The sequence below is a fragment of the Rana temporaria genome, chromosome 2 (assembly GCF_905171775.1).
Source record: "Rana temporaria chromosome 2, aRanTem1.1, whole genome shotgun sequence".
NCBI lineage: Eukaryota > Metazoa > Chordata > Amphibia > Anura > Ranidae > Rana > Rana temporaria.
This window is the reverse complement of record NC_053490.1, coordinates 370,044,495-370,116,583: the sequence shown is the minus strand read 5'-3', so window position 1 is coordinate 370,116,583 and position 72,089 is coordinate 370,044,495. Positions and strand designations below refer to the sequence as shown.

At 43.3% G+C, this 72,089-nt stretch overlaps 2 long non-coding RNA genes across 2 annotated transcripts; one reads left to right on the top strand and one right to left on the bottom strand.

The window, feature by feature from the left end:
- The first annotated feature begins 15,157 nt into the window (after positions 1 to 15,157).
- On the top strand, positions 15,158 to 35,742 carry LOC120927220. The gene is made up of 3 exons (XR_005747054.1): positions 15,158 to 15,460; positions 23,569 to 23,768; positions 35,213 to 35,742. It is a non-coding gene; the product is annotated as an uncharacterized LOC120927220 (long non-coding RNA).
- Positions 35,743 to 41,191: 5,449 nt separating this feature from the next.
- On the bottom strand, positions 41,192 to 42,411 carry LOC120928649. Its single transcript, XR_005747281.1, has 4 exons — positions 42,331 to 42,411; positions 41,915 to 42,009; positions 41,581 to 41,777; positions 41,192 to 41,348 (listed from the first exon to the last, which is right to left on the bottom strand). It is a non-coding gene; the product is annotated as an uncharacterized LOC120928649 (long non-coding RNA).
- Between the last annotated feature and the right edge of the window lie 29,678 nt (positions 42,412 to 72,089).

Below are 72,089 nucleotides of genomic sequence, written 5' to 3'. Positions count from 1 at the left end.
AAAGATGGACTTGCTGCAGTGTGTTACCCAGATCAGTGGGGAGACACAGGTTAAAGCCCTGCTTGCAGCAGGGTCAAGGTCTGAAATGGACAAATGGACTATGGGTGCTGTGACGGTATCGGTATGATATCCCCGTCAAAGATTCCCTTCTTCCATAAGAACATCACCCCAATATTCCACTAGGAGGGATATTCCTGAGATCGCCCATTAAGCCACACATTAGTCCAGGCTTACTGCTAGAACAAGACAGACTTTAATGGTTTTTCTTCTCAGCTTTTTATACAGTCCAAGACATTGAAGCAACAATGAAATCTCCACCCCCCCCAATCACACACTAAGGCTAATTACTAAAATATTCTAGACAGGTCGGCACCGACCGACAATTATCATGTCTAATCACTGCACATTCCTTAAACAACAAACCATCTTCACACACTGAGTTTCCTAAGCAGACGTTTCGTCTGCTTCCAGTTTGACACCTATTAACACCTCTGAGAATCACTAGGTTTTTAGACAGGGTTATCACACAATTAAAGGCCTTTCAAAGGCTAGCCTTATTTAACATATGAACAGTGTTCACAGAGAGTGATGAATCACACATGAACACCTGTTACCTCTAACCCACAGCATTAAGTTAGCAGGGAGAGCATTAGACTGAAGCATATAGGCAATTGCATCACAATGGCCCCCCTTTTTCTCCCTGCTACGGCAAACCCGGTTGGACCTTTCCTGGTCCAGTAGGGTTGACGGGTTCAGAGCTTTTAGTCCGAGGTTAACTCCGTTTGGCGTAACTGACCTCCCTTGGCAACTGCTTCCGACTCAGGTATGCCACCGGGTCGTCAGATCACACGCCGGTCAGTCCCCAAGTCTTTGTGTGATCTGCAGAGTCACCAGAAGTCAGTGTGAAGATGGCGAATGGGTCTGTGCGCCGCCGTCTAGGTGTCCCGCTATGGGAGGGGGCAGGTTATGGCTCTGAAGTGACAGTCACAGGAGATTCATAAAAAGAAAAAGTTATATTTGTTGAAATGCTGTAGCACTGGTGCTCAGAGTCCGGGGGGGGGGGGGGGGACTCAGAGCCCCATAAGGTCAGCCACCCCCTGCTCCCTCCGCAGCCGCCGGTTCTCCTCTTTGAGCTTCTCCAGCTCCATCTCCAGTTCATGGAGCCTGGGGGGGTCAGCCCGCTGTGACCTCAGGTGGTTGTTCTCCTCCTCCATGCGGCTTATGCACTCCTCCAGCTCCATGTACTCATGGATCAGCTCCTGCTTGCTCATGTCCTGCAGGCTCTCCACGTGGTCCTTCATCATCCGGAACTGGGTGGTGGTGTAAGGGGCCACCGGTGGGCCCTTGGCGAACATCTCGGCCCGCATCTGGGACGCCCGCTGCGACTCCCTCTCCTCCAGTCGCTTCTTATCCTCCCAGGTCAGCTTGTTATACGGCTTCCAGGACCTCTTCTTCTTGGGGGGTAGCCGGCGGTGCCTCTTTCTGCCCAGCTCCCTCCAGGGCCCCTCCGGCTCATGGCTGTCGCCCATGACCAGCTGACAATGGTGTTCCCTGTTGTCCGTAATAACAGATTGTACCATGAGGGCTTCGTAAGGGGTGCCCAATGGTTCTTCCTGACCCAGCTCCTGGAGATCCCAAGCCGAGTCTACACAATGGGCTGCTGCTGGAGGGCGGTACCCAGGTTGAGACCAATTTGACCTGGTGTTGTCGTTCATGGGGCAATTCTGCTTGAAGTGACCGAGCTGTTTGCACCGGAAGCAGCGTTGTTCGTTGTCCTCCTGGCGTGGATAGCGAGGGCTAGATGTCATCGGTCTGTTAGGAGGTTGGTATCTAGCGGCTGGTGGGTGTGAGGGCGCCGTTGGTCGTGGAGGTTGTACCCGTGGTGTGACCTGGTTCGTCTTGCGAGTATCCGCATATTCATCCGCCAACTTCGCGGCCTCTGGTAGAGTCATGGGCCTGCGATCTCTCACCCAATCTTTGACATCCGTCTGGATGTGATTGTAAAATTGCTCCAGGAGCATTAGTTGCAAAATGTCCTCTGCGGTGGTGGCCTGGCTGCTGTTAACCCAGTTAGAGGCCGACAGGGACAACTGGCATGCCCATTCCGCCTAAGAGTCTTTCGTGGTTTTGCGTGAGTCCCTGAACTTCTGTCGGTGGGACTCTGGGGTTACTGCATAACGAGCCAGGAGCGCTTCTTTAACCCGGGCGTAGCTATGGATATCCTGATCTGGCACGGTCCGGAAAGCATCAGAAGCTTTGCCTGACAGTTTGCCTGACAATATTGCAACCCAGTCTCCTCTAGCTATTCGGTGCAGGTTACATTGTCGCTCAAAGTCCGCCAGGTAGTTATCAATCTCACAGTCCTTTTCATCAAAAGCTTTAAAAGCGCTAAACGGGATCTTCCTTGTGTCTGCTGTGCTGTACTCACTGTTTGGAGGATGTGCGGCTGCTTGTTGGACTGCTGCCAGTTTTAACTGTAGTTCTGCGTCTCTTATTTGTTTAGCCTCCTTCGCTAACAGGTCCATCACTTTCAGCACCACATCCGGCGTTGGGTTCGGGCCGAACCACGCTAGCTTCTCTCTCATTAGCTTGTTGGCTGGCGATTCCTCCTCCTGAATCACTGGTGTCTCCATCTCTTGTACTGCTGGCGTTGCTGCAATCCCATCCTCCTGGTCTCGCTCCATTGATTCTGCTATGATGACCCGCTTGGTTTTGTTGCTAGCAATCCTTCCACAAACTTCCAGTAGTTCTTCCAGTGTCTGCTTGGAATCCGGGTGTGAAGGGGAATAGAAGGGAAAATCCCACTGCTACCAACCAATTGTGACGGTATCGGTATGATATCCCCGTCAAAGATTCCCTTCTTCCATAAGAACATCACCCCAATATTCCACTAGGAGGGATATTCCTGAGATCGCCCATTAAGCCACACATTAGTCCAGGCTTACTGCTAGAACAAGACAGACTTTAATGGTTTTTCTTCTCAGCTTTTTATACAGTCCAAGACATTGAAGCAACAATGAAATCTCCACCCCCCCAATCACACACTAAGGCTAATTACTAAAACATTCTAGACAGGTCGGCACCGACCGACAATTATCATGTCTAATCACTGCACATTCCTTAAACAACAAACCATCTTCACACACTGAGTTTCCTAAGCAGACGTTTCGTCTGCTTCCAGTTTGACACCTATTAACACCTCTGAGAATCACTAGGTTTTTAGACAGGGTTATCACACAATTAAAGGCCTTTCAAAAGCTAGCCTTATTTAACATATGAACAGTGTTCACAGAGAGTGATGAATCACACATGAACACCTGTTACCTCTAACCCACAGCATTAAGTTAGCAGGGAGAGCATTAGACTGAAGCATATAGGCAATTGCATCACAGGTGCACCTAAGGTAGTCCAGCAGAATGTTGAGAGAGATGTGTTAGGGGTGACCAAAACAGTTGGTGTGTCATGTTCCCTAGCGATAGAGACAGCTGCTGCGGAGTTGCCAAGGGAAACCGCCAAGGAGCCTGTATTGGTAAGGCAAGGGGTTTCCCAGGACAACTGTGAAGCCGCCCTAGTGGGCAAAATAGTTCCTTTGGAGAGGAAGGGTGATGTGCTGAGTCGCATGCAGGTTGCCATGCATTCTGACAAAAGTCAATATGATAGAGATTATAAAACTGCTATGTTTATGAATGCTGATGTTGAAGATATTGCTGGTGATACTTGTACTTATGGTAATGTGAGGCTTAATAAGGTAGGGGTGATCGCAAAGCAGGATATGCAATTCACCTTAGCAACGGTAGATAAGGCTGCAGAGGTGTCCTTAGAAACCTCCAGGGAGCTCTGTGTGTTGGAGCCAGAGGTTGCCGGGGACAACTGTGGTGCCGCTCTCATGGATAAGAGGGTACTTGACCCTGGTGATGAGGAAAATGGTAAAACTCAAATGTTTAAAATTACTTGTAGTGATAATGGGTTACTACGGTCTGTCACTGCTGGCAGAAAAATTTCTCATGAGTTTAATGAAGCGCCAGCTGAGAATGTGGTGAAGTTATGTTATTGCAGCCTGCTGTGTTTAAAAATGTGTTTGCAGGTGGCTTGGCTGTGCTAGAGGATGGTGGCTTGATCGTGTTGCTCCCGCCGCTGCGGACTTTACCGGCTTAGTAGAGCAGTCTTTTGCCCCTTTCATAATCTCTTTTCGGTGTCGGTGGTTTACCGGAACCCTTCTGCCTGTTGTTGCTGATTTCCAAGGACTGGGACTGCTAATTTAACCCTCTTCATAGCATTGGAAATTCGGGCCTACGGAACCATCATGGCTGAACCTGGATGTACAACTGGGAACATTTCTCATCCGGTAATTACCTCCGTTCATACACCTAACATCACTGAACCGGGTAACCGGTCACAGGTTTTAACGCAGCAGCAGCCTAGCCTATATGACTTACATACTATAGCTGCTGACATGAAAGACACTTTGTCGGCTGCCATAGCTGAACTGCGCGTTGATGTATGCGCCATCAATTTGAGAGTGAAGGAGGTAGAAATTGTAACTGCGCAGCAAAGCTCTGCAATACTTCATGTCAATAACAAGGTTGACTCGCATACTCTCCACCTGAGGAATTTACATAGACAGGTAGAAGATTTAGAAAACCGAAGTAGACGCCACAACATAAGGGTCCGTGGTTTACCTGAAAAAATTGACACCGATCAACTTTCTTCTACTGTGTCTGACATTTTTAATGACTTGCTGGGCAGACCACCCATGACGTCTATTAAGATGGAGCGTATCCACCGCGCTCTTAGACCAAAGGGAAAGGCTTCTGACCCTCCTAGGGATGTCATTTGCTGCTTATGTGATTTCCAGCTAAAAGAGGACATCCTTAGGAATGCTAGACTGAGACGTAATCTTATACATAGTGATGTGGAAATCCATATTTATCAAGATCTGTCTAATATCACTCTGCAGACTTGAGACCGCTTTTGGATATACTACGCGCAAAAGACATAATTTACAAGTGGAAATTCCCCTTTGGATTGCTGGCTACCAATCAAGGTCGCTCTGCACTTCTTAGAGTCCCTGAGGATCTATTAGCTTTTTGCGACACAATGGGGATCCCATTAGTAGAAGTTCCGGATTGGTACGCTGAATTTCGTACTAAGACTGATAAGAGAGACCAACATTCAGTGTCTGAAATGGAGACCCAAACTACACGTCATCGCAGACCCCGCTCCCTATCTAGCAACAGGTCTCTTGATGTTTACAAGAATCACCATGGTGATCCAGGCTCCTCAGGCTCTCCCTGCTCAAGGAAATACAGACGTGGCTACTAGTGACTATTAACTTGATGTTTCCTTCTGCTACTGCTGTGAAGTATGATACTTGTATCGATTCTACAATGCTTGGGGTTTTATTTACAACATTGATACATTTTTTTTTCTTTTTTTAATGTTCTCTTCAATGTTGTGAAATCTCTAGTGAGTGCTGCAAGTTTGTTTACTCATTAGACACTTTCCATTTAGCGTGAGATTATTCTTTGAATGCTTAGTCTCTTTCTTAAACCTTCTGAAAAACAAAAAAAAAATGACTGATAAGAGGGACCAACATTCAGTGTCTGAAATGGAGACCCAAACTATACGTCATCGCAGACCCCGCTCCCTATCTAGCAACAGGTCTCTTGATGTTTACAAGAATCACCATGGTGATCCAGGCTCCTCAGGCTCTCCCTGCTCAAGGAAATACAGACGTGGCTACTAGTGACTATTAACTTGATGTTTCCTTCTGCTACTGCTGTGAAGTATGATACTTGTATCGATTCTACAATGCTTGGAGTTTTATTTACAATATTGATACATTTTTTTTTTTTATGTTCTCTTAAATGTTGTGAAATCTCTAGTGAGTGCTGCAAGTTTGTTTACTCATTAGACACTTTCAATTTAGCGTGAGATTTTTCTTCGAATGCTTAGTCTCTTTCTTAAACCTTCTGAAAAACAAAAAAGGAATGGTGACCAGAGAAAAAAAAAAGTGTCTATCCTTAAAATATGGTGACTTAAATCTTAGGTTTAGTGGTCTAAATCTTTTATTTTATACCATGACACCCTCCCTTTTTTTAGGATTTCATGCTGTATTCATTATTTATGCCTATTCAGGGAAAGTGTCACATCCTGTCTTTTGCATGTACTGGTTAGTACTTTTTCCTTTTTGTTTTTTGTTTACATTCTATGCTACCCATTTGAGGCGATGACCAGTGAATTTTTCCTCACTTATATCGCTCTACTTCTGAATAAACCTTTTTTGTTCTCGCTTCTATGTGAGTCCGTGGCGGCGGACCTGCGTGATTATTGTTTGCTTTTTTCTGGCTCGGTTATATCCGACCCCCACATTGTAGCGGTGTTTGAGGACATTCCCTCCCTGGGTATCCCTCACTGACACTGTTACATATTATTCCACTGTCCGTGACTCTTTTTGAGATAGGAAGACACTTCTCTTTCTTTTCTCTCAGTGGTTGAACCCCCCTTTTTTAATTTTTTTATTTATACTTTATTATTATTTTTGTTTTCCTCACCCCTGCCCCTTTATATACCATTAGTTTATTGGTTAGAAATCTGTTCTATTGATTCGTACGATATGTCACATCCTACTAACACTTCTCACCTTCCACGTGTTAAATTTTATTCATTAAATGTTAAGGGCCTCAATGTCCCGGAGAAGAGATCTAAACTGTTTATGTTATTGAAGAAATCTAAAGCAGATATTGTCTTCCTGCAGGAAACCCACTTTAAATCGAATAACATCCCTTCTCTGTATAACAAAATGTTTCCTTCTTCATACCACGCAACTAATCAGGATTCCAAAACAAAAGGTGTTTCTATTTTTATATCTAAAAATTGCCCATTCCAAATTCAAGATACCTCCCTAGATGTTGATGGTAGATACATTTTTATTAAAGGTTCTTTACACAACAGACCCATCACTCTAGCCAACATTTATGTCCCTAATAAGCTACAAATACCTTTCCTTAAAAAAACTCTACAATTCCTATCCTCTTTTCAATCAGGACTACTTATTTTGGGAGGAGACTTTAATCTAGCCATTAACCCTTTAATTGACACTTCTTCTGGCACAACTAGTTTCTCCTATAGAGCTTTACATACTATTACAAATTTACTTAAGAATTTGACTCTCCATGACAAATCCAAATCCAAATCTCCATGACAAATCCAAATCCAAATCCAAATATCAAAGACTATACTTTTTATTCTTCCCCCCATAATAGTTATTCCAGAATTGACTATTTCTTCTTAACCCAAGATGACCTCACGGACCTTGTTGACGCTTCTATAGATCCCATGATTTTGTCTGACCGTCATCTTATTTGGAGACTTGATAACTCCCTGTTGAGTGATCCGAATAGGATTGCTTCCTTGACTTCCACAATTAAAAATTATTTTAAAGAGAATGATTCTGCTGAAATCCACCCACTTACACTTTGGCTTGCTCATAAGTGTGTGGTTAGGGGTGAACTTATTTCCATGGCTGCAAAAAGAAATAGAGACAGGCAATCATCAATCAAATTGCTTTCTGATAGAATTCACTCTCTTGAAAATAAGCACAAACAAACCTTAGCCGTTGATACATTCCATGAGCTCATTAACGCTAGAGAAGACTTACTTAATGTATTGGGAGAAAAATCTAAACGTAATCTCGCTTTCACACAAAAACTTTTTTATGAATCAGGAAATAAGTCCGGTAGATTACTGGCTAGATCTATCAAATCCCAGAAAACTGCCAATACTATTCACTCTATCACTGATCCTAAAGGTAAAAAAAATGTGTATTTCCACGGAAATTGCTAGTCATTTTCGCTCCTTTTACTCTAAATGATATAATTTACCAAACCCCTCGACATCTACTCTAAAAATTAATTATTGATTTTCTAAAAGAATTTAGCCCTGACCCAATCGATTCGGACACAGCGAACGCTTTAGATAGGCCACTTGAATTGAATGAATCTCTCATTGCCCTTAAACAATTAAAAACTGGTAAATGCCCTGGACCAGACGGCCTTTCTGTGAGCTATTACAAATCCTTTCCTGATTCTCTTATGCCTTACTTCCTAAATTCCTTTAATTCTCTCCCAGATTCCCCTCCTTATAGTAGGGACCTTCTTGAAGCTCACATCTCCATGATACCGAAACCTAATAAAGACATCTCGTTAGTTTCCAACTATAGGCCTATATCCCTTTTAAATGTTGATGTTAAGCTATATGCAAAAATTATTGCTAATCGAATATTGCCATTACTCCCAAACTTAGTGTCCTTGGACCAAGTCGGTTTTGTTCCTGGTAGAGAAGCTAGAGACAACACTCTAAAAGCCATTAGCGTTCACCATTGGTTGACTTCATCACAAACTCCTGTTTTTTTCCTGTCTCTTGACGCAGAGAAGGCGTTCGACAGAGTTGCGTGGGACTACATGACTGAAGCCTTACGAGCTTTGGGATTCCAAGATAGAATGCTCCAGTATATACTTGCTCTGTATTCTTCTCCTACTGCTCGAATTAAAATCAACGGGTGCCTGTCGGATGCCTTCTCTGTGTCAAACGGGACACAACAGGGTTGTCCTCTATCACCTATAATCTTTATTCTTATTTTAGAACCCTTTCTCTGTAAGATTCGGAATAATCCTGACATTAAAGGTATTGAGATCAATGCAACACAATATAAGCTGGCTGCGTACGCAGATGATATTTTATTATTTCTTGCAAACCCTATTATAACGATACCAAATTTGTTGAAGGATTTTTCATTTTTTAATTTACTGTCTAACTTAAAAATCAATTTTGACAAATCTAAAGCATTAAACGTATCCTTACCTAATGAAGCGATTTCCCTTTGTAAAAGGAATTTCCCTTTTGGCTGGGAAGACGTATCCATCACTTACCTTGGAATCCAATTGCCTTCGAATTTACGGGATCTATATGCTCTAAACTTTCTTCCAACACTTAAAACTATTCAGACTGACATACAAAATTGGGATAAAGGGTTTTTCTCTTGGTTCGGTAGAGCCGCTATAATAAAAATGAACATACTACCCAGAATTCTTTATCTTTTGCAGACTTTCCCTATTAAATTACCGGCCTCCTTCTTTACCACGTTCAAAAAGACATGCTTAAAATTTATTTGGATTTCCAAACAACCCAGGATCAGTTGGGAGAGATTGATTATCCCTAAACATTTGGGTGGAATCGGTTTACCAGACGTCCGAAAGTATTATTGGGCTTGCCTCTTAACACGTATTATTGACTGGCACTTGCATATTAAGACTAAGGCATAGGTTAAACTAGAAGGATAATTTTCTCCACTACCTTTACGTCACTTGCCTTGGATTAGCTCCCACAGGATACCCTGCATCATCACCACTCATCCTCTGACCAACCCAACCTTACAAATTTTTAGGTCCTTATGTAAAAATTTTAATATTGCCTCTATTCCTGGCCCTTTAACTCCACTCAACCATAATCCTGACATCCCTATAAAATGTTTTAGACTTCGCAGCTCTTGTTCACACTTGTATGAATCTGTTAGGGCAGAATCCTTTTTTGAGAAAGGTCGCCTTCTCAACATTTGGAAGCGGAAGGACAGGACGTGCCAGAACATTTCAACAGGGACACAGACAAAAACGAAACCAAATTATTATTATTTTTTTTTTAGAAGAGTGGGGAAGGGTTAGAATTTCTGACAAAGTCTGACTTCTTGCCCAGGCAAGGCTCACACAACAAATTAAGGAAAAGCTCCCAAATGGAATTAGAAAAAACCCGACAAGCAAACTCTACCGACCGTCATCACGACTAAGAAAAAACATTTTGGTTGGGGTATGAGGCCAAAGTGCCAAATACATACTAAGTAATGTGTTTACCTGCCTTTGGATTTCTATTTCTGTCCAGTCCTGAGATTTAAACAGCTCTGCCACACAGCATAGCCTTGTTTGTCAGGGCGAGGGGACCCGATTTGTTCTGGCTGCAGCCAACACTTAGAGCTCATTTACAGACATGACCAACATTGCTACCACCTCAGAGGCCCCGTTCACATCTAGCAACATGGAGATTGTAGGTGGAATCACTGCAATTTTGTCAGCCAATCCACATCGCACGGCAAGGCTGGATCAGGTGCCATTCATTTTTAACGGTGCCTAAACGCAGTGCAGTTTTGCCGCATTATAAATCTCACTGAAATCGCGGCGCCCAAACCTTGTCGGTGATCATTTTCAATGTAGTGGTGCCGTGATTGGAGCACGGACAGCACCCAAACAAGGGTGCTGCGTTTTGCCAGAATTGTAGTGCAACTTGGAATCGCAGCAATTCTAAATCTCTAGATGTGAACGGGGCCTGAAAAGCAATGTGCAGTGGACCAATTTTCAATGGTATTCCATGGACAGCTCAGAGATGATATGATGTCTCCTCACTGCATGCTTAAACCATCGAAATAAAGCAGCACCTGCATTACATGCGGTTGCACTGCAGCCCGTTACTTAAGGAGATCACACTTTTATTGCAGCACCTGCATTACAACGTTAATGTGGCTTACCGAGCAAAAGAGTGCCTTAACCTCAATCAATTGCCCTGAAACTTTGCACAGCCTAAGATCTCAACTTTTCAAACCTATCCTATAAGTTTTAAGCAATTTGGTGTTCCACAAGGCAACTAGCGACATTAAGCGTTTTTTGGGGAGCTTAACGTACTTAAATGGTAACCAATTTCCCCCAAACTTCACACAATAGAAGGCTCTATCCATGCCAACATATTCAGAAATTTCAGCTCATTTGGTTAATAACACCAAAAGTCATTCACATTTTACAACCCTAAAACATGTGGCTTAGTGTAAAAAGAGCATAATGCAGTGGCGTACTAAGTCGGGGGTGAGGGGGGGGGGCGTGCCGCACCAGGGGGGTGTCAGGACGGCGCCCCCCTCCGTGACTGAAGACTTGGCAGAGACAGCGGGCAGCATGGCGTGGTGACAGGGAGGCAGCCTAGGTAACACACAGCAGGCTGAAGCCGCCTAGCTTTGCAGGGGTGGTGCGAGCCGCACCCGAGTGATACCCATCCCGTCGGCAGGCCCGGCAAAGATCCCCTTCTCTCGTGACCGTGCTGCGGCTCTGATGAGTCTCGGCTGTGACTGTCTCGCAGTCACACAGCAGAGCAGAGTGAAGCCGCGCCGCCTCCCCCTCCTCCGTGTAGTCTACAAGTGCTGTGTGTGCAGCACGCGGCGCGCTGATCATCTGAGCCGAGCGAGGTGCATTACGGGTCTGAAGGTGGGGTTTCTACACTGTTGTAGGGGGGTCTGCACTGTAGGGGGGGCTGTATTGTAGGGGGGCTCTGTATTGTAGGGGGGAGGGTCTGCACTGTAGAGGGGGGTTGTTTTGTAAGGGGGAGGTCTGTTTTGTAGGGGGGGTCTGTTTTGTAGGGGGGTCTAAAAAAAATTGGGCTAACTTTTACTGTTTTGTTATTTTTTAATTATTGCGCAAATACCGTGTGAGATAAAAAGTTGCAATGACTGCCACTTTATTCCCTAGGGTGTCTGCTAAAAAAATATATTAAATGTTTGGGGGTTCTGTGTAATTTTCTAGCAAAAGATGATAATTTTTACATAAAGGAGAGAAGTGCCAGAATAGACCTCAGCCCCCCTCATTAATCACTTAATAAGTCTCTATTTATGTGAGATCTAACGTTAAAACCAGTTGATCTTACCGGATCTAACGAATATCTATTAGCCTGAATGATTTTTGGCCAGAAAATTTGATAAGGGGGGGCTGATGAAGGGTTAGCCCCCCCAGCAAATAACTGTTAATATTGCTTCTTCTGTGTGTGATCTCACGCAAACAAGGATTGATCTAACCTGATCTAACAAAGATCTAACAAACTGCATAAAAAAAAAGTCAACAATTTTTATATGGGGGGGGGGGGGCTAACCCGGCAGAGGTGAGGAACAGTTGTGATCTCCGGATCGTACAGTGTATGCAGACATTTAAAGGCCGCGCTTAGTTTGGAATGGACAGCAGGGATTATAATGGGGATGAAAAGACAGCGAGGTGGGTGTGGCCTCTACCTCAGCCCTGACACACGGTGGAGGCGTAGCGGATAAAAAAAAAAAACGTCTCTAACCGCAAATAAACAGAGCGTCGCTGTTAGGTCACTTCCGGGGCAGAGGAGCTCCGCGGTGCTTGTGTGAACGGCAAGGGTGGACCGGTATTCTCTGCAGCCCCAGGGGGCATGTCATGGCGGAGGAGGGCTGAGAAGAGCACCACGGAGGTGAGGTGAGGGGAAGAGGAAGGCGCCGAGCTGTGGGAAGGAGGAGGCGGGAAAAAAGTGTTGCGGAGAGTCTGAGTGTCCAGGGAAAGGCACGGACTGGGGGAGGGGAGGTTGTCAGAGGTGTCTGTATAACTGTCAGTCATATAAAGGAGGTGTCATGAAGGAGCCTGTGTCCCCCTTCATCATTTGTCCTCATAGGACCCCTCATGTGTGATCTCCTCACCACATCACTACACCAGACAGGTATGTGTGAGTTGGAGGGAGGAAGTGGCCTGTCCTGGCTACATCTGGAAGGGGTCCATTCCTCCAGGAGGTCATAGAGAGGTCCAGGGTGGTCGGTGACATGCTCAGTGTGGGGTAGAGAAGTAGTGAAGCCAGAGGATCACAATGACAGCCGTCAGGTCACTATTTAGAAGAAGAGGACAGCCTGGAGCCTTCCATGGATTTCTTATAGCAACGTCCTTCTCCGGAGTACCTATAGTCAGGGCCGGCGCCCCCCTGAATATGGCATTTGTGAAATAGAATTCTTCAGTGTCTTGCGATTTGGGATCATCGCAAACTCGATGCAATTCTGCGATCGTGGCAAGATGCAAGTTCTAAAAAAAACTCTACTCTTGTTGCCCAAAAGGGAGCATTAATTTTTCGGGAAACTAACAAGTATAGGACTGCCCATGAAATAAACGGCTGCCCCGTGTGTGACACATGGACTCGTGCGCAGCCACACTTTGGCGCACACGTTGTATCTGAAGTCGCACCCCCATTCAGTGCAATGGAACTGTTCTAATCGGTGCAACTTGGAAAAAGGTTACTGCACTATTTTTTATCTGAATTCAGTAAGACTTGTATTGACTTCTGGTAAAGAAGCTGCTTGCAAGTCGTGCCGAAGTTGCGCTGGGATTTGGGTTCAAAGTTGCTGCAGTGTGAACCCGAGCTAAGGCTCTATGCACACTGGCCTTAAAAAAAAAAAAAAAAAAACTCCTATAGAGTGTTTTTGTACAAAGTTTGAGAGTTTCGTGGGGGGTTTTTCGGACGGAAAGCTCCAATCAGAAACACAAACCATAAGTTTGAGACTAAGATATGCCTCTAATCATCCTATGGATACATAGGATAACATTGAGCTACTTCTACAGGCAAAACTCCTGTAGAAGCAGTGATTTTTTTTTTTTTTCAGCCAGTGTACATGGACCCTTAAACAGAGCTCAGATGAGGAGAGGGAGAACCCACAACAGGAGTGTGCTGATTGGAGGCCAGGTCAGATGGATGAGCGTTATTTTGCTGCTTCTCTTTTCACTGTCCTGTCAGGCTGAGGGGAAGGACAGAACCTGTAAGACCCCGTTTAAAGGGCCCATGAAAATAGGAGGTTAAATCTTCCTATGCCAAATTACCCAGTCACAAGTTACCGTTGGCCATACTGGTTCATGTTGCAGCAAAATTTGGACCGAAGGTCCTGTCCGGTGGGCAATAAAAGTGTGATCTCCTTAAGTAACGGGCTGCAGTGCAACCGCATGTAATGCAGGTGCTGCTTTATTTCGATGGTTTAAGCATGCAGTGAGGAGACATCATATCATCTCTGAGCTGTCCATGGAATACCATTGAAAATTGGTCCACTGCACATTGCTTTTCAGGCCCCGTTCACATCTAGAGATTTAGAATTGCTGCGATTCCAAGTTGCACTACAATTCTGGCAAAACGCAGCACCCTTGTTTGGGTGCTGTCCGTGCTCCAATCACGGCACCATTACATTGAAAATGATCACCCGACAAGGTTTGGGCGCCGCGATTTCCGTGAGATTTATAATGCGGCAAAACTGCACTGCGTTTAGGCACCGTTAAAAATGAATGGCACCTGATCCAGCCTTTCCTGTGCGATGTGGATTGGCTGACAAAATTGCAGTGATTCCACCTACAATCTCCATGTTGCTAGATGTGAACGGGGCCTCTGAGGTGGTAGCAATGTTGGTCATGTCTGTAAATGAGCTCTAAGGCCCCATACACACGAGAGGATTTATCCGCAGATACGGTCCAGCGGACCGTTTCCACGGATAAATCCTCTCAAAGAAATCCGCTGATTTCGATGGGATGGAGTGTACACACCATCCCATTGAAATCCGCGCGGAAATCCTCTGCCGATGACGTGTCGCGCCGTCGCCGCGATTATGACGCGGCGACGGGCGCGACGCTGTCATATAAGGAATTCCACGCATGCGTCAAATCATTACGACGCGTGCGGGGAATCCCTTTGGACGAATGGATCCGGTAAGTCTGTACAGACGAGCGGATCCATCCGTTGGAATGGATTCCAGCAGATGGATATGTTGTGCAGCACAACAAATATTCGATCTGCTGGAATCCATCCCAGAGGAGATTTCTCCGCGGAAACAGATCCGCTGGCGTGTACACACCATAGGATCTATCCGCAGAAACCCATTTGCTGGGATTTATCTGCGGATAGATTCTATCGTGTGTACGGGGCCTTAGTGTTGGCTGCAGCCAGAACAAATCGGGTCCCCCGCCCTGACAAACAAGGCTATGCTGTGTGGCAGAGCTGTTTAAATCTCAGGACTGGACAGAAATAGAAATCCAAAGGCAGGTAAACACATTACTTAGTATGTATTTGGCACTTTGGCCTCATACCCCAACCAAAATGTTTTTTCTTAGTCGTGATGACGGTCGGTAGAGTTTGCTTGTTGGGTTTTTTCTAATTCCATTTGGGAGCTTTTCCTTAATTTGTTGTGTGAGCCTTGCCTGGGCAAGAAGTCAGACTTTGTCAGAAATTCAAACCCTTCCCCACTCTTCTAAAAAAAAAATAATAATAATTTGGTTTAGTTTTTGTCTGTGTCCCTGTTGAAATGTTCTGGCACGTCCTGTCCTTCCGCTTCCAAATGTTGCATCAGGTCAGTTTAACTGTTTTGTTTGGTAATGTTACAGGATTCATAGGTCTTTTTCAATGTCTTTCACAGACAGGATAAAAAAGCACCTGTCGCTGGTGCACACCTGGGGGCTCTGTCACACCTGGGGGCTCTGTCACAGCAGATCTGCTGAAAAGCTATGCTGCTAATGAACTACAAAATGAGGATTTTATTGGCGCCAACGATGACCTCTCCTATTGCATGGAATGTGTGGTGGAATACCACAGAGCCAGAGATGTCGTTCCACAGCTTTACAAGGTAGAAAATTTCGAGACCTCAAGAAAATACCGTTAGTTATTGGGGTCCTATAATTCAAAATGGGTGAATGTTATTGTAAAATCTTTGCCATGGGGTCTACCACTCGCCATCAATATTGCACTTTTATCTGAAGACTAGCAAAGATGCTCATTTCAGGCACAGGAGGAATCGGAGTGATGGATGGAATCCTGTGTCTACTGATAAGAATTGTGAAAAGAGACATGGATCATAAATAGTTTAGGTAGAGAAGGGTATATGAGGTGTGATAACTGTTGCCTAAGCTCATCTTCACTCTTGGGTGCCATAAATGGGGAAAGTGTTTGTTTAATTTTATTTGTAAAAAGTCAGTCCACCACCTAAATATAGTAAAACTTGGGAATAATGTTAAGCATGGGGTTATAAATGATGTTGGTGGAGTTGATGGTGTCAGAGACTTCATATGTCATGAGCACACCAGCATTGAAGGGGGAACAGGATCTGTCGTTTGGCTGGGAATCTAAGGAGCAAAGAAGAGAGTGAAAGCAGCAGAGATCAGTGGTGCATCTTAGGCCCCATTCACACCTGGGCATAGCGTTTTCAGGCAGAAAGTTGCACGATTTTGACACTATTTGGTACAGGTCAACAATATAAAAAGCAGAAAAACGTCCAAATCTGACTTAAAAAATGTCCCAGAACTTGTTTGAGCTTCCGGCGTTTTGGAGTGGAGATGTGAACCGTCTCCATAGAGAATCTATTGAGGCTTCAAGCTACAAAACGCTTAGGTATAAATAGGGCCTTAGAGAGGTAGCAAGCGTTAATGATCTAGTAAAGCCTCGTACACACAATGAAAATATTGGGCGAATGATTCGGTTTTATTTTTTGCACACTAGTTTCATATTGAAAATGAGGTTGCTTAACAAATTCTCATATGACCGAATACAACTTTGGAAGTGATGTAATGTGTTCTTTCGACCCAATTATTTTTTTTTCCGGATGGATACTGTACTGATTAAATGCAAGCAATTTGTTTTGGTATTGCGCAAGAAACATTTTTGTGTTTGTCTCTTCGGGTAATTTTGCATGAACTGTCGCGATTGGCTCTCGAAAGCTGTGTGCTAATGATCATATTATAGTACAATCGTTTCAAAATCGATATTTCTATGTATTTATTTATTTTTGTCTGTGTGTACAAGGCTTAAGTGGATAAGTAGAGCTCAGTGATGGATTGAACAGGAGATGTTGAAGATCGGGGATGGTGGAGCAGAATAGGGAGAGTGTGAGCAGTGATAATGATGAAGCAGGTGGCAGTAATCAAAAACCGTTGAGCAGGATTGGAAAGGTGAAAGCATGAATCTGTGACACTCGCGTACGATGGAGAAGAGATATTGGAGATCAGTGATGGCAGATTGGGATGCAAATGAAGCAGTAGGACTTGGTAATGGCAGAATAGGGTTTGAGAAGTGGTGACACTTCAGAATTGGATTTGACAGAGTGGGGATGTAAGAGGACCAATACCAGTAGTGTTGGAGTGTATTGGCAAGTGATGCAGCAGGGATTGATAATGGAGTGTGAAGTTGCAGGGATCAAATATTGAAGAATGAGGCATGAAGAAAGGCAGCTAGAATCTATTACAGTGGACCTGGATTATAGGGTAGGCACAGGGATCAGTGACTGCAGAAAGGATCGGAGTGGAGGCAGCAGGGACCAGCGGCGGCTGAACAGGATAGGGTGTAGTTTGTCTGGGATTGAGAACGGTATAGGATGAGAGATGAAGCAGCATGGATAAATGATGGCAAAATAGGATTGAAGAGGAAGCAGCGGTGATCAGTCATGGCAGGATGGGAGAGGAGTCAATGACAGCAGAACCTGATGGGAGAAGAGGCAGTGAGGATCATTGATGGCAAATCGGAAGAGGAGGGACCAGGGATCAGTGATGAAAGAACAGTATGGAAGGAGTGGCGAGGGTCAAGGAACACAAAATGGGATTGTAGCGCAGAGATCAGTGATGGCAAAACAGGATGGGAGAGGAGGCATTGGTGGTCAAAATCGGCAAAGCAGGGATCATGATGGCAGAGGAGGAGAGAATTGGCAAGGGTCAGTTACTAAGGTAGAGGAGGCAGGGAGATCAATAATGGCAGAACATGATGGGAGAGGAGGAAACATGGTTGGTGACTCCAGAACATGATGGGAGATTAAGTAACCGAGAACGGCAACGGCAAGATGGGACGAGACAGGAAATGGTGGGAATAAGTTGCAGTGCAGTAGGGTTAAAGGGGTGGAGGTTGGCAGAGCAGTGTGGGAGAGATGAAATGGTGACAGTTGGAGAGGAGGACCAGTGATGACAGAATGGGATGTAAAGTGACCAACAAGTATCAGTAGCGGTGGAGCGAATGCAGCAGGGATTAGTGTATTGACATATTTCATGAGATTGAAGTGATCAGGGATAGGATGGGAGGTATGCCAGATAATCTGTTAGTGGACCAGGATTGGAGAGGTAGCAGTGGGTATCAGTGTTGTCAGAACTAGATGGGAAAACAGATGATGCAAATCGATAATGACAGAAATGGAAGGGATCTGAATGGGTGTCCGTGATGGCAGGACAGTATAGGAACTCCTTGGTTTGGTTATAGTGGCGTGAGCTATTACATGGGGAAGTAGGGATCAGAGATGGTAGAAGGTGACTTGAGGTTAGTCAGTTTAAATCTGGTACAGTGCCCCAGGGTTGAAGAGGAGAAGTAGATATCGGTGATGTCCAGGAGAGGAGGCATTAAGGATCAGTGCAGGACAGGATTGAAGAGAGCAGCAAGGATTAGTTATGGGAAAATGGGATGGGAGAGCAAGCAAAGGAAATCCAGTAACGGCAGGACAGGATCAGAGAGTTGGTGGCATAATCGGTGTGTGCAGGACAGGCTGGGGGAGGGGGTAGCTGTGATCGACAATGGTACAGGATGGCACAGGAGGCAGTGATGATTGACAACAGACTAGCATGGTTGAAAAGGGTTCAGTGATGGTGATTGGAGAGGGCAGCAAAAATAGAGGAAGCCGCATGGATCAGAGCAGTTGGAGAAAGCAGCCAGGATCAGTGATGGCAAAATGGAATAGAACAGGATGGAGCAGGGATATGTTATTTCAGAACTGGATGGGAGAGAATGCAGTGAGGGTTAAAAATCAGAACAGGATGAGAGAGGAGGCAGCAGGGATTATTGGTGGAAGAGGGTGAGAGGAGATCAGACATTGGTGACGGGTTAGAGGAGTTGGAAAGAATGACCAGTGATAAGAAAATGGGATGTAAGGGGCTACCAAGTATCAGTGGTAGAGTGGATTGTTAGAAAATGCAGAGGGTATTTTAATGCAGTGAGAACTTGCATCAAATAGTGGGGATCAATGATGGAAGAATAGCACATGAGATAAGGCAGCTAGAATCTTACAGTAAACTAGGATTGGCAATCTGATGGCAGAAAAGGATTGGAGTGGAGGCAGCAGAGATCGGTAATGGCAAGCAATAGGGGAAGCAATAGAAATTGGTGATAACAGAATAGGAGGATCAGAGAGGAGGGAGCTGGTATTGGTGATGTTAGAATAGGTGGGAGAGGAACCAGCATAGTCAGTTTGTGTAGAGCAGGATTGGCGTGGAGGCAGTGGGGCTTTTTGATGGCAGAGCAGAATGGAAAAGGAGACATTATGAATCGTGAATGCAAACCAGGTTGGAGAGTAGGCAGATGAGATTATTAATAGCGGAACAGGCTGATAGAAGAGTCGGCTATGATTACAAACGATGGAACAGGATGCAGTGGAGATTGGTTATGACAGACCAGCTTGGGAGAGAAGGCATCTGAGTTCAGTGATGGTAGAACAGGATTGGAGAGGAGGCAGTGGAGATCAGAATTGGCAGAACAAGATAGGAGATAAGGCAGCAAGGATTAGAAACCAGAGGCAGTGGAAAACGGCAATGGGAGAGGAAGCCATGAGGATCATTGATGACCAAACAGGATAGAGAAGGAGAGAGAGAGAGAGAGAGTAGGGAATAATGGCACACCGGCATGTGAGAGGAGGCAGTGGGCATCAGAGTTTGGCAGAATGAGTTGGGAGATGAGGCAGCAAGGTTTAGAAACAGGAGGCAGTGAAGATCAGCATTGGCAGCCATGGGGATCATTGATGGCAAAACATAGGATTGGGGAGGAGAGCACAGGGAATAATGGCAGATCAGGATGTGAGAGGAGGCGGCGAGGATTATGAAGAACAGAATGGGATGGGACAGGAGGCAATGTGATCAGTGACTGCAAACTAGGATTGGAGAGGAGGCAGTGGAGAGGAGTGACAGCAGAACAGTGATGACAATGTGCTGTAGGGGACCAGAAACTATAATTAATTTTGTAGCGAATTTCAAATCGATGCAGCAGGAATTGGTTATATGTAGTGGAATGAGATTATTACACGAGTTATCGGTGATCAGAGCTGGGAGAAAGGGACATGGGGTAAGGCAGCTAGAATCTATTAAAAAAGGATCAACATTGGAGAGAAGGCTGTGCAGGCATTGGCAAGGTCTGTACAGAATAGGTGAGGATGTAGTATGGATCAGTAAGTGCAGAAAATATTGAATTGGCAGACAATTGGATAGAAGAAAAGGCAGCAGTGGTGGGACAGGGAGAGGACGCGGCAAATGTTTGTGATGGTACAGCAGGTTTGGAGAGGAGACAGCAGAGATGAGTGATGGCAGAACAGGAAAGAGGCTGGAGCAGGGATGAGTGATGGCAGATCAGGACAGAAGAGACAGGAGCAGGGATCAGAAGATAGAAGTGACAGAGTGGTTAGTGAATGTCGAACATCTTTGTATAAGGGGCAGCAGAGATCAGTGATGATGGGTGAGGAGCAGAGTTGGAAAGGAGGACCAATGATGAAAGTGTGGGATATAAGAAGACCAGTAAGTATCAGTATGGGATGGGAGGCAAAGTAGCAAGAATATACTAGTGGACTAGGATAGGGGAGGGAGGCAGCAAAGATCAGGTTTGGCAGAACAGAATGGGAGAGAAGGCAAAAGAGGTCTTTGATGGCATGAGAGAGAAATCGGTGACGGCAACACAGAATAGGAGAGGAGGCAGTGGGCATTAGTGATGGCAGAACAAGATGGGAGGGGAGGCACTGTGGTCCGTGACTGCAAATCAAGTTTGTAGATGAGGCAGTGGAGATTAGCAACCAGCAATTGGAACTAAAAAAGAGGAGATCACAAGGATGGCAAAACAATATGAGAGGAGGCAGCAAAAATCGGTGTTATGACAGAATGGGATGTACGGGGACCAGTGTTTCAATAGTTTTGGAGCAGATTTTAGCATGATACAGCAGGGATTGGTTATAGTGGAGTGGGAGATTGCATAGGCTAGCAGCAATCAGAGCTAGAAGTATGTGACGTTTGGGCTAAGACAGTTGGAATCTGTTGAAATGAACCAAAGAGAAGGGGCAGCAAGTATCAGCAATGTCAGAATAGGAGAGGAGGTAGTGGGGATCTGTGATTGCAGCAGGAAAGGAGAGGCCTCTGTGGGAGTATAATTATTTCATGTCTACCCCAACCCCTAAACGGGAAAGGAGAGTAAGTAGGGGTGATTAGTGAAGGCAATGCAGGATGGTAGAGATAGAAACGAGGATTGTGATGCAAAACGGGATGGGAGAGGAGGCAACAAAGATGAGTTATGACAGTGGGGCATGGTTGCTGAGGAGCAGGACTAGTGATGACAGAAAAGGATATAAGAGGACTAGTAAGAATCTGCAGTGGTGGATTGGACTGTGATATGAGGCAGCGGGTTTGGTTATAGTGGAGTGGGTCCTCCTATTAGAGATAGAAGAATGGGGCGGTAAGGCAGCTAGAATCTGTTACAGTGGACCAGGATTGGGTAGGAGGCAGCCGGTATCGGTGATGTCAGAACAGGATGTGAGAGGAGGCAGCAGGGATAATTGACGTGAAAAAAGAATGGAAGCAATGGTATCTTGGATCAGTGACAGCAAGAATGGATAGGAGAGGATGTTGCTGGGATCTGTGACAGCAGGACCGTATAGGAGAGACAATCACAAGGATCAATGGCAGCAAAACAGGATAGGACAGCAGTGAGTGGAGATCAGTGATGGCAAAGCAGGACAGAAGAGGAGGTAGTGGGGCTCAGAAATGGCAGAACAGGATGGGAGAGGTAGCAGGATGGTTAATGAATGCAAAACAGGATTCAAGTGGAGATGATGGCAGAGCAGATTGCAGTGGGGATTGGTGATGAAGGAACAAGGTGGTGAAACTGGGTGGGAAAGGATTGCAGCTGTGATCTTGTTTCCTTTTTCTTCTTTCTGAACACATTAAACAACTTCCAATGCACAAGCCATAACTTTTGAGCATAGACACTTGCATATTCCAGTAAACATTGCAGCAGCAATAGATCGAAACATGGCATACACTTGCTCACTTCCACAATCCCCCCACATTGATATAGATCCCTTCATGCATGTAGTACATATATGACATAATCACCCTGGGGACACTAGAAGTCGAGACAACACCAATTCCCTTGGACTCAGTCCAGGTGTGTCTAGCCATTGTGACCATAGCCTTTCAAACCTACCAAGGAATCCCCTGTGTGGTAAATGATTTCATAATAAGGATAATTCCCATTCGTGTTATCCAAGAGGCGGTAGTGGGTGGTGAGATTAATTTCCATCCCATTAAAACGTTTTCTGGCCTGATATACTGCCCTAGAGAATGCAGTCCTTATTAGTTCCTCGGGGATCACTTCCTCCAGAACCCCCAGTATGCAACACGTTGGATCTAAAGGTACCTTACTTTGGAACACCAGGTTGAGTGTTCCAACCACCTTGCTCCAATAGCGGTGGAGCTTTGGGCAGTGCCAAAGAAGTATGAGATCCCCATTGTGTTGCCAGCACCAACCACATAGAGGATCCGCCAATTTGCCTATTTTATGGTGGGGTTTTTTCAGGGTGTAATGTACCCCAAGTATAATATAGAGTTGGGAAACGCAGCTGTGATTTTTGGAGCAACAAATGACAAATAAGGATAGGAGAGGCGGCAACAGGGCACAGTGATGGTAGAAAAGGATGGTAGGGGAAGCAGTTGGGTTTCAAATTGGCAGAACAGGATAGCGGAGAAGGCAGTGGTAATCCGTAACAGGATAGGAGAGGAGACAGCAAGAATCGGCAGCATAGCAGTATGTGGGCGAAAGCAGCAAGGATCAGTGACGGCAAAACTGCATAGGAGAGAAGGTAGCAGGGATCAATGGTGGTAAAATGTAATGGGGGGAGGAGACGGTGATGGCAGAACAAGATGTGAGAGGAATAGGAAGGAATGAATGGCTGCACACTGAGGTAATGAGTCTCTTTATTGTAAAGATCCATAACATGAATAACGCCACAGGACAGGAAAGCAGGTACAGGTAGATGCGTTTCACACAGCGATGCTGCGCTCGTTTATTGGTAATGAGTAAGCGCAGCGTCGCTGTGTGAAACACGTCTACCTGTACCTGCTTTCCTGTCCTGTGGTGTTATTCATGTTCTGGATCTTTACTATAAAGAGACTTATTACCTTGGTGTGCAGCGATCCATTCCTTCCTTCCTATTCAGTTGCAAGGCTGGCAAGCCGAGGCTAGCACCCCTGGGAGGAGTCCATTCCCCAGCTCACCTAGTTCCATCACTGAACTGGAGCCGCATTTCCTTTTCCCACAAAATGTGAGAGGAGACAGATGGGATCATTGATGGTAGAAATCGATGGAAGTGGAGGCATGGTGATTCAGTGATGGCAGAACATAATGGGGAGAGGAGGCAGTAGGGATCAAAAATCATCAAAACAGGTTGGGGGAGGTAGCAACTGGAATTGGTGATCATGTAAGGTGGTGTATGAAGAGTAAAAGATCAGTGAATATGTAGAGCACTACGAGAGGAGGCAGGAAGAATCTGTCACAGTGGAGTGCAATTTGAGAGGAGATGGTTGGGACCCCTGCCATTCTGATTTGGAGTTTGAATATTTAAAATGTTTGCACCCACAGTGACCTGGCATTGTTGGAATAATCTTAACTGACTGATTAAGCCAAATGTTTGATGAGATATATTTTCTTCTGTTGCTATATCTTTGATTATTTTATCAGTCTCTGTGGACCTTGGAAACATTACGGCTTATTGCACAGTTGGAAAATGCAATGCGGGAAGAGATTGAGGATCTTCTAGTTGAAGAAGATGGAGAGAAACAATTCTATGGCTACAGTGACTGCAGTTTTGAGAGAAAAGGTCCGGGTACCATTATTGGAGATCCTCAAGTTTCCATACTTGCTTGTTGACAAACGTGTTGGTAAGTATTCCTTCAGAAAAAATATAAACATTAAGAATGTATCAGAAGACCAAGAACTTCTACCAACTAGCCTAAGAAAAAGGATAGGGCAGTTATCAGCTTCTCACAATAACAAAACCTGCTTGCATAATTAGTCCTGGTCCTCCAACTAGATGGACCAGCTGACCAAATATTTTCACTTGTTTAACCACCAATAGCTCTAGAGCAATTTTTATTTTATTTTTTTCCATTTGTGCATTCATGCACATGTTGGTTGAACTAGATGGGCTAGTACCTCGTGTTTTTTTTTTCAGTATAGCGAACTATACGACCATGTGAAAAACTGAATTTTTGGCCATAAAATTACTTAAAACCTTCAGAATATTAAAATTATATATATATATATATATATATATATATATATATATATATATATATATATATCATTTGTGGGTGTGTTTTTCAGTGGGAGTTATGGTTAATTTAACTTTTTGTGATGGCTGTTGCTTCTATGCTTAAACTTTCACTCTTTTTGGATGTACTGCGTACATCTAAAGAGCTGAAGTAGTTAAAGTGCTTGTTAAGCCACTACTATAAAAACCTCTAATCCCCCCTCTGTAACAACATAACAATATGTGTCCCTGTGCCTGTTACAGGTACAGTTCGGCATATTTATCTTATATCAGACCTACCCTCACGTGACTCGACTCTCTCCTCTGCCTGGCTGACAACTCCAGTGGGCGGGGCCAAGCACTCCAGATGACGTCTGAGGGAGCGAGACACAAGGAGTCTGGTGAGTGTTGGGAGAAGCTCTGATATGGGTCTAGATTGGCTTTTTTTTTTATATAACACAGGGACACACATTGTTAATTTACAGGGGGAATGGGAAGTTTTAATAGTAGTTATGAGAGCAGCAGGAGGGGACGGGCACTGTCATGAGCAGACAGGAAGGAGGGAGAGGAGAACAGAGAAGAACTGTGCGCGCCCCCCCCCCTTAAAGTTGATGTAAACCCTCACATATACCCATTAAAGTGAACAGCCTCAGATGATAAACAGAGACATAACACCCCCCCCCCCACCTAAGTTTTACATCTACCTGTATATCTGCTGTCTTCAGCTGGCTATTTTCTTTAGAAAGTTCACATTGGGGGTTATTTACTAAAGGCTAAACCACTTTGCACTACAAGTGCACTTGAAATTGCTCTGAAAGTGCACTTGGAAATGCAGTCGCTGAAGATCTGAGGGGTACATGCAAGGAAAATAAAAAAATAGCATTTTAGCTTGCACATGATTGTATAATAAAATTGGCAGATATACCCCTCAGATTTACAGCGACTGCACTTCAAAGCACTTGTAGTTTGCATTTATAGTGCAAAGTGGAAATGACCCCCAATCTGTTTGGAGATTTCTCTTTCGTTCATAGACGGACACAGCCTTCATTGACCTTAGGGTTATGCTTCTTCCTACCAGGAGATTTAGGCAGAATTCTACAGCACTTAAGGTGTTAAAAACGTTCCTTCATGCCGCTCCTCCCAGGGGGCGTGGCTCCCCCAGGCATAACACACACCCTGCTCTAGCAGCCTCAGTTTGTTTTCTGCCTAACGACAGGAGGTCAGGCTCTCTCTGGAGTTCCTGGAGTTTTTTCTTGCGATTTTTCTCGCTTTTTATTATTTTGTTCCTGCATTTTTGAATCCTGCGATTCTTCTATCAACAGCCGACTGAGTGACAGGCTGGGTCCTCGACCCTTGTAGTCCCCCCATGTTCGGCCTTCGAGCGTGTGCCGGCCCTCAGGTCAGCTTTGGGACGTCCACGACAGGCCCCATTGCTCCAGGGGCGGCCGGGGAATTTCGGTTCTAGGGCACACATATGACCGGTCTTTTATGGCCTTGTCACAGTGTGTCTGGCCGACAGCCATGCCGTTCACGGACGTTGGTTCTGTCTGGGATACCTCCAGCCGGGTAGTCGCAGGACAGGTAAGTAGTGGCCCCTTACTCAGGTAAGTGGTCTGGCTGGAATGTTTCCCTTGGGAGGTCGACTAAGGGTTTTCCCTGCTTTCCTCTCTCCCTTATTCCTCTCCCTCCTTCCCTTTTTGGGTGACGGCTGTGAGGGTTTTTTTTTTCTGGGGCTCATATCACTGGGCCCGGGTGTAGCAGGGGCTGTGTGTGTGTCACTGCAGGGGGCTGTGGTGTTCACTTCTGGGCCTTTGCAGTGTGCTGTGAGGTGTTTCTGTGTGACAGTTGCTAAAAAAAAAAAAAGCACTGTCTTTTTAAATCTGCGTCATTTGGCGGCCATTTTGCCGGAGCCTAGCCTTATATAGCCCGGCGGCCATTTTCTTGTAGTCCTATGCTGTTTTGCATTCGGCGGCCGTTTTTCCTATTTTCGTCTGCCTCGTGTGGCGGCTGTTGGCGCTGCAATCACCTCTGCTGTTTCTCAGGGAGAAGCTGACACAGCGCTGCACGGCTCTCAGCACACCCTGTCCTTCTCGGACCGCGCTGCACCGGGTGAGGTTGTGAGTACCAGTGGCCCCCCATGCTCTCCTTTAGCTGCAGGGAGGTGACCAGTAGGGATTTTTTTTGTCCTGCCTTGCAGGGGGGGTGTCTCAGCGCTGGCACTGTGGAACCTGAGCCAGGTCTCGCTCTCCACTAGGCCTGAGTTAACCCTTAGCGTCCCTTCCCTTGCCACATCTGTTTATGTGGCTATCCTGGGTTTTCTTGCCAGGTTTGCAGCAGCTAGTGCCCGGATGGGGGGTAATAAAGCGCCCCCTCCTGGAACCTGCTTCTGGGGATGTCTCTGACATGGAATCTGGTTCTGGTTTGTCAGAGGCTGCGGACTTGACCCACATGGATGGTGAGGATGTCTGCTGCAGTGTCAGCAAGAATTGTTGGAGCTCTTGTTTTTTTCTGTGGTGCGTGAGACTCTAAAAATTTAGTTTGTGGAGACACCACTGTGTCAGTACCTTTTGGATCCGCAGACTGCCACGCACTGCTGAAGGGTTCCTTGTGTTCCTTATTTGAACAATATGTTATACAAGGAATGGGATGCACCACAAAAAGTTTGTCTAAAAACTTTGCAACCCGTTACCCCCTTGAGGGGGACTTAAAATATAGGTCTCTCCTCCGCCAGTGGACCCCCTATGTCCAGACTGCGCAAGGCCGCCACATTGCCTGTGGACGGGGCTCCTGCATTTCAGGATCCCGCTGATAGGAGAGTGGAGGCCGTGGCCCGCTCCCTATTCACCGTAGTGGTTTGGGCGGTGAGGCCGGCTCTGGCCGGGGCCCTGGTCAGGCCCCGACTGGAAGGGCGAAGCTCCTGCTGCAGGTGCTGGAAGAAGGGGCTTCCGAGTCTTCTTGGGACCTGGCTGAACGATAGTTCAGGGTCAGAATTTTCTCTGCGAGGCGGCCATGGATACGTTCCGGGGCTTACGTCTCTGCAGGGTTCTGAGCCGCCTTGTGTGGCTGAGGAGCTGGTCTGCGGACTAGTCCTCTAGGGAGGCCTTGGTGATGGCCGTTCAGGGGGAACGATCCTTTTGGGACTTCCCTGAATGGCATCATTGAGGATGCCACGGGTGGTAAGCGCGTGCTGTTCCCACGGTCTGGGAAGGGCTAGGGACCTCGCCCTGTGCAAGGACCCTCCTTGCCTACCTCCAAGCGTTTTTTCGCCCGCCCTGTGCGGTGGGGGTAGGTCTACATGGTGCTTGAATCCCCACTGCGGGGTAGCAGCGCACCTGATACCGCATGCCTAACAAGTCTGCGGACATACCTGCTTCCGCCTGAAGGTCTGCTCCCGCCCGTGTCTCGGGTGTTTTCCTTGGGGTACAAGATTGAGTTTCTCTCTTGTCTGCCAAACAGGTTTTTTTCCCTCCGGCCTCTGGCCTCCTCCGGTTCGCCGGTTGGCTCTGTCAGGGGCTGTCCAGGATCTTCTGGTCAGGGGAGTGATTGTGCCAGTTCCCTCGTTGGAACGGTCTCGGGGTTTTTACTCCATTCTGTTTGTGTCCCCACGGAGGTTGGGGCCCGGTCATCCTGGGCCTCAAGTCCCTCGTTTGTATTGTCACAAACTTTTAGGTGGTGTCGATTCGCTTGGTAATAGCGGCACTCCATCAGGGGGATTTTCTGGCATCCTTGGATGTCATGAACGTGTACCTGCATGTTCGCATATCCTCAAAGCACCAGAGATTCTGTGCTTTGCGGTCGGGGGGACCATTTTCAATTGGTGTCCTTCCCATTCGTCTGGGTTTCGCCAAGGTGCTCGTCCCGATACTGGCCCGGCTGTGACAGCGGGGGTTTGTTATCATGGGATGTCTGGACGACATTCTCCTACGAGCTTCTTCGAGCTCTGCATTGGTGGAGCCGTGTCTATCACGTGTCAGGCTCTCCGAGTGTTCGGCTGGTTTCTGGATTATCCTGAAATCAGGGTTGATTCCGTCTCAGGGACTGGAATACCTGGGACTAGTCCTGGATTCCCCCGGGGCGGCAGTGTTTTTCTCTTAACGGAAAAACTTCAGACTCTGCTATCTGCTGTGCAGCAGTTGCCGACCCAGAAGCGGTCATCTCTGCGATTCTGCAGGAAGGTTCTGGGTCAGTTGGTAGCCTCTTTCGAGGCGGTTCCGTATGCCCAATTCCACGCCAGGGTACTACGGAGGGAACTGCTGTCACGATGGGACTAGCTTCTGTCATCTCTGGATTACCAGAAAGTAATTTTTCTGCTGGCCACTGGACAGTGGTCACGACGGATGCCAGCCTCTCCGGTTGGGGAGGGGCGCTTGAGGCACCCAGTCAGCACAGGGGCACTGGACTCAGGTGGAGTCCTGCCTACTGATCAACGTTCTGGAGCTCCGAGCAATCAAGCTTTGCCTTGCCAGGTGGTCCCTGGATCTACAGGGCCGACAGGTCAGGATCCTGTCCGATGACGCCACGGCCTTGGCGTAGGTTGATCATCAGGGAGGCACACGGAGTTCTGTTGCAGCGACAGGGGTCGCGCACATCCTTCGGTGGGCCGAAGGGTCCGTTCCGGCTCTATCGGCTGGGTACATTCCGGGAATACGGAATTGGCTGGCCGACTACCTAAGTCGCACTGCACGGGGCCAAGGAGAGTGGTCTCTCCACCGCAGGTGTTTCGGGGTTCTGTGCCGAAAGTGGGGCACTCCGGGCGTGGACCTTCTAGCGTCCCGTCTCTATTGGTAGGTGCCACGGTTCGTGGCCAGGTTTAAGGACCGTTGGTGGCTCCTTGGGGTCACTATCGCCTACTTTACACCTTCCCTCCTCGGAAGCTTCTTCCTCGCCTGCTGCACTGAGTGGAAGCTGTGGGGATTCTATCAGTTCTGATTGCTCCGGTTTGGCCGCGTCGCTTCTGGTACGCGGACCTAATGCGTCTGGTGGCAGATGCCCCCTAGCGTCTTCCCCTGAAAAATAATCTTCTGATACAGGGTCCGATCTTCCACCCTGTTTCACAGCCACCGGCCTTAGCGGCGCGGCTGTTGAGAGCCAGGGGCTTAAGGACCGAGGCCTGTCGGGCCCGGTAATCTCTACCATGCTGCGTGCACGGAGGTCTACCTCACGTAGGTTTTTTTCCTCATACATGGAAGGCCTACATCGCTGTGTGTGGGGAGGTGAACTGGCACCCCCGTACTTACGTGGTGTCCCGGATCCTGCTGTTCCTGCAGCGGGGAGTGGACCAGACTCTTGCCTTGAGCACGATCAAGAGTCAGATTTCTGCTCTGGCTGTTTACTTTCAACGTCCCTTGGCGGCGCACTCCTTGATTCGCACGTTTGTGCAGGGGGTCCGCCATGTGGCCCCTTCGGTGCGCCCTCCACTGCCTTCATGGGACTTGAATTTGGTCCTCTCGGCGCTTCAGCATGCTCCCTTTGGGAACATTCGGGAGATCCCTTTGCTGACTCTGTCGCGGAAGGTGGTTTTTCTGGTAGCTATTACCTCTATCAGACGCGTGTCTGAACTGGCGGCCTTGTCCTGCAAGGCCTCCTACTTGGTTATCCATCAGGATAAGGCGGTGCTGCGCTCGCAGCCCTCTTTTCTTCCGAAGGTCGTTTCGGCTTTTCACATTAACAAGGACATTGTTCTTCCATCCTTATGTCCTTTTACATTCTCTGGATGTGGTTCGGGCCCTTCGAGTTTACTTGTCGGCGACAGCTCCGTTCCGGAAGTCGGACTCGCTGTTCGTGTCTGTGTCCGGTCCCAGTAAGGGCCTGGCAGTCTCGTCGGGCCACCATTTCCAGGTGAATCGACAGGTTGTGCTTCAGGCCTATGCCCTGAAGGGGCGGGCGCCCCCCTTTCGGGTCATGGCGCATTCGACCAGGGCGATCGGGGCCTCTTGGGCTTTCCGACACCAAGCCTCTGTGTTACAGGTGTGTAAGGCTGCGACCTGGTCGTCGGTCCACACTTTTTCAAAGTTTTATAAGGTGGATGTGAGTGCATCTTCTGATGCCTCCTTCGGCCGCAGGTGTTACAGGCGGCAGTTTAAGGTTGGAGTTCCTCCGTTGAGTAACTCCGGTATTTGTTTGGGGTGTAACCTGTTTTTGCTGTGTTATTTTTCCCACCCCTCGAATTTTTTGACACTGCTTGGGGACGTCCCTAAGGTCAATGAAGGCTGTGTCCGTCTATGAACGAAAGAGAAAAAAGGATTTTTGTACTCACCGTAAAATCCATTTCTCTGAGTTCATAGACGGACACAGCACCCACCCCTCCTTTGTTTGTACTGCTTGTTATAAACTGAGGCTGCTAGAGCAGGGTGTGGGTTATGCCTGGGGGAGCCACGCCCCCTGGGAGGAGGCATGAAGGAAAGGTTTTAACACCTTAAGTGCTGTAGAATTCTGCCTAAATCTCCTGGTAGGAAGAAGCATAACCCTAAGGTCAATGAAGGCTGTGTCCGTCTATGAACTCAGAGAAATGGATTTTACGGTGAGTACAAAAATCCTTTTTTTTTGCCCACCCTTCTCATTCATTGCTTGGAAGTCCCAGGGTCTACAAATACTCAACCTGTTTCCTATACTGTAATCCAAGATATGCAATTTACAGGTAACTCCAAAATTCTTCTTTTTCCATGTCAAAGATCAGTGATATTTATGTAGCGCCCTCCACAGAAGCCACTGGGTATGATGGGTTCTCTCTTCTAAAGTGACTTCTTAAGCTCCTTGGTCCCTACTGACATTCCTGGTTGTAAGTTGGAGGCTGTCCACACCTGTTTAACTAGGGTTATACCGATACCAGTATCGGTATCGGGACCGAAACCGAGTATTTGCGGGAGTACTTGTACTCCTGCAAATACCCCCGATGTCTAAATAGAATACTTGCCCCCCCCCCCGCCGTATATTGCAAATCCGCCGCTGCCGCATTAATCACAGTGCGGCGAACATTACAGGCACCTTTAGTTTGAATAGCTGTTTTGCCCACCGCGCTGTATAGACACTCCCCCTTGGACGGATCTGTCCAATCCCGAGCAAGGGGGAGTGTCCTTTACACGGCGTGGCAGGGAAAACAGCTATTCAAACGAAAGCTGCCTGTAATGTTTGCCGCGCGGTGATTAACGCAGCGGCGGCATCATCATTAGGTATGGGGGACATGGCTGCATATGTTTGGGGACATGGCTGGATATATGTGGGGGGACATGGCTGCATATATGTGGGGGGACATGGCTGCATATATGTGGGGGGACATGGCTGCATATATGTAGGGGGACATGGCTGCAATATGTAGGGGGACATGGCTGGATATATGTGGGGGGACATGGCTGCATATATGTGGGGGACATGGCTGCATATATGTGGGGGACATGGCTGCATATATGTGGAGGACATGGCTGCATATATATGGGGGACATGGCTGCATATATGTTTGGGGACATGGCTGCATATATGTTTGGGGACATGGCTGCATATATGTGGGGGGACATGGCTGCATATATGTAGGGGGACATGGCTGCAATATGTAGGGGGACATGGCTGGATATATGTGGGGGGACATGGCTGCATATATGTGGGGGACATGGCTGCATATATGTGGGGGACATGGCTGCATATATGTGGAGGACATGGCTGCATATATATGGGGGACATGGCTGCATATATGTTTGGGGACATGGCTGCATATATGTTTGGGGACATGGCTGCATATATGTTTGGGGACATGGCTGCATATGTTTGGGGACATGGCTGCATTTGTGGGGGGGACATGGCTGCATTTGTGGGGGGGACATGGCTGCATTTGTGGGGGGACATGGCTGCATTTGTGGGGGGACATGGCTGCATTTGGGGGACACATTTAAAAAAAAGTATCGGTATTCGGTATCGGCGAGTACATAAAAAAAAGTATCGGTACTTGTACTCGGTCCTAAAAAAGTGGTATCGGGACAACCCTATGTTTAACTTAAGAGTTCGTATGCTACCACCTTATAACCGTAAACAGAAAATAGGCAAAAGACTGCCAGATGTTGGATAAAATGAGTATATTGCAGTAAGGGAAGTCAAACACCATGCATAAACCAGTAGACAGGCAACTGAACATGTTTAAAGATACTGAACTAACTTGAGTGAACACTGGCCTATTATATGGGAATATCTGTATTGGCCAGCAGTCCTTGTGGCTTGTCTGTAAGATGGTGCTTGTGGAGCTGTCCCTTTTTTAAGAATGTGCAATAGATGGATGATTGGGTGCCAAGTAAAGAGCAACCTCTATAGGCAAAGACTGTGGTTAGCAAAGGATTAACAAGCTAACTACTCCTGGTAGGTAATGGATCTGGTCCAATCCGCTTGGTCGTCAGTTGTCCTACATTCCTCATGATCAAGTCCTTGCAATCAGGCTGTCACTGGTTCTGCCCTGTGATAGGTACACACATAGCAACAAGTCTTGGTCCCAGTCCCGCAAATGACCTTACAGTGGCTCAGTTCTTTTGCATTCTGCATGCCCAGAAAGCCAAAAAGGCACATCAAACTCTATGCAGGCTCTTTTCTCTGGTGTGTTGTACAGACGCTAGGAAGTGGCTGCAGTCTGATTCCCCCATACTAGACTGCCCAGAGCTCCAATGAAATGCCAGGAAAAAGTTGTGTCCTCTCCTCCCCTTGATACACAGCAGCCTGGGTAGTGAAGTCCGCAACCAATGAGCCTCCATTCACTTTTATTTTACTGTGGGATTACATATCCCACTCTCCATGATGGCAGAAAAGCAAGTTCTCTTTCCCTCTGGCTCAGAGCTGCTGTAAGGTTGGAAGGGGGGCTTTCTGCCAGAGCATGAAGCGTGTAGACATAGAAAAGCCCACATCTGTGTCACTCTGCAACAGGGAAGTGAGGTGAGCGAGCTGGCTGAAGCGCACACAGCCCAGCAACACGGTAGCAGGGGGAAGAGACAAGCAGAATTTGTATAACCAACGTCACCCGGCTACACTTATCTTGTTCTGCTGCAGTCGGTCTCTGACACTCTGCTTTCCTTTTCTTTTGGCATGTTCATTGTTGGCACATCAACAGTGCAGCATAAAAGATTGGCAGCTTGTGCAGCTTCTCCCTCTCCCAGAGTTCTGCAGTATATGGATTGCAAGAGACGGCTCAAATCAAATTTAGGTGGTTTAGCTGTAAATGACAAACTATGCATTGTTTTATCCCATTGCAAATTACTTTTGTATCCATTAACAAAGGGGTTACTTGAAGATCTGCGCACTGACAAGTCTTTTTTGTGTATGGACTTGTTAGAAATACCTTTTTTATTTGACAACCTTTGTAAAAAAAATAAAAAAAAAATTCATTCTCCATTTTCCAAAAGCTTGTGGCAAAAATACCTTTTCAAAAGACTGCCTTCCAGAAAATACCTTGCTTTTCAAATTGGGGTCCAGGGCCTCTAACATGATGGGTAGTCAGGAAATTAGATGTGTAATGTATGCCTCTAGAGCTCCTGAAGGCGCTCCTGGGATGTTGGGCCTGCCCCTCAATGCATCTAGGCTGTGAAAAATTCTCAATTATGTGGTATCCCCATACTCTGGAGTCATAACATGCGTTCTAGGGTGTAATTGCAAGTATGCCTGTGTGAGAAGTTACTTTTACAACATCTTTGTGAAAACATTTATTTAATTTCTTAATTTCCAGAATGATTAGACCTAAAAACTTCAACTTAAAAAAACTCACCATGCCTATTAAATGCCTTAGACTGTCTAGTTTTCAGAAAGGGTTTATTTGGGGTTATTTGTACTGTCCTGGAATTTTAGGCCCTCAAATGAAATGGACAGTGGGAACATCAGGTCTGATACATTTTCAAATGTATACACGCATGTATACTGCAGATTTCATAGTTTGTAGACTCTATAACTTTGAAAGACTAAATATATACTGATTTGGGTTTATGTTTTGGTCTACATTTTATGAAAGATTTTTTTGCAGAATGTTTACAACCGAAACTAAGAAACATGTACAGAATTTTTGGTCTTTCATTTTTAAATGGCAAAAAAAAGTGCTAATTAAATACCAAAATAATGCCAGATCTGTCTTAACCACTTCAATACAGGGCACCTCCCTTTCCTGCCCAAGACAATTTTCAGCTTTCAGCGCTGTCGCATTTTGAATGACAATTGCACGGTCATGCAACACTGTACACAAACCAAATTTTTATAATTTTGTTCCCACAAATAGAGCATTTTTTTTTTCCTTGGTGGGATTTGATCATCTCTGTTTTTTTTTTTGCTAAACAAATAAAAACAAACCGAAATTTTTTGGGTAAAAAAAGTATTTTTTTTGTTTATAAAATGTTATAAATACGTTTTCTCCTTCACCGATGGGCACTATTGAGGCTGAACTGATGGGGTGGCACCATTGAGGCGACACTGATAGCTGGCACTGGCATCATTTATGGGCTCTGATTGGCATCCCTGGTGGTCGTGGGGTGGCATACCTGGTTGCCATCAGTGGTGTGCATCCCTGGTGATTGTGGTGGCATCCCTAGTGGTCCTGGGTGGACATCCTTGTGATAAAGAGCCTCAGTCTAGAGGCTCTTTACCTAGATCAGAGTTGTGATGTATCAGACTGACACACAGGACCACCGTCCGCTGGCTTGTTATCCTGCTGGATGTCATATGATGCCCAGTCAGGATAACTGAACCATTGACCGGCTGTCGATCTGCTATAGGCCTGGCAGGAAGTGGTTAAAAAAAAAAAAAAATTATTTGGGCACAGCGTTGCGTGACTAGTTGTGAGTAATTGTCCTTCGGCTTGTGACAGCGTGGAAATCTGAAATATGGTCTGGGCAGGAAAGTAGTGATTGTGGTTTTGAGGTGGTTAAAGGTACCTTTCAGTCATCTGTAAAATGTGTAAAAGTAATATTTTTAATTGTATACATAACAGCTTGACTACTTGCCTTTCAAAATGTATAAAAACAACCGTGACCTCAACCCAAAAAGATGTATTGATTGGCAATTTTCTACATTCTTTAATGGCTTAAAGTATTGCACAATTAAGTTATGTCATCATTATTTTAGATGAAAGCTCAAACCCCTTTTGGCCTGCTCTTCACTGCTTCATGACCATCCTCGATCGCTTGGGTTCCAAAGTATGGGGGCAGCTCATTGATCCCATTCGGGCATTTCAGACTATCATAGGGAGCCAAAGTTACAACAAGATTGAAAACATCAGGAAAAACTGTTGGAGGTAGGTAATGGTAGCTTGTAAGTATAAATGGGAACTTTATTTTTTTTATTCCAGCAGTGCTTTCTACAGTCCATGAACAAAAGGACATCTTGGTACACCTAGATCTAAGGCTAAGAGTTTAGAAGTTTTGTGTGTGTTTTTCTTTTGATTTATTATAGATTAGTCCTTTGTGTATGCTCCCTGCCTCTAGGACGTTGGACAGTGTATATACCTCCAAAGGACATTGGTCAATATGTACCCCCCTTAGTGGCTATAACACCCATACTATAAGGTCAATGTAGCTGAGCGTCCTTTGGAGGTAGAACATCTTTCTTTAGTTCTACTTGATGCAGTCTTTAGGCTTGGGTTCACACCTGTGCGATCAGACATCATATGTTATTTGCACCAATCATATGTGATGTCTGAGATGCGAGTTCAACCATGCAGTTGTATGGCTGAACTCATTAGATTCGCACAGAAAAACGTGCAGGGACTTTCCGCACTAGAATTGGCTGGCATGGGTGTTCTCACCTATGCAAACCAATTCCTGTGCGAGCTCACAGTTCGCACTGCGATCTGTGAACCGATCTGGGGGTGTCATTAACAATGTATTCACACTGCCTTTTGTGAACCACTGCGGGTGTCAACTGCCTGCAGGAGAGATGCGATGCGGGAACCAGCGCTGTAATTGCACTGGTTCCTGCATCACTTCAGTGTGAACCTAGGCTAAAGTTTTCTTCTCTATCCTAACAGCTTTGTGTCAGATCTTGCAGCCAGTTTTGGTAAGGATTCCTCCTAAAAGGGACAACACCTGCAGTTTGCCTGCCAATATGTTACTTCAGGACTGGATCCTTCAGCTTTCTCTCCTGAGTTATTTGCTGGAGGGATTTTGTCTGAGCTGTCGGGAGTATACTTCAGGCAGTCATCCTGGCTGCAATGGTGCTCATGAATCCCTTCACATGAATCATTTACTTGAGAGCTTTCATGTTATGATTTCAGTCTTTTTGCTGGCCATATCTTTCCACAACTTTCTGGACATGCATGCTTTGCATCTTGTCTGCTCATTCTTTTGGTTTTCTTTTGTTTTCTAAGGCTCTTTATCCTTTGGCATCTTGCTGCTTATAGGCTGTGATTCCTGTACTGACTATGCCTTCTGAAACTCCTCTCAGTACCTCCCTATAGTTCAGACAGAAACCTCTTTTGAAATGTGTGACACAAGCAGTGTGTATGCATGGGACATTGTGAATGTGTCACATAATTCAAGGAAATGTGATGGACTTTTCAAAAAGTTAACTCATACTTTCAAGATCATTCACATTCATTGAAATCCAATGTGGCAATGAATATGATTTAAAATTATGACCGTAGATACAGTTTAGTCTGATTTGGAGCATATCTCACAAGAATCCACAGGGAATTCAACTGCTGTTCGTGGTTTATGTGCAACTCCATATTCCTCTTAGCAAGGGCAAATTATCAGATGATACATCCTCTCATCACCTAAGTTTTTTTTTTTTACATTCTCATTTAAGTTGTCCTATAGATGCCTAAAATTAATGCAGTAAGGAGGGGGGGAACGGAGCGCTGGCAGGAGCTGCTAGTGAGATAGTTACACAATGATAAAAGTGAAAATTCAGTTTGTGTTTGGAAACTTAGTCCATTTTCCTCTGGGTCCAGACGCTTTTTCAGCGTAGGGGGTTCCCCTTAAAGTCCAGATCAAAGGGCTTGGTATGCTCTTGGAGTCGTCGCCCCCCCCCCCCCCAAAGATTCATACCAGACACAATGGTATTGTCGGATCAAAGTTGTATCCCTGTTCACTGAAGTCAGACGCATGTCGGACTTCAAGTCGCAGGGCAAAGTCTGATCCAAAGTAATATGATTTTTGTGTCGTACCAGTGTGAACTCGGCCTCAGAGGTATGTTAGAGAACCTTGGCATCATGAAGGCCAAGGAACACGCCATACAAGTCAAGGATAAAGTTGTGGGGAAGTTTAAAGCAGGGTTAGGATATATATATATATAATAAAATATAATATATATTATACACACACCGTGCCTTGCGAAAGTATTCGGCCCCCTTGAACTTTGCGACCTTTTGCCACATTTCAGGCCTCAAACATAAAGATATAAAACTGTAATTTTTTTGGAAGAAACAACAACAAGTGGGACACAATCATGAAGTGGAACAACATTTATTGAATATTTCAAACTTTTTTTAACAAATAAAAAACTGAAAAATTGGGCGTGAAATTATTCAGCCCCCTTAAGTTAATACTTTGTAGCGACACCTTTTGCTGCGATTACAGCTGTAAGTCGCTTGGGGTATGTCTCTATCAGTTTTGCACATCGAGAAACTGAAATTTTTGCCCATTCCTCCTTGCAAAACCGCTCGAGCTCAGTGAGGTTGGATGGAGAGCGTTTGTGAATAGCAGTTTTCAGTTCTTTCCATAGATTCCATAGTCTGGACTTTGACTTGGCCATTCTAACACCTGATATGTTTATTTGTGAACCATTCCATTGTAGATTTTGCTTTATGTTTTGGATCATTGTCTTGTTGGAAGACAAATCTCCGTCCCAGTCTCAGGTCTTTTGCAGACTCCATCAGGTTTTCTTCCAGAATGGTCCTGTATTTGGCTCCATCCATCTTCCCATCAATTTTAACCATCTTCCCTGTCCCTGCTGAAGAAAAGCAGGCCCAAACCATGATGCTGCCACCACCATGTTTCACAGTGGGGATGGTGTGTTCAGGGTGATGGGCTGTGTTGCTTTTTACGCCAAACATAACGTTTTGCATTTTGTTTTGTTTGGTGTGTCTCCCAGGTGGCTTGTGGCAAACTTTAAACGACACTTTTTATGGATATCTTTAACCACTTCTGGACCGCCGCATGTACATATACGTCGGCAGAATGGCACGTACAGGCACATTGGCATACCTGTACGTCCCTGCCTAGACGTGGGTCGGGGGTCCGATCGGGACCCCCCCCGGTACCTGCGGCGGTCCCCGTGGCTGTCCGGGATGAGCGGGCGGCTGTTTATTTTTGTCCGCCCCCTCCGGATCGCTCTCAGCCAATCTGCGCGCTCCTCCTGTGTAAACACAGGAGGAGGAAGTGATGTGATCTCTCCTCTCGGCGGTATTTTCAACCGCTGCTGAGGAGAGATCACATCATCACACAGTGAGTCTGCACAACACTACACTGACACCAGTACACACAGGCACATTAACCCCTTGCGATCACCCCCTCCCCCACCCCCGTCACAGTGTCACTGAATGCAGTTATCATATATGTACTGATCACTGCATTTAGTGTCCGTGTGACAGGCAGTTAGTGTTAGGTCCAGGGTAGCCCCCGTACCCCCCCTAATAAAGTTTTAACCCCTTGATCACCGCCCTAGTTAACCCTTTCACTCCCTATTGCCAGTGTCACTAAGCGATCATTTTTCTGATCGCTGTATTAGTGTCGCTGTTCCCGCTAGGTAGATATTTTTTTTATTGCGATTTTTTTTTTTTTTTTTTTTACTAAAGACATGTGGCTGAATACATTTTGGCCTAAATATTTTTACTAACAATTTAGTTTATTGATTTTTCCTATAACCAAAAAGTAAAAATGTAGCTCTATTTTTGTATATATCGCAAAAAATAAAAAATCGCAGAGGCGATCAAATACCACCAATAGAAAGCTCTATTGTGGGAAGAAAAGGACGCAAATTTTGTTTGGGAGCCACGTCGCACGAACGCACAAATTGTCTGTTAAAGCGACGCAGTGCCGAATTGTAAAAACCCCTTGGGTCATTTTAGCAGCATATGGTCCGGTCCTTAAGTGGTTAAGAAATGGCTTTTCTTCTTGCCACTCTTCCATAAAGGCCAGATTTGTGCAGTATACGACTGATTGTTGTCCTATGGACAGAGTCTCCCACCTCCGCTGTAGATCTCTGCAGTTCATCATGGGCCTCTTTGCTGCATCTCTGATCAGTCTTCTCCTTGTATGAGCTGAAAGTTTAGAGGGACGGCCAGGTCTTCGTATATTTGCAGTGGTCTGATCAGGGCTGTGGAGTCGGAGTCGAGGAGTTGGAGTCGGGGGAAATTTTGGGTACCTGGAGTCGGAGTCGGCAAACAATGCACCGACTCCGACTCCTACTAAATTTAGATTGGAATTAAAAAAAAAAAAAGCAAGTTTAAATGTCCCAATTCACAAAAAGTTATATTAACCACTTGCCGCCCGCCAATGACATATTGACGGCGGCAAAGTGGTTGTCTGATCCCTGACCGGACGTCATATGACGTCCTCAGGATTCTGAGCCGCTGCGCGCCCCCGGGGGCGCGCATCGCGGCGATCGTTGTTGCGGGGTGTCAGTCTGACACCCCGCAACACCGATCTCGGTAAAGAGTCTCTCACGGAGACTCTTTACCACGTGATCAGCCGTGTCGAATCACGGCTGTTCACGATGTAAACAGGAAAAGCCGTTGTCGGCTCTTCCTCACTCGCGTCTGACAGACGCGAGTAGAGGAGAGCCGATCTGCGGCTCTCCTGACAGGGGGGGGGCTCGCGCTGATTGTTTATCAGCGCAGCCCCCCCTCGGATCGCCACATGGACCACCAGGGAAGCCCACCCTGGACCACCAGGGTGGGCAAAAAAAAAAAAATCTAAAAAAAAAAAAAAAAAAAAAAAAAGCATTACAAAAAAAAAAAGATGCCAATCAGTGCCCACAAATGGGCACTGACTGGGAACATAGCTAAATCAGTGCCGCCCCAGTGTCCATCAGTGCCACCCCACATTGTCCATCAGTGCCACCCTACAGTGTCCATCAGTGCCACCCCACAGTGCCCATCCTTGCCCAGTGCCCACCTATCAGTGCCCATCTGTGCCACCCATAAGTAGCCATCAGTGCCACCCATAAGTGCCCATCTGTGCCGCCTATGAGTGCCCAGTGCCGCCCATCAGTGCCGCCCATGAGTGCCCATCAGTGCCGCCTATGTGTGCCCATCAGTGCCGCCTATGTATGCCCATCAGTGCCGCCTATGTGTGCCCATCAGTGCCGCCTATGTGTGCCCATCAGTGCCGCATACAAGCGCCGCCAATCAGTGCCACCTCATCTGTGCCCGTCAGTACTACCTCATCGATGTCCATCAGTGCCATCTCATCGGTGCCCATCAGTGCCGCCATATCAGTGCCCGTAATTGAAAGAAAACATACTTATTTACAAAAAAAATTACAGAAAAAAATAAAAACATATTTTTTTTCAAAATTTTCAGTCTTTTTTTAGTTGTTGCGCACAAAAAAAAAAAATCGCAGAGGTGATCAAATACCACCAAAAGAAAGCTCTATTTGTGGGGAAAAAAGGACGCCAGTTTTGTTTGGGTACAGTGTAGCATGACCGCGCAATTGCCATTCAAAGAGCGACAGTGCTGAAAGCTGAAAATTGGCTTGGGCGGGAAGGTGTATACGTGCCCTGTATGGAAGTGGTTAATGACTTCTCTACTGTAAGAATAAAGACCAATGCATGCAGTGCCTCACGTAACCGCAAAATGAACACGTTAAGTGACCGTGAAGAAGCATGAAATATAAGTGGATTGACAGAGCATAAACATTAATTACAAAAGAGATTGACTGTCAGCTTTCAAGTCCCTCTAAGAAAGAAGATTTATAGGGGTTTCCTTATACAGGAAAAATATGGGGACTCTTGTTAAAGCATGAACAGTAATATTGTATGGAAATATGTGGGCCTGGTCAAACCTCAATCATGAGAGCCACAACACCAATATAGATATCAAAAAGGTTTATTTTATAAAAAGATTTTCTTTGTAAAAAGACATAGAAAAAAGATATACATTGAATACTATAGAGTGCATACTAGACAAATTCCAGACTAACAAATAAAATGATACTTCAAGTGCATAAAGATGCAGGTGATCTTCATTTCATCCCGCATGTAACGGTACTACTAGTTTCGCCCAAGGGGGCTTCGTCAGGAACCAATGGGGGGCAGTAGTCTGAGCAAACAAAGAGTATATCAATGAACGGAAAAAGATATGTAATAATATATACAAATAGTCACATAGATTTATTGTATCAGTACATACAAACGTGTCTGATTGACCATAAGATGTTAATATAATCATAATTTATTATACGACATAAAAAACAATGTATTTTGTTTAAGTAGACGAAAGTCGAGTTAATGGAGTGTCTGTGATAGCTGTGGACTTTGACAGAAATATTTACCTGAAAAAATGGACTGAAAAACCTGAATAGTTAGCCGTGATTGGCTCAAAATCCCAGATGGAAAATCCCAGATGGAAGGAAGGAGGGATGGGAAAAAGAGGAAATAATCCTCTTATGCATGCGGGTAGGATCACCATGCACCGCACAGAGCCTGGATGCAAGCCTATAGAGGAAGAGGAGCCGAAGGCAAGCAGGTACTGTGGGTACAGAATAAAGATATTAAAAAATTAACAAATAAAAAAAGAAAAGAAAGAAATATGATCAGGAAAAGAGAGAAATTGTGATGAACAGACATCTATAGAAAGATATGTGTAAAAGAATTAATGATTATTACCTGGTTCAAATAATGATAGGAATAATGGGAAGATTGATGATGAGGTAGTCTCAAAAGAGATTGATATGGATCATCCCAAGAGATTTCTGTCAGTACTGTACAGCACAAAATAGGAAGTCATTCACTATGAAACTATATACAATATGTCATAAGATTATATAATGACAGATTCGTTTGAAAGTTAATTATTAAGACCGCAAATAACAGCGGTAATAAAGATAATGTTAATATAAGTATAAGCGTCTATATAGGCTGCAGAATATTAAAAGAATCTAAGTTACTAAAGGAATGTAGCATTTTTTGTGTAGTAATTAAACATTATAATTGTTACACCTATCAGAGTAGTAAAGGTAAAGCATGGAGAAAGTGAAAATAAATACTTGTCTGATTTAAACGAATAATGGTAATAGTATTACCTGATTAGAGTTGCAATAGTAACTGCCGGAAATTAGGCAGATAAATTGCCCAAGAAATCTGTTTAATCCAAATGCTGAATAGTAAAAAATCAAAGAAAAAAGTCAATCCAGGAGAAAGTATTTCCTCAGTGTTGACAAATAAATGAATAAAATATAATATATTTTCACAAAGTCTGCAAGTGACAACAAAGTATCACATCCAGATTATTGTGGACACTGAATTAAACTTGAAGAAAAAAGAAATATAACATAAAATAAAGATAAGAAGATGGTAGATGAGAGAATACCTATGACCTGCTGTTGCCTCAGTATACCGAGGAATGATTCCTCTGGCAGAGCTCACGCTGATGGATCAGCTGTGCGGCTCACTAATATGCTGCCCTCAATCAGAGTGAGATGATATACAGCTGAATAGGGGGCAGCTCCTCACTCTAAAATGGGCGTGGTTGTCACGGCAGATGTCATGGGGATTACCCATGGGAGCCACAGGGACCGCGTCTGCGCAGAAGGGCATCCCTCTAGGAGATGCTGAATCAAGCGCGCCGGCGCGGAGAAGAGGAAACTCCTGGGGAAATACACCAGCGTCAGATATGACGCATCAGTGCCTACCCTATGGGTGCCGTGAAGAAGCGGACACGCACTGACACTCAAGCCTCCGCTTGAGTTCAGCTCAGCGACGCTGAACTGGTGCGCGCCCCCTAGCGCCCAAAGTGGCTTGCAGCTTGAAACGGACTGATAGATGTCCGATAATACAGGCAGTCTGCTGAAGTGCAGGGGATCAATGCTGATGGTAGGAGAGCATGCAAAGCAAGTTTGGATCCATGTCAGGCAAATAAGTGAAGAAATAAAGATAGATATGGGAAAAGGGGAAGAGAGAGAAAACGACAAAAATAAATATAATAATAAAAAATAATAATTAATAAGTCAAAAAAATAAATAAAGAATATTAAATAAAATATAATATAAATTATAAAAGGAAAAAACAAGAAAAAACAAGAAATTAGTAATAATAAATGATGAGTGGAAAATGAAAAAATGAAAAAAATGAAAAAAATTTGATATAATAAATAATGATGCTACTGAGAAAATGAAAAGATGAATGAAAATGATAATAATAATAAACATGAAAATAATGATGATAAAAAATAATAATAAAAAATAAATAAAAAATATAAAGTTGTATATGTAGGGGAAAGGCCCCCAATAGACCCAGAAAGAACAAAAACACGTAGGAAAAGTCCACAGGTCACAGCACGAAACCACTCGAAATCCATTACAGTAACATTTGACATTTATATTGTCACATCAGAGTATGTTCTTCTATATAACCGAAAAAGATGGTATTCAAGAACAAATCAGGTTAATTTAAAGTGTTGTTGCATACCTGCAGTCATATAAACTGCACAATAAAGTTCTAAACTCCCAATTGTCGGGTGGTGGAATAACGCAAAAATGGGGCCCGTATAAGTGTAAAAACACAGTTCGCGGCACCCATTGCACCACCTCCCTCTATCAACAGGAAATATTAGTGCTCAAGGGACTAGGGCAAGACTGCTTGGTAGGCCATGATGGATTAGGGCTGATAACCATTTGGTAAAGCCTACCCATAAGAAGTGGAAAAACAGCTTGGATGGAAAAGCTTCAAATTAACGATGTAGTTACCCCGGCATATCCGACTTGTGGTCACTAAGTTAAAGGAAGGGTTTATAGCTTATATTCTCATTTAACCCTGGGTGCTGAGTAGCATTGAGTGTATATATCCAGCGTGCTTCCGTTTGTAGCAGTCGTTTGTCAGCAACGCCTCCTCTCTCATTGAGAGGAATATGTGCCAAAGCAAAGAAGCCTAACATTGCCTGGTTGTGGTTGTGGAACAAGCCTATATGGCGGCTGATGGGTGTTTCCATAAGTTTTTTCTTTACAGCTAAGACATGGTCTCTCATTCTGCAAAAGAAATTGCGTTTAGTTTTACCTACATAGTAGGCACCGCAATTGCATTTCATTAAATAGATAATGCCAATTGTTTGGCAGGTTGCACGAAACTTGGGTGAATATGTTTCGCCATTAGGTAGAGAAACACTTTCACCTGGCAGAATGTATCGACAAAAATTGCATTTACCGCACGGGAAAGTTCCTGTCTTAGTTGGTTTGGGCACCATTTGTGTCGCATAATGGCTCGTGAAGAAGCATGCTTTTCATGTGCTTCACTATATGGCACGCAACGCACAATTAGGAGCTGCAATACTTATACTTTCCATAGTGTTGTGTTCTGCTTTTACAGGGAACGCAGCGTCCATGTGTAACCTAGCCTCTCGCTGATAAGGGATTAAATAAATATGTTTTTTGCAGGACTAGAGAGTGAGACACTTGTATAAGTGAAGGGAATGGAGGGCCAATAGTTCAAGACTGAAGCTGTAAACCATTGGAAAAACTGCTGTCATTTAGCTAAGGCTATAAAAACTTGTAAACTCCGATTGTTAGCTTAAACTTTAAACATGACTATGGGATTCTCCTAGGAAAATCATGTTTTAGAACAAAAAACTGTTTTCATTGTGTTTGTCTTTTGCTTAAACTGTGCAATACAGTAGACTGTTGGCTTCCCAGCCAGTAGTCCTGTGGTAGGTTGCGTTTCTTTCCCTCAAGGAATGTATAAAATACATTTGCATATTAATACAGAGGAGTCGGAAGTACATAAAACTGAGGAGTCGGAACATTTATCTACAGACTCCACATTCCTGGGTCTGATACTCCTTCCATTTCAATATTATCGCTTGCACAGTGCTCCTTGGGATGTTTAAAGCTTGGGAAATCTTTTTGTATCCAAATCCGGCTTTAAAACGTCTCCACAACAGTATCTCGGACCTGCCTGGTGTGTTCCTTGTTGTTCATGATGCTCTCTGCGCTTTAAACGGACCTCTGAGACTATCACAGTGCAGGTGCATTTATACGGAGACTTGATTACATGCAGGTAGAGTCTATATATCATCATTAGTCATTTAGGTCAACATTGGATCATTCAGAGATCCTCACTGAACTTCTGAGGAGAGTTTGCTGCACTGAAAGTAAAGGGGCTAAATAATTTTGCACGCCCAATTTTTCAGTTTTTTATTTGTTAAAGTTTGAAATATCCAATAAATTTTTGTTCCACTTCATGATTGTGTCCCACTTGTTGATTCTTCCAAAAAAATTAGTTTTATATCTTTATGTTTGAAGCCTGAAATGTGGCAAAAAGTCGCAAAGTTCAAGGGGGTCGAATACTTTCGCAAGGCACTGTGTGTATGTGTGTGTGTGTATATATATATATATATATATAATTATTCTCAAGCTTTGAACATCTCACAAGAGAGCACTGTTCAATCCATCATCCAAAAATGGAAAGAGTATGGCACAACTGGAAACCTACCAAGGCATAATGTCACTCTCTAGATGTGCAAAGCTGGTGGAGACCTCCCCAGAAAGATTTGCAGCTGTAATTGCAGCAAAATGTGGTTCTACAAAGTATTGACAATGCACACCACACGTTTTTTAGATATATTTATTTGTAAAAAAATAAAACCATTTATCATTTTCCTTCCACTTCACAATTTTATGTGTCACTTTGTAATCTATCACACAAAATCCTAATAAAATACATTTACGTTTTTGGTTTGTAACATGACAAAATTTGGAAATTTCAAGTGTATGAATACTTTTTCAAGGCACTGTAAATTCCATTTACAGACACCCCTCTCCTCTATGGTTTTGTTACTCTACATTGCTTGCTACAAAACTGAAGACTTGCGGATTGTGATAGTGTTATGGGGAGGCACCCAGGGGGTGTGTTTTCAAAAGCTTGCCAGTGTCCAATCACATAAAAATATGACCCTATACACAGGGTCTATGAATACTCAATTTTTATTTTATTTTTTTTCTTTCATGCTTTTCTGTTGCATTGAAATGTTTATTTGTGTCATGCTCTTCTGTTAGGATGACAAAGAGTGAGCTCGATCCAGATGATGATGACTTTGTGACATGTAGACAAGCTGTGTACAGTTTTAATACTGAAAAAGTTAAAAAGGTAAGCAGATCGCTCCAACTTTTGCAGAAATTGTGAGAAAAAATGCATGCTGATGTAACATTTCCTAACTTTTTTGTAGACCTATTTTCTGCTTTACTTGCCTGTTTTGTATCCCACTTTCTGGCTTCCCCGAAAGCAGTGGTGAGGTAGCCCCAGCGGTTCGGATCCCCACTGGAAAGGGAACAATGCCTTAGGGAAATCTCGTACCTAAAAAGCAAGCTCTCGCAGCATTGTCATATTGCTCATTCACGCATGATTTATGTATTCTTAACAAGTTTATAGAGTAGGAAGGGTAGGGGTCCTGTTTTAAACATACAGATTGTCAATAATAAACAAGTGAATCGTATGTCCAAAGCATGTACCTTTTTAATCAGACACTGATGGCTAAAGTAGTAGTCATCAGCTTGTATGTTTTTTGTTCAACATGCCCCTGCTTGAAGGCGAAAGTAATGCGGCTCCCTAGCTGCCGATCATTTTAAACAGAGCCAAGCAGCTTTCTCCCTCTTACTGGTAGCCCGGGACCACAACCGCCCTCTTTAGGGGACAGCGATGTGAAACTGAGGCAAATCCATGCCTTGATTTCACATGTAAACAATGGAGCTGGAAGTAACAGTGATTTTGGCATTTCCGATTTCAGATCCACCATTTTCTGGCCTGTACAGCAAGGGGACACATCTCACCAAGCCGATCTGTACTTGGTTAGACCCCTATTGTCTCCATAAAGAGTATCTGTCACCTGCCCAATGCTTTCACGTGGGTTGTTTTTTTTTTTTTATGTTTTTTTTTTATCGTTTTGTGTTGGTAATCAAGTAAAATTTAAAAGGGGGGGGGGAAACTATGTATTTAAAACAATTGCCATAACCTCCGTTGCACTACACATGTGACATATCGCTGAGAACGTCAGTGAGCGCAATAATTCTGGCACCAGAATTCCTAGTTAATGGTCTAAATTAATGAATAGATGGAGACAAACCTGTGCTTAAGAAAACAGCTATTAAACCAGATTTGAGACTGCAGCCCCCCCCTAATATATTCCCCCTAAAGGAAATACTAAAATAAAGATTAAATGGAGGGGGTAGTGGCGCTGTCTATATTCCCCCCTATAATATTGAAAAGGATGGGGAAATTTGCGTAATAGAGGTGAAATGCTTCCCACTGTTCCAGTGGGTCAGCTGGCTAATTAGTCTAGCCAGTAGCAATAAGTATGCTAGATCTACGTTCTGGCTAGAAACCAATAAATAAATGGTTAATGAGTAATGTGAGCAACACCGTGAATGACTTATTTAGGGTGAAAGTACTGTGTATAAATAATATGACCATACATAACATCAACAGCCTAACCGGTCCTATATAGAACCCTAGGACCAGTAAGATGTGTGAGCGCAGATATAATGCTAAACAATATGGTGTTTGTGTGTGTGTGTGTGTGTATATATATATAATATATAATCTAATCGCGTTCTGCGATCCACTGACCAAAATCTGGTCAAGGTGCCAAAAACCAAATACAAGTCCAAAGGAGAAAGAAGGTTTGCTTTTCAAGGTCCGAGACTATGGAACGCTTTACCAACCAGCATTCGGTTGGAGGAAAACCACCTGTCTTTCAGAAGACAGATTAAAACTCTGCTCTTTTGATGTCATGAGACACGAAACATCAAGCGCCCAGAGGCGATTCAGTTCGCATGTGCCGCGCTATATAAGTTTTTCATTCATTCATATATATATATATATATATATATATATATATATATATATATATATAATAAAAAAATATAAGAAATATTAAAAGTGGATTCCTGTGAGTACCATGGAGTTACAAAATTCCTGAGAAAGAATCAATATGTAATTGCGCATATATATATGCGCCACGTGCCATAAGCAAAAAATCCAAAAATAATGTTCCCAAAAAAGTGAAAAAATATGAAAAAGTGAATAAAAAAAAGATTTATATATATTATATACCCAAGAAATAGACAAAAAAAAAATATATATATATATATATATATATATATATATATATATATATAATCAAAATATTAAAATATGTATGTAAAACATAAGTGTCCCATCCACAGGCAATCTTGATATAACTGTAGATAATGGTGAACAATCCGTGATAGATAGGTGCTCCTATATAGCAGTTAGTGCTTGCAAGGTGATTCCGGTGCTCCCCCACCAGGGTCCCCACTCACCAGATAGCCTCACCCCTGCAGGGGTAGACAGCATGTAATTTAGGGCTCCCACGCTTTGGCTGCTGCTGCGTATGTCCACTTCTCACATTAGGTGTCTGTTGTGAAGCGATGCTTGAATCGATGTGGATGCGTTGTAGTCAGCCACTTAAGGTCCAAAATCCTCAGGGGGAATAAAACAAGCTTCCATGGTGTAGTAAAAAAATATAAAATATTTTATTTGCAATTCCACCAGAAAGGCACAGGGGAATGCAGATACAAACTATGGCTACAAGTGTGGCCAATAAAATGTTAAAAAACAAACAAGTAAGTAAACTTTAAAAAAATAAAAATAAATTCCAGGTATTGTGCTTAAAGGAGTTGTAAAGGAAACATTTTTTTTTGCTGAAATGACTGTTTATAGGGTATAGAGACATAATAGTTAACTGATTACTTTTAAAATTGATTAAAAATAGATAAAAATCAATCATATAATGTACCTGTAGTTTCGTTTTTGCATGTTTCCTGCTTCTGTGATGTACAGAGCCACAGAGCCAATACAGGGCAGTGATGGTTTGGAAAACGAAACTGATTGGTGCTGAGGGATTTTAGACACACAGTAATCACACCTCCTTGATTAGTGACCACAGAGAGAAAGCTCCCAGTACTGTGGTTATCAGAAAACAGACAACCAGGAAGTGTGGAGATCAGAGAAGAATTACAACAACTTGAGAGCAAAAACGAACAATGAGGACATGAAAACAGCACTGCATTAAGTAAGGTAAAGGAAGCTATTAAGATAAAAAAAAATCCTTTACAAACCCTTTAAGCCACGCTGACTAAAACGGCGTGCATTCCAGCTGCGTTTAAACAGACGTGTCAGCTGGCTTACCCGGAAATGGCGTGTGTGGCGTGGCTTAAAGAGGTTGTTAAGGAATTTTTTTTTTTTTCATAATAAGCATCCTTTACCTGCAGACATTCCTCTTTTCACTTCCTCATTGTTCGTTTTTGCTCAGAAGTTGCTCTATTTCTTCTCTGTTCTGTTCACTTCCTGCTTGTCTGATTTACTGACCACCGTGACGGGAGGGTTTACTGCAGTGGTCAGTAACGTGCTCACCCCCTCCTGGGAACTACATCTGGACGCTCTCTACCTGTTAGAGACTTCAAGGAGGTGTAAATTACTGGGTGTGCCGCAATTCATACTGGGAAATGTAGTTCTTACATGAACGAACGATGCAAACCAGGAAGTGAATGAGAGAACAGAAACTAGAACGCCGGAGGTGATATAGATGAAGGAATTTAATAGGTATTTACTCGTTTTTTAACAGAATCATTACACTATTCTGTCTGTCTACCTTGCAGACATTAATTTTAGGCAAAAATGTTTTTCCTTTAACCACTTGCCGACTTCCTCATGTAAATATACGTCAGCAGAATGGCACGGACAGGCACATGCACGTACCCGTACGTCCTCTGCTTGACGTGGGTCGGGGGGTCCGATCGGGACCCCCCCCCCCCGGAACATGCGGAGGTAGGTTAGCCTCGGGGAGCGATCCGGGACAATTATAGCCGCTCCGTTGCGATCGCTCCCCGGAGCTGAAGAACGGGGAGAGCCGTGTGTAAACACGGCTTCCCCGTGCTTCACTATGGCGGCGCATCGATCGAGTGATCCCTTTTATTAGGGAGACTCGATCGATGATGTCAGTCCTACAGCCACACCCCCATAAGTTGTACACACACACCAAGTGAACACTAAATGTTACAGCGCCCCCTGTGTTTAACTCCCAAACTGCAACTGTCATTTTCACAATAAAGAATGCAATTTAAATGCATTTTTTGCTGTGAAAATTACAATGGTCCCAAAAATGTGTCAAAATTGTCTGAAGTGTCCGCCATAATGTCACAGTCACATGTCACAGCTGTTGCCTCAGTATACCGAGGAATGATTCCTCTGGCAGAGCTCACGCTGATGGATCAGCTGTGCGGCTCACTAATATGCTGCCCTCAATCAGAGTGAGATGATATACAGCTGAATAGGGGGCAGCTCCTCACTCTAAAATGGGCGTGGTTGTCACGGCAGATGTCATGGGGATTACCCATGGGAGCCACAGGGACCGCGTCTGCGCAGAAGGGCATCCCTCTAGGAGATGCTGAATCAAGCGCGCCGGCGCGGAGAAGAGGAAACTCCTGGGGAAATACACCAGCGTCAGATATGACGCATCAGTGCCTACCCTATGGGTGCCGTGAAGAAGCGGACACGCACTGACACTCAAGCCTCCGCTTGAGTTCAGCTCAGCGACGCTGAACTGGTGCGCGCCCCCTAGCGCCCAAAGTGGCTTGCAGCTTGAAACGGACTGATAGATGTCCGATAATACAGGCAGTCTGCTGAAGTGCAGGGGATCAATGCTGATGGTAGGAGAGCATGCAAAGCAAGTTTGGATCCATGTCAGGCAAATAAGTGAAGAAATAAAGATAGATATGGGAAAAGGGGAAGAGAGAGAAAACGACAAAAATAAATATAATAATAAAAAATAATAATTAATAAGTCAAAAAAATAAATAAAGAATATTAAATAAAATATAATATAAATTATAAAAGGAAAAAACAAGAAAAAACAAGAAATTAGTAATAATAAATGATGAGTGGAAAATGAAAAAATGAAAAAAATGAAAAAAATTTGATATAATAAATAATGATGCTACTGAGAAAATGAAAAGATGAATGAAAATGATAATAATAATAAACATGAAAATAATGATGATAAAAAATAATAATAAAAAATAAATAAAAAATATAAAGTTGTATATGTAGGGGAAAGGCCCCCAATAGACCCAGAAAGAACAAAAACACGTAGGAAAAGTCCACAGGTCACAGCACGAAACCACTCGAAATCCATTACAGTAACATTTGACATTTATATTGTCACATCAGAGTATGTTCTTCTATATAACCGAAAAGATGGTATTCAAGAACAAATCAGGTTAATTATAAAGTGTTGTTGCATACCTGCAGTCATATAAACTGCACAATAAAGTTCTAAACTCCCAATTGTCGGGTGGTGGAATAACGCAAAAATGGGGCCCGTATAAGTGTAAAAACACAGTTCGCGGCACCCATTGCACCACCTCCCTCTATCAACAGGAAATATTAGTGCTCAAGGGACTAGGGCAAGACTGCTTGGTAGGCCATGATGGATTAGGGCTGATAACCATTTGGTAAAGCCTACCCATAAGAAGTGGAAAAAACAGCTTGGATGGAAAAGCTTCAAATTAACGATGTAGTTACCCCGGCATATCCGACTTGTGGTCACTAAGTTAAAGGAAGGGTTTATAGCTTATATTCTCATTTAACCCTGGGTGCTGAGTAGCATTGAGTGTATATATCCAGCGTGCTTCCGTTTGTAGCAGTCGTTTGTCAGCAACGCCTCCTCTCTCATTGAGAGGAATATGTGCCAAAGCAAAGAAGCCTAACATTGCCTGGTTGTGGTTGTGGAACAAGCCTATATGGCGGCTGATGGGTGTTTCCATAAGTTTTTTCTTTACAGCTAAGACATGGTCTCTCATTCTGCAAAAGAAATTGCGTTTAGTTTTACCTACATAGTAGGCACCGCAATTGCATTTCATTAAATAGATAATGCCAATTGTTTGGCAGGTTGCACGAAACTTGGGTGAATATGTTTCGCCATTAGGTAGAGAAACACTTTCACCTGGCAGAATGTATCGACAAAAATTGCATTTACCGCACGGGAAAGTTCCTGTCTTAGTTGGTTTGGGCACCATTTGTGTCGCATAATGGCTCGTGAAGAAGCATGCTTTTCATGTGCTTCACTATATGGCACGCAACGCACAATTAGGAGCTGCAATACTTATACTTTCCATAGTGTTGTGTTCTGCTTTTACAGGGAACGCAGCGTCCATGTGTAACCTAGCCTCTCGCTGATAAGGGATTAAATAAATATGTTTTTTGCAGGACTAGAGAGTGAGACACTTGTATAAGTGAAGGGAATGGAGGGCCAATAGTTCAAGACTGAAGCTGTAAACCATTGGAAAAACTGCTGTCATTTAGCTAAGGCTATAAAAACTTGTAAACTCCGATTGTTAGCTTAAACTTTAAACATGACTATGGGATTCTCCTAGGAAAATCATGTTTTAGAACAAAAAACTGTTTTCATTGTGTTTGTCTTTTGCTTAAACTGTGCAATACAGTAGACTGTTGGCTTCCCAGCCAGTAGTCCTGTGGTAGGTTGCGTTTCTTTCCCTCAAGGAATGTATAAAATACATTTGCATATTAATACAGAGGAGTCGGAAGTACATAAAACTGAGGAGTCGGAACATTTATCTACAGACTCCACATTCCTGGGTCTGATACTCCTTCCATTTCAATATTATCGCTTGCACAGTGCTCCTTGGGATGTTTAAAGCTTGGGAAATCTTTTTGTATCCAATCCGGCTTTAAACGTCTCCACAACAGTATCTCGGACCTGCCTGGTGTGTTCCTTGTTGTTCATGATGCTCTCTGCGCTTTAAACGGACCTCTGAGACTATCACAGTGCAGGTGCATTTATACGGAGACTTGATTACATGCAGGTAGAGTCTATATATCATCATTAGTCATTTAGGTCAACATTGGATCATTCAGAGATCCTCACTGAACTTCTGGAGAGAGTTTGCTGCACTGAAAGTAAAGGGGCTAAATAATTTTGCACGCCCAATTTTTCAGTTTTTTATTTGTTAAAGTTTGAAATATCCAATAAATTTTGTTCCACTTCATGATTGTGTCCCACTTGTTGATTCTTCCAAAAAAATTAGTTTTATATCTTTATGTTTGAAGCCTGAAATGTGGCAAAAAGTCGCAAAGTTCAAGGGGGTCGAATACTTTCGCAAGGCACTGTGTGTATGTGTGTGTGTGTATATATATATATATATATATAATTATTCTCAAGCTTTGAACATCTCACAAAGAGAGCACTGTTCAATCCATCATCCAAAAATGGAAAGAGTATGGCACAACTGGAAACCTACCAAGGCATAATGTCACTCTCTAGATGTGCAAAGCTGGTGGAGACCTCCCCAGAAAGATTTGCAGCTGTAATTGCAGCAAAATGTGGTTCTACAAAGTATTGACAATGCACACCACACGTTTTTTAGATATATTTATTTGTAAAAAAATAAAACCATTTATCATTTTCCTTCCACTTCACAATTTTATGTGTCACTTTGTAATCTATCACACAAAATCCTAATAAAATACATTTACGTTTTTGGTTGTAACATGACAAAATTTGGAAAATTTCAAGGTGTATGAATACTTTTTCAAGGCACTGTAAATTCCATTTACAGACACCCTCTCCTCTATGGTTTTGTTACTCTACATTGCTTGCTACAAAACTGAAGACTTGCGGATTGTGATAGTGTTATGGGAGGCACCCAGGGGGTGTGTTTTCAAAAGCTTTGCCAGTGTCCAATCACATAAAAATATGACCCTATACACAGGGTCTATGAATACTCAATTTTTATTTTATTTTTTTTCTTTCATGCTTTTCTGTTGCATTGAAATGTTTATTTGTGTCATGCTCTTCTGTTAGGATGACAAAGAGTGAGCTCGATCCAGATGATGATGACTTTGTGACATGTAGACAAGCTGTGTACAGTTTTAATACTGAAAAAGTTAAAAAGGTAAGCAGATCGCTCCAACTTTTGCAGAAATTGTGAGAAAAAATGCATGCTGATGTAACATTTCCTAACTTTTTTGTAGACCTATTTTCTGCTTTACTTGCCTGTTTTGTATCCCACTTTCTGGCTTCCCCGAAAGCAGTGGTGAGGTAGCCCCAGCGGTTCGGATCCCCACTGGAAAGGGAACAATGCCTTTAGGGAAATCTCGTACCTAAAAAGCAAGCTCTCGCAGCATTGTCATATTGCTCATTCACGCATGATTTATGTATTCTTAACAAGTTTATAGAGTAGGAAGGGTAGGGGTCCTGTTTTAAACATACAGATTGTCAATAATAAACAAGTGAATCGTATGTCCAAAGCATGTACCTTTTTAATCAGACACTGATGGCTAAAGTAGTAGTCATCAGCTTGTATGTTTTTTGTTCAACATGCCCCTGCTTGAAGGCGAAAGTAATGCGGCTCCCTAGCTGCCGATCATTTTAAACAGAGCCAGCAGCTTTCTCCCTCTTACTGGTAGCCCGGGACCACAACCGCCCTCTTTAGGGGACAGCGATGTGAAACTGAGGCAAATCCATGCCTTGATTTCACATGTAAACAATGGAGCTGGAAGTAACAGTGATTTTGGCATTTCCGATTTTCAGATCCACCATTTTCTGGCCTGTACAGCAAGGGGACACATCTCACCAAGCCGATCTGTACTTGGTTAGACCCCTATTGTCTCCATAAAGAGTATCTGTCACCTGCCCAATGCTTTCACGTGGGTTGTTTTTTTTTTTTATGTTTTTTTTTATCGTTTGTGTTGGTAATCAAGTAAAATTTAAAAGGGGGGGGGGGAAACTATGTATTTAAAACAATTGCCATAACCTCCGTTGCACTACACATGTGACATATCGCTGAGAACGTCAGTGAGCGCAATAATTCTGGCACCAGAATTCCTAGTTAATGGTCTAAATTAATGAATAGATGGAGACAAACCTGTGCTTAAGAAAACAGCTATTAAACCAGATTTGAGACTGCAGCCCCCCCTAATATATTCCCCCTAAAGGAAATACTAAAATAAAGATTAAATGGAGGGGGTAGTGGCGCTGTCTATATTCCCCCCTATAATATTGAAAAGGATGGGGAAATTTGCGTAATAGAGGTGAAATGCTTCCCACTGTTCCAGTGGGTCAGCTGGCTAATTAGTCTAGCCAGTAGCAATAAGTATGCTAGATCTACGTTCTGGCTAGAAACCAATAAATAAATGGTTAATGAGTAATGTGAGCAACACCGTGAATGACTTATTTAGGGTGAAAGTACTGTGTATAAATAATATGACCATACATAACATCAACAGCCTAACCGGTCCTATATAGAACCCTAGGACCAGTAAGATGTGTGAGCGCAGATATAATGCTAAACAATATGGTGTTTGTGTGTGTGTGTGTGTGTATATATATATAATATATAATCTAATCGCGTTCTGCGATCCACTGACCAAAATCTGGTCAAGGTGCCAAAAACCAAATACAAGTCCAAAGGAGAAAGAAGGTTTGCTTTTCAAGGTCCGAGACTATGGAACGCTTTACCAACCAGCATTCGGTTGGAGGAAAACCACCTGTCTTTCAGAAGACAGATTAAAACTCTGCTCTTTTGATGTCATGAGACACGAAACATCAAGCGCCCAGAGGCGATTCAGTTCGCATGTGCCGCGCTATATAAGTTTTTCATTCATTCATATATATATATATATATATATATATATATATATATATATATATAATCAAAAAATATAAGAAATATTAAAAGTGTATTCCTGTGAGTACCATGGAGTTACAAATTCCTGAGAAAGAATCAATATGTAATTGCGCATATATATATGCGCCACGTGCCATAAGCAAAAAATCCAAAAATAATGTTCCCAAAAAAGTGAAAAAATATGAAAAAGTGAATAAAAAAAAGATTTATATATATTATATACCCAAGAAATAGACAAAAAAAAAATATATATATATATATATATATATATATATATATATATATAATCAAAATATTAAAATATGTATGTAAAACATAAGTGTCCCATCCACAGGCAATCTTGATATAACTGTAGATAATGGTGAACAATCCATGATAGATAGGTGCTCCTATATAGCAGTTAGTGCTTGCAAGGTGATTCCGGTGCTCCCCCACCAGGGTCCCCACTCACCAGATAGCCTCACCCCTGCAGGGGTAGACAGCATGTAATTTAGGGCTCCCACGCTTTGGCTGCTGCTGCGTATGTCCACTTCTCACATTAGGTGTCTGTTGTGAAGCGATGCTTGAATCGATGTGGATGCGTTGTAGTCAGCCACTTAAGGTCCAAAATCCTCAGGGGGAATAAAACAAGCTTCCATGGTGTAGTAAAAAAATATAAAATATTTTATTTGCAATTCCACCAGAAAGGCACAGGGGAATGCAGATACAAACTATGGCTACAAGTGTGGCCAATAAAATGTTAAAAAACAAACAAGTAAGTAAACTTTAAAAAAATAAAAATAAATTCCAGGTATTGTGCTTAAAGGAGTTGTAAAGGAAACATTTTTTTTTGCTGAAATGACTGTTTATAGGGTATAGAGACATAATAGTTAACTGATTACTTTTAAAATTGATTAAAAATAGATAAAAATCAATCATATAATGTACCTGTAGTTTCGTTTTTGCATGTTTCCTGCTTCTGTGATGTACAGAGCCACAGAGCCAATACAGGGCAGTGATGGTTTGGAAAACGAAACTGATTGGTGCTGAGGGATTTTAGACACACAGTAATCACACCTCCTTGATTAGTGACCACAGAGAGAAAGCTCCCAGTACTGTGGTTATCAGAAAACAGACAACCAGGAAGTGTGGAGATCAGAGAAGAATTACAACAACTTGAGAGCAAAAACGAACAATGAGGACATGAAAACAGCACTGCATTAAGTAAGGTAAAGGAAGCTATTAAGATAAAAAAAAATCCTTTACAAACCCTTTAAGCCACGCTGACTAAAACGGCGTGCATTCCAGCTGCGTTTAAACAGACGTGTCAGCTGGCTTACCCGGAAATGGCGTGTGTGGCGTGGCTTAAAGAGGTTGTTAAGGAATTTTTTTTTTTTCATAATAAGCATCCTTTACCTGCAGACATTCCTCTTTTCACTTCCTCATTGTTCGTTTTTGCTCAGAAGTTGCTCTATTTCTTCTCTGTTCTGTTCACTTCCTGCTTGTCTGATTTTACTGACCACCGTGACGGGAGGGTTTACTGCAGTGGTCAGTAACGTGCTCACCCCCTCCTGGGAACTACATCTGGACGCTCTCTACCTGTTAGAGACTTCAAGGAGGTGTAAATTACTGGGTGTGCCGCAATTCATACTGGGAAATGTAGTTCTTACATGAACGAACGATGCAAACCAGGAAGTGAATGAGAGAACAGAAACTAGAACGCCGGAGGTGATATAGATGAAGGAATTTAATAGGTATTTACTCGTTTTTTAACAGAATCATTACACTATTCTGTCTGTCTACCTTGCAGACATTAATTTTAGGCAAAAATGTTTTTCCTTTAACCACTTGCCGACTTCCTCATGTAAATATACGTCAGCAGAATGGCACGGACAGGCACATGCACGTACCCGTACGTCCTCTGCTTGACGTGGGTCGGGGGTCCGATCGGGACCCCCCCCCCCCCGGAACATGCGGAGGTAGGTTAGCCTCGGGGAGCGATCCGGGACAATTATAGCCGCTCCGTTGCGATCGCTCCCCGGAGCTGAAGAACGGGGAGAGCCGTGTGTAAACACGGCTTCCCCGTGCTTCACTATGGCGGCGCATCGATCGAGTGATCCCTTTTATTAGGGAGACTCGATCGATGATGTCAGTCCTACAGCCACACCCCCATAAGTTGTACACACACACCAAGTGAACACTAAATGTTACAGCGCCCCCTGTGTTTAACTCCCAAACTGCAACTGTCATTTTCACAATAAAGAATGCAATTTAAATGCATTTTTTGCTGTGAAAATTACAATGGTCCCAAAAATGTGTCAAAATTGTCTGAAGTGTCCGCCATAATGTCACAGTCACATGTCACAGCTGTTGCCTCAGTATACCGAGGAATGATTCCTCTGGCAGAGCTCACGCTGATGGATCAGCTGTGCGGCTCACTAATATGCTGCCCTCAATCAGAGTGAGATGATATACAGCTGAATAGGGGGCAGCTCCTCACTCTAAAATGGGCGTGGTTGTCACGGCAGATGTCATGGGGATTACCCATGGGAGCCACAGGGACCGCGTCTGCGCAGAAGGGCATCCCTCTAGGAGATGCTGAATCAAGCGCGCCGGCGCGGAGAAGAGGAAACTCCTGGGGAAATACACCAGCGTCAGATATGACGCATCAGTGCCTACCCTATGGGTGCCGTGAAGAAGCGGACACGCACTGACACTCAAGCCTCCGCTTGAGTTCAGCTCAGCGACGCTGAACTGGTGCGCGCCCCCTAGCGCCCAAAGTGGCTTGCAGCTTGAAACGGACTGATAGATGTCCGATAATACAGGCAGTCTGCTGAAGTGCAGGGGATCAATGCTGATGGTAGGAGAGCATGCAAAGCAAGTTTGGATCCATGTCAGGCAAATAAGTGAAGAAATAAAGATAGATATGGGAAAAGGGGAAGAGAGAGAAAACGACAAAAATAAATATAATAATAAAAAATAATAATTAATAAGTCAAAAAAATAAATAAAGAATATTAAATAAAATATAATATAAATTATAAAAGGAAAAAACAAGAAAAAACAAGAAATTAGTAATAATAAATGATGAGTGGAAAATGAAAAAATGAAAAAAATGAAAAAAATTTGATATAATAAATAATGATGCTACTGAGAAAATGAAAAGATGAATGAAAATGATAATAATAATAAACATGAAAATAATGATGATAAAAAATAATAATAAAAAATAAATAAAAAATATAAAGTTGTATATGTAGGGGAAAGGCCCCAATAGACCCAGAAAGAACAAAAACACGTAGGAAAAGTCCACAGGTCACAGCACGAAACCACTCGAAATCCATTACAGTAACATTTGACATTTATATTGTCACATCAGAGTATGTTCTTCTATATAACCGAAAAAGATGGTATTCAAGAACAAATCAGGTTAATTATAAAGTGTTGTTGCATACCTGCAGTCATATAAACTGCACAATAAAGTTCTAAACTCCCAATTGTCGGGTGGTGGAATAACGCAAAAATGGGGCCCGTATAAGTGTAAAAACACAGTTCGCGGCACCCATTGCACCACCTCCCTCTATCAACAGGAAATATTAGTGCTCAAGGGACTAGGGCAAGACTGCTTGGTAGGCCATGATGGATTAGGGCTGATAACCATTTGGTAAAGCCTACCCATAAGAAGTGGAAAAACAGCTTGGATGGAAAAGCTTCAAATTAACGATGTAGTTACCCCGGCATATCCGACTTGTGGTCACTAAGTTAAAGGAAGGGTTTATAGCTTATATTCTCATTTAACCCTGGGTGCTGAGTAGCATTGAGTGTATATATCCAGCGTGCTTCCGTTTGTAGCAGTCGTTTGTCAGCAACGCCTCCTCTCTCATTGAGAGGAATATGTGCCAAAGCAAAGAAGCCTAACATTGCCTGGTTGTGGTTGTGGAACAAGCCTATATGGCGGCTGATGGGTGTTTCCATAAGTTTTTTCTTTACAGCTAAGACATGGTCTCTCATTCTGCAAAAGAAATTGCGTTTAGTTTTACCTACATAGTAGGCACCGCAATTGCATTTCATTAAATAGATAATGCCAATTGTTTGGCAGGTTGCACGAAACTTGGGTGAATATGTTTCGCCATTAGGTAGAGAAACACTTTCACCTGGCAGAATGTATCGACAAAAATTGCATTTACCGCACGGGAAAGTTCCTGTCTTAGTTGGTTTGGGCACCATTTGTGTCGCATAATGGCTCGTGAAGAAGCATGCTTTTCATGTGCTTCACTATATGGCACGCAACGCACAATTAGGAGCTGCAATACTTATACTTTCCATAGTGTTGTGTTCTGCTTTTACAGGGAACGCAGCGTCCATGTGTAACCTAGCCTCTCGCTGATAAGGGATTAAATAAATATGTTTTTTGCAGGACTAGAGAGTGAGACACTTGTATAAGTGAAGGGAATGGAGGGCCAATAGTTCAAGACTGAAGCTGTAAACCATTGGAAAAACTGCTGTCATTTAGCTAAGGCTATAAAAACTTGTAAACTCCGATTGTTAGCTTAAACTTTAAACATGACTATGGGATTCTCCTAGGAAAATCATGTTTTAGAACAAAAAACTGTTTCATTGTGTTTGTCTTTTGCTTAAACTGTGCAATACAGTAGACTGTTGGCTTCCCAGCCAGTAGTCCTGTGGTAGGTTGCGTTTCTTTCCCTCAAGGAATGTATAAAATACATTTGCATATTAATACAGAGGAGTCGGAAGTACATAAAACTGAGGAGTCGGAACATTTATCTACAGACTCCACATTCCTGGGTCTGATACTCCTTCCATTTCAATATTATCGCTTGCACAGTGCTCCTTGGGATGTTTAAAGCTTGGGAAATCTTTTTGTATCCAAATCCGGCTTTAAACGTCTCCACAACAGTATCTCGGACCTGCCTGGTGTGTTCCTTGTTGTTCATGATGCTCTCTGCGCTTTAAACGGACCTCTGAGACTATCACAGTGCAGGTGCATTTATACGGAGACTTGATTACATGCAGGTAGAGTCTATATATCATCATTAGTCATTTAGGTCAACATTGGATCATTCAGAGATCCTCACTGAACTTCTGGAGAGAGTTTGCTGCACTGAAAGTAAAGGGGCTAAATAATTTTGCACGCCCAATTTTTCAGTTTTTTATTTGTTAAAGTTTGAAATATCCAATAAATTTTGTTCCACTTCATGATTGTGTCCCACTTGTTGATTCTTCCAAAAAAATTAGTTTTATATCTTTATGTTTGAAGCCTGAAATGTGGCAAAAAGTCGCAAAGTTCAAGGGGGTCGAATACTTTCGCAAGGCACTGTGTGTATGTGTGTGTGTGTATATATATATATATATATATATATATATATATATATATATATATATATATATAATTATTCTCAAGCTTTGAACATCTCACAAAGAGAGCACTGTTCAATCCATCATCCAAAAATGGAAAGAGTATGGCACAACTGGAAACCTACCAAGGCATAATGTCACTCTCTAGATGTGCAAAGCTGGTGGAGACCTCCCCAGAAAGATTTGCAGCTGTAATTGCAGCAAAATGTGGTTCTACAAAGTATTGACAATGCACACCACACGTTTTTTAGATATATTTATTTGTAAAAAAATAAAACCATTTATCATTTTCCTTCCACTTCACAATTTTATGTGTCACTTTGTAATCTATCACACAAAATCCTAATAAAATACATTTACGTTTTTGGTTGTAACATGACAAAATTTGGAAAATTTCAAGGTGTATGAATACTTTTTCAAGGCACTGTAAATTCCATTTACAGACACCCTCTCCTCTATGGTTTTGTTACTCTACATTGCTTGCTACAAAACTGAAGACTTGCGGATTGTGATAGTGTTATGGGGAGGCACCCAGGGGGTGTGTTTTCAAAAGCTTTGCCAGTGTCCAATCACATAAAAATATGACCCTATACACAGGGTCTATGAATACTCAATTTTTATTTTATTTTTTTTCTTTCATGCTTTTCTGTTGCATTGAAATGTTTATTTGTGTCATGCTCTTCTGTTAGGATGACAAAGAGTGAGCTCGATCCAGATGATGATGACTTTGTGACATGTAGACAAGCTGTGTACAGTTTTAATACTGAAAAAGTTAAAAAGGTAAGCAGATCGCTCCAACTTTTGCAGAAATTGTGAGAAAAAATGCATGCTGATGTAACATTTCCTAACTTTTTTGTAGACCTATTTTCTGCTTTACTTGCCTGTTTTGTATCCCACTTTCTGGCTTCCCCGAAAGCAGTGGTGAGGTAGCCCCAGCGGTTCGGATCCCCACTGGAAAGGGAACAATGCCTTTAGGGAAATCTCGTACCTAAAAAGCAAGCTCTCGCAGCATTGTCATATTGCTCATTCACGCATGATTTATGTATTCTTAACAAGTTTATAGAGTAGGAAGGGTAGGGGTCCTGTTTTAAACATACAGATTGTCAATAATAAACAAGTGAATCGTATGTCCAAAGCATGTACCTTTTTAATCAGACACTGATGGCTAAAGTAGTAGTCATCAGCTTGTATGTTTTTTGTTCAACATGCCCCTGCTTGAAGGCGAAAGTAATGCGGCTCCCTAGCTGCCGATCATTTTAAACAGAGCCAGCAGCTTTCTCCCTCTTACTGGTAGCCCGGGACCACAACCGCCCTCTTTAGGGGACAGCGATGTGAAACTGAGGCAAATCCATGCCTTGATTTCACATGTAAACAATGGAGCTGGAAGTAACAGTGATTTTGGCATTTCCGATTTTCAGATCCACCATTTTCTGGCCTGTACAGCAAGGGGACACATCTCACCAAGCCGATCTGTACTTGGTTAGACCCCTATTGTCTCCATAAAGAGTATCTGTCACCTGCCCAATGCTTTCACGTGGGTTGTTTTTTTTTTATCGTTTTGTGTTGGTAATCAAGTAAAATTTAAAAGGGGGGGGGGAAACTATGTATTTAAAACAATTGCCATAACCTCCGTTGCACTACACATGTGACATATCGCTGAGAACGTCAGTGAGCGCAATAATTCTGGCACCAGAATTCCTAGTTAATGGTCTAAATTAATGAATAGATGGAGACAAACCTGTGCTTAAGAAAACAGCTATTAAACCAGATTTGAGACTGCAGCCCCCCCTAATATATTCCCCCTAAAGGAAATACTAAAATAAAGATTAAATGGAGGGGGTAGTGGCGCTGTCTATATTCCCCCCTATAATATTGAAAAGGATGGGGAAATTTGCGTAATAGAGGTGAAATGCTTCCCACTGTTCCAGTGGGTCAGCTGGCTAATTAGTCTAGCCAGTAGCAATAAGTATGCTAGATCTACGTTCTGGCTAGAAACCAATAAATAAATGGTTAATGAGTAATGTGAGCAACACCGTGAATGACTTATTTAGGGTGAAAGTACTGTGTATAAATAATATGACCATACATAACATCAACAGCCTAACCGGTCCTATATAGAACCCTAGGACCAGTAAGATGTGTGAGCGCAGATATAATGCTAAACAATATGGTGTTTGTGTGTGTGTGTGTGTGTATATATATATAATATATAATCTAATCGCGTTCTGCGATCCACTGACCAAAATCTGGTCAAGGTGCCAAAAACCAAATACAAGTCCAAAGGAGAAAGAAGGTTTGCTTTTCAAGGTCCGAGACTATGGAACGCTTTACCAACCAGCATTCGGTTGGAGGAAAACCACCTGTCTTTCAGAAGACAGATTAAAACTCTGCTCTTTTGATGTCATGAGACACGAAACATCAAGCGCCCAGAGGCGATTCAGTTCGCATGTGCCGCGCTATATAAGTTTTTCATTCATTCATATATATATATATATATATATATATATATATATATATATATATATATATAATCAAAAAATATAAGAAATATTAAAAGTGGATTCCTGTGAGTACCATGGAGTTACAAATTCCTGAGAAAGAATCAATATGTAATTGCGCATATATATATGCGCCACGTGCCATAAGCAAAAAATCCAAAAATAATGTTCCCAAAAAAGTGAAAAAATATGAAAAAGTGAATAAAAAAAAGATTTATATATATTATATACCCAAGAAATAGACAAAAAAAAAATATATATATATATATATATATATATATATATATATAATCAAAATATTAAAATATGTATGTAAAACATAAGTGTCCCATCCACAGGCAATCTTGATATAACTGTAGATAATGGTGAACAATCCATGATAGATAGGTGCTCCTATATAGCAGTTAGTGCTTGCAAGGTGATTCCGGTGCTCCCCCACCAGGGTCCCCACTCACCAGATAGCCTCACCCCTGCAGGGGTAGACAGCATGTAATTTAGGGCTCCCACGCTTTGGCTGCTGCTGCGTATGTCCACTTCTCACATTAGGTGTCTGTTGTGAAGCGATGCTTGAATCGATGTGGATGCGTTGTAGTCAGCCACTTAAGGTCCAAAATCCTCAGGGGGAATAAAACAAGCTTCCATGGTGTAGTAAAAAAATATAAAATATTTTATTTGCAATTCCACCAGAAAGGCACAGGGGAATGCAGATACAAACTATGGCTACAAGTGTGGCCAATAAAATGTTAAAAAACAAACAAGTAAGTAAACTTTAAAAAAATAAAAATAAATTCCAGGTATTGTGCTTAAAGGAGTTGTAAAGGAAACATTTTTTTTTGCTGAAATGACTGTTTATAGGGTATAGAGACATAATAGTTAACTGATTACTTTTAAAATTGATTAAAAATAGATAAAAATCAATCATATAATGTACCTGTAGTTTCGTTTTTGCATGTTTCCTGCTTCTGTGATGTACAGAGCCACAGAGCCAATACAGGGCAGTGATGGTTTGGAAAACGAAACTGATTGGTGCTGAGGGATTTTAGACACACAGTAATCACACCTCCTTGATTAGTGACCACAGAGAGAAAGCTCCCAGTACTGTGGTTATCAGAAAACAGACAACCAGGAAGTGTGGAGATCAGAGAAGAATTACAACAACTTGAGAGCAAAAACGAACAATGAGGACATGAAAACAGCACTGCATTAAGTAAGGTAAAGGAAGCTATTAAGATAAAAAAAAATCCTTTACAAACCCTTTAAGCCACGCTGACTAAAACGGCGTGCATTCCAGCTGCGTTTAAACAGACGTGTCAGCTGGCTTACCCGGAAATGGCGTGTGTGGCGTGGCTTAAAGAGGTTGTTAAGGAATTTTTTTTTTTTCATAATAAGCATCCTTTACCTGCAGACATTCCTCTTTTCACTTCCTCATTGTTCGTTTTTGCTCAGAAGTTGCTCTATTTCTTCTCTGTTCTGTTCACTTCCTGCTTGTCTGATTTTACTGACCACCGTGACGGGAGGGTTTACTGCAGTGGTCAGTAACGTGCTCACCCCCTCCTGGGAACTACATCTGGACGCTCTCTACCTGTTAGAGACTTCAAGGAGGTGTAAATTACTGGGTGTGCCGCAATTCATACTGGGAAATGTAGTTCTTACATGAACGAACGATGCAAACCAGGAAGTGAATGAGAGAACAGAAACTAGAACGCCGGAGGTGATATAGATGAAGGAATTTAATAGGTATTTACTCGTTTTTTAACAGAATCATTACACTATTCTGTCTGTCTACCTTGCAGACATTAATTTTAGGCAAAAATGTTTTTCCTTTAACCACTTGCCGACTTCCTCATGTAAATATACGTCAGCAGAATGGCACGGACAGGCACATGCACGTACCCGTACGTCCTCTGCTTGACGTGGGTCGGGGGTCCGATCGGGACCCCCCCCCCCCGGAACATGCGGAGGTAGGTTAGCCTCGGGGAGCGATCCGGGACAATTATAGCCGCTCCGTTGCGATCGCTCCCCGGAGCTGAAGAACGGGGAGAGCCGTGTGTAAACACGGCTTCCCCGTGCTTCACTATGGCGGCGCATCGATCGAGTGATCCCTTTTATTAGGGAGACTCGATCGATGATGTCAGTCCTACAGCCACACCCCCATAAGTTGTACACACACACCAAGTGAACACTAAATGTTACAGCGCCCCCTGTGTTTAACTCCCAAACTGCAACTGTCATTTTCACAATAAAGAATGCAATTTAAATGCATTTTTTGCTGTGAAAATTACAATGGTCCCAAAAATGTGTCAAAATTGTCTGAAGTGTCCGCCATAATGTCACAGTCACGAAAAAAATCGCTGATCGCCGCCCATTAGTAGTAAAAAAAAAAAAAAAATGCAATAAAACAATCCCCTATTTTGTAAACGCTATAAATTTTGCGCAAACCAACCGATAAACGATTATTGCGATTTTTTTTTTTTTACCAAAAATAGGTAGAAGAATACGTATCGGCCTAAACCGAGGAAAAAAAATGTTATATGTTTTTGGGGGATATTTATTATAGCAAAAAGTAAAAAATATTGATTTTTTTTCAAAATTGTCGCTCTATTTTTGTTTATAGCGCAAAAGCTAAAAACCGCAGATGTGATCAAATACCACCAAAAGAAAGCTCTATTTGTGGGGGAAAAAGGACGCCAATTTTGTTTGGGAGCCACGTCGCACGACCGCGCAATTGTCTGTTAAATCGACGCAGTCCCGAACTGTAAAAACACCTTGGGTCTTTAGGCAGCATATTGGTCCGGGGCTTAAAGCGGTTGTAAACCCGCATAAACTTTTTTTTTTTTTTTTTAAACCTGCAAGGCAAAAGGCATAGTCGGCTAGTATGCACTGCATACTAGCCGATTATGAAATACTTACCTCGGAACGAGGTGACCACCACTTACCTGGTCCACGCCGAGCAGGATGTCATCTTGCTCCGGCGTGTCTTCTGGGTATCGCCGCTCCAGCGCTATGATTGGCTGGAGTGGCGATGACGTCACTCCCGCGCGCGGGAGATTTTAAATCGACAGGGTCCGGCGGATGCCGGTCCTTTCGCCGTGGATTCCCCCCTGCGCATGCGCCGCCCGCATTGCGAGGGGAATATCTCCTAAACCGTGCAGGTTTAGGAGATATTCTCCTTACCTACAGATAAGCCTTGTTATAGGCTTACCTGTAGGTAAAAGTCAAAATAGTGGGTTTACAACCACTTTAAGTGGTTAAGCACAATACCTGGAATTTTGTTTTGTTTTTAAAAGTTTACTTGCTTGCTTGTTTTTTTTAACATTTTATTGGCAATACTTGTAATACGTGTGCCTTTCTGGTGAATTGCAAATAAAATATTTTATATTTTTTTACTACACCATGGAAGCTTGTTTTTTATTTCTCCCCCCCTGAGGATTTTGGACCTTTAGGCCCCTTTCACACACTTATACGACTTCAAAGTCGTGCGATTTTGCTGCCGCAATTTGGGATCAGTACAACTTCAACTTTGGCATTAACCAATGAAAACATACATGTTGTGAGGCAATTCCTTTTTCTGCCACCGCAGTTGTCATTGCTGCTGCAGCAGTAGCAGTGCATGAGGAATAAGAGGAGAGGCGGAGAAGATGTCGATATTGACCCCCATCTTCACGATTGGCAATGATGGGATGCCTCATTGCCAATCGTGAAGATAGGGTCAATTTTGGGTCCTCTATAATGAAGAATGAGAAGAATGCTCCTTACATTGGTGGTCAGTGGGAAGAATGCTCCTTACATTGGTGGTCAGTGGGAAGAATGCTACTTACATTGGTGGTCAGTGGGAAGAATGCTCCTTACATTGGTGGTCAGTGGGAAGAATGCTCCTTACATTGGTCAGTGAGAAGAATGCTTCTTACATTGGTGGTCAGTGAGAAGAATGCTTCTTACATTGGTGGTCAGTGGGAAGAATGTCCCCTTCATTGGTGGTCTGTGGGATATTGTCTTTGTAGTTTATCTTGTCTTTGTAGTTTGGGTCACACAAATCATAAATAGCTGGGCACTCATGGATAAATCTAATGATTTGCTTATTCTCGAGGACGTCTCCTTTTTTTTTTTTTTACCTGTTTGGAGCACATTGTTCCTGAGGGAATAACCAGGAAGTGAATGTGTGGTGGAAAAATGTGCTTGAGAGGGGCTACTATGCTGAAAGGATTGGGTGGGACAAGGGTTAAAAAGCTGCTTGTGCTTGCAAAGTTGTACTGAAATCGTGTGTATTTTTCAGGTACGATTTGCATGCTACTTGAGGGTTTAACATTGAGGTCTAAGGACATCAACTCGCATGGAAGTTGGACCAAAGTAGTGCAGGGACTACTTTGAAGTCGGCACTACTTAAAGTCGTGCCAATATGAATGGTGTTCATTGAAAATCATGGAGAATGACTTGTCATACGATTTTGCAGTACAAAGTGTGAAAGGGGACTAAGTGGCTGACTACACCGCATCCACATCGATTCAAGCATCGCTTCACAACAGACACCTAATGTGAGAAGTGGACATACGCAGCAGCAGCCAAAGCGTGGGAGCCCTAAATTACATGCTGTCTACCCCTGCAGGGGTGAGGCTATCTGGTGAGTGGGGACCCTGGTGGGGGAGCACCGGAATCACCTTGCAAGCACTAACTGCTATATAGGAGCACCTATCTATCACGGATTGTTCACAATTATCTACAGTTATATCAAGATTGCCTGTGGATGGGACACTTATGTTTTATGGATTAACATACATATTTGGATATTTAGATTCTTTCATATATATATATATATATATATTTTTTTTTGTCTTTCTTGGGTATATATGTAAAAAAAAAAATTTTATTCACTTTTTCATATTTTTTGGGAACATTATTTTTGGATTTTTTGCTTATGGCACGTGGCGCATATAAATGTGCAATTACATATTGATTCTTTCTCAGGAATTTGTAACTCCATGGTACTCACAGGAATCCACTTTTAATATTTCTTATATTTTTTGATTTTATATATATATATATATATATATATATATATATATATATATATATATACACATACATACACACACACACATATATATATATATACACACATATATATATATATATATATATATATATATATATATATATATATATATATATATATATATATACACACACACACACACACACACACACACACAGATAGATATACATATATACACACACACACATATTGTTTAGCATTATATCTGCGCTCACACATCTTACTGGTCCTAGGGTTCTATATAGGACCGGTTAGGCTGTTGATGTTACGTATGGTCATATTATTTATACACAGTACTTTCACCCTAAATAAGTCATTCACGGTGTTGCTCACATTACTCATTAACCATTTATTTATTGGTTTCTAGCCAGAACATACATCTAGCATACTTATTGCTACTGGCTAGACTAATAAGCCAGCTGACCCTGGAACAGTGGGAAGCATTTCACCTCTATTACGCAAATTTCCCCATCCTTTTCAATATTATAGGGGGGAATATAGACAGCACCACTACCCCCTTCATTTAATCTTCTTTATTTTAATGGTCTAAATTAATGAGCTGTAAATAAAAAGCTTGAAAGTGACACCTATGATGATTTTTGTGAAACGTCCTTTTTTTGCAATATCACAGGCGCACACAATTGTAAAGAAAAAGCAAACAAAAACAGGCTCCACTTAGTAAAACTGCAGACTTTTAATGAAGTAATTCACATTAAGCACTCACATGTCAATATAGAAGTTCAGGCATACGGATGGGGTCCTGTGATCTGTCAAAGCCATTCTCGACTGTTTGTGTCCCCTGTCTTCTTACACTCTGCTGGGATAGTGTGAAAGGAAACAGCTACACATTAGGGTGCCCACATGTCCCGGATTGCCCGGGACTGTCCCGCAATTGACATGTCTGTCCCTGGTCCCGGGCACCTTCATTCCGGGACAATACAATGTCCCGGAATGAAATAGAGGACACAGCCACCCCCTACTAACTAATAACTACATTTCAGGAACTGGTTGGCTGCTAGGGCCAGCGCTGCCTGGCAACTTGCAACCAGTGAGAATTTACTCTCAGACAGTGAGTCCGGGAGCAAGGCCTGCGCCTAGTGCAGCACTGCTGTCCCCACCCACCTCGGCACCTTCTTCTCCGGGGCACAGCGGCAGGGACTGGTGTGATCTTCACTCTCCTGTGACGCCACTCCTTTCCTTCTATGCACGTGGCTCATGCAGAGGGAGTAACAGCAGCACTGCATCTGGTGGCAGGCTATGGGTGGCAAGCAGCACTGCATCTGGTGGCAAGTGGCACATTCACCTGACAAATAACCCGCCGCCAAATTCCCCATCAACCCGAGACTACATTACCCCCCGCTCATCTTTTTTGGGGGAAGGTGAGAGAGGGGGTGTGTCCCTGAATGGCAGTTTGGAAATGTGGTCACCCTACAACACATGAGCTCCAACGTTTCCAGGTGCAGATACACGGTGCTCAGAGAGAGGGCTGGAATGCACTCAGGAACGCTGTGTTGTGGTGGGAGATGATGACGTCACTACGAAGGCCCAGACAGCAATGCATTTCCGTGCTGTAGCCGTGGCTTGATGGAAAAAAATCACACGGTGCGCACCTTTTTCAAGTTGATTTTGCAGGCCGATAACAGCCTATATATATATATATATATGCCTGTATAACACTGCCATCTAGTGGCAATTTAGCATAATATCCTCAACATTAGAAGATTATAGCTATAGAAGGCACATGTTTAAAAGAAAACAGGTTAAAAATGAATATATGCTTATGACTAGAGGGACCTTGCAATAAAAAGAACACATACATACATATTATATATATATATATATATATATATATATATATATATATATATATATATACATACATATATACACACACATACATAAAACCACTATAAAAAATTATCATACACTTAAAAAATATACAGAATAATTGAATAAAATCATTGGAACAAAAACACAAAGAACGGGGATTAAAAGAGACGTACCTTAATTTAACGTTAACCACTTCAGATCCGTAGGACGTCCTGGGACGTCCTCCACTTTGAGCGGTGATATCTGAATGATGCCTGCAGCTGCATGCATCATTCAGATATCGCCGTCTTCAGCTGGCGATTCTGTGCACCAGAAGAACGATCAAAGCGGCGGTTCCGCCGCTCGATCGTTCTTCTAGGCAGCGGGAGGGGACGTCCCCCCCCCCCTCCCGCCGCCATCCGGTGCTTCTCCGGGCTCTCCCGTGCCATCGGGGGCCTGGAGAGCGAATCGGCCAGCGCTCGTTGTTGAACCATAGAGATGACTGGTGACCAGATGGTCACAGTCATCTCTATGACCGTCGGAGGGCCGGGCGCGACGTTATAACGTCACGCCCGGTACCCGGAAGTAAACAAAGCCGCTATCGCGGCTGTCGGCATGTAATCGGTGAAATTATTTTCACCGATTTTCATGCTTGTAAGCCTGTAGGAGAGATGTGGGGTCTTATTGACCCCACATCTCTCCATAAAGAGGACCTGTCACACTGATTCCTATTACAAGGGATGTTTACATTCCTTGTAATAGGAATAAAAGTGATCAAAAAAAAAAATGTCAAAAAAAGTGTAAAAATAAAAAAAATGAAGTAAAAAAATAAAATAAAATAATAAAAAAAAAAATTTAAAACGCCCCTGTCCCGGTCGCTCGCGTGCATATGTAAACACCGTTCAAACCCCACATGTGAGGTATCGTCGCGTGCGTTAGAGCGTGTGCAACAATTATAGCACTAGACCTACTCTGTAACTCAAAAATAGTAACCTGTAAAAAAATTTAAAGCGTTGCCTATGGAGATTTTTAAGTACCGAAGTTTGGCGCCATTCCATGAGTGTGCGCAATTTTAAAGCGTGACAAGTTAGGTATCTATTTACTCGGCATAACATCGTCTTTCACATTATACAAAAAAATTGGGCTAACTTTACTGTTTTGTTATTTTTTAATTCATGAAACTGTTTTTTTCCCTAAAAAAAGGCGTTTGAAAAATTATTGCGCAAATACCATGCGAGAAAAAAAGTTGCAATGACCGCCATTATATTCCCTAGTGTGTCTGCTAAAAAAATATATAATGTTTGGGGGTTCTGATTAATTTTCTAGCAAAAAAAATTTGATTTTTACATAAAGGAGAAAAGTGCCAAAATAGGCCCGGTAACGAAGTGGTTAAAGAGAGGTGAACTTAAGGAGATCT